Source organism: Phacochoerus africanus, chromosome 4 (assembly GCF_016906955.1).
Source record: "Phacochoerus africanus isolate WHEZ1 chromosome 4, ROS_Pafr_v1, whole genome shotgun sequence".
NCBI classification, from domain to species: domain Eukaryota; kingdom Metazoa; phylum Chordata; class Mammalia; order Artiodactyla; family Suidae; genus Phacochoerus; species Phacochoerus africanus.
Genome location: NC_062547.1, coordinates 43247216 through 43308163, shown reverse-complemented (window position 1 = coordinate 43308163; position 60948 = coordinate 43247216). Strand labels below are relative to the sequence as shown.

At 39.3% G+C, this 60948-nt stretch overlaps 1 protein-coding gene across 2 annotated transcripts; it reads left to right on the top strand.

The window, feature by feature from the left end:
• The first annotated feature begins 858 nt into the window (after window positions 1–858).
• Window positions 859–48900, top strand: NUCB2 (nucleobindin 2). 2 transcript variants are annotated; one of them, XM_047776192.1, is made up of 14 exons: window positions 859–1002; window positions 6841–6996; window positions 23177–23320; window positions 23853–23960; window positions 28228–28354; window positions 36700–36803; window positions 38339–38524; window positions 38730–38820; window positions 39421–39479; window positions 39929–40021; window positions 41043–41132; window positions 47531–47701; window positions 48280–48358; window positions 48789–48900. In XM_047776192.1, exons 3-14 carry the CDS (start codon window positions 23177–23179, stop codon window positions 48794–48796), a joined length of 1260 nt encoding a protein of 419 aa, XP_047632148.1. In that variant the 5' UTR covers window positions 859–1002; window positions 6841–6996; the 3' UTR covers window positions 48797–48900. The 2 variants fall into 2 exon arrangements, with proteins under 2 accessions (XP_047632148.1, XP_047632149.1); XM_047776193.1 differs by lacking the exon at window positions 859–1002 and adding an exon at window positions 1032–1090.
• The last annotated feature ends 12048 nt before the right edge of the window (window positions 48901–60948 follow it).

Sequence of the window (60948 nt, the reverse complement as noted above, 5' to 3'; positions counted from 1 at the left end):
CCAAGTTGGTGACTTAGCTACTACCCTCTATTCCTCATAAAAAGCAGCTACCATTACTAACATATATGCAGCAGGTTCTGTACTGGTTTTCTGGAATCTTATCTAATCTTCACTGACAACTCTGAGGTAGTTAGCATTTTCACAAGCGAGAAAACTAAGGCTCAGGGTGAGATGCCAGTGTTTGGCAAACTCAAGCTTAGAAACCAATCTCGAGGCTCCAAGCTAATCCTCGAGCCACGTTTATCTTTGAGGCTCAGTTTCCCCACCTTTAAAGAGGGCTGTAGAGTAGACGTCTCAGTTCTATGAGAAGAGTGTGGAGAAAAGAGAGATACTCTCAGATGACTATAAGAGAAGGTGGAATTAAAAGCAATTAAGCCATTGGTGGCCCAGGGCCCAGGATAACGAGGGTAGATGAGGTTACAAATATGAGTAAGATTCCCGCCATGGAGGAGGCCCGGGGTGTTAGATCCAAACGAGACCTGTGGGCGAAAATGAGACTGACAGCCAGTCTCTTTCGGGTCTGGACTCTGCCCGCGCGGGCCAGCGGCTGAGGGGGAGGCGATACCTGGCGTTCTGTCCTGGTCCCGGGTAAGTACCTCACCCACCCAAATCCTGCTCCACAGGATTCTCCATGAAAGCCAAAGAAGGAAGGGGCGCGGCTTCCCCGCCCGCGTCGCAGAGCGCCACGTCCCTCTTGGCTCACCCTCCCCGGGGCTCCTACGCGTTACGGCTCCACACCGCCCTCCTCCGAGCCCTCCGGCGCGGCCTCGTCTCCGCCTTCGCCAATCGGCGCTTTCCACTGTCCCGATAGGACCAATCAGCGACTGCCGGGCACTTGGGGCTGTTGCCATGGCAGCCAGGAGGCGGGAGCGCGCGGTGGGTAGAAGTGCAGAGCAAAGCCGCCGGCTGGGGGCTGGAGAGGCAGGTCTGTGCGCTGCAAACATTCAGCAGGCGGAGCCTCGCGCGTGGTTCTCCAGGCTTCGCAAGGCCGGTGGCCTCGAGGTGAGTGCAGATCAGCACCGCGGGAGGCTCGGGCGGGTCCCGAGATAAGGCTCAGGTCTTCGCCTACCCTGCGCCGGCAGTGAGGATGGTGAGAGCCCCACTGTGGGCGGGCATGGTGGAGAGTAGGTTCCAACTCGAGATTGATATGCGGGGTCTCTTTCTCCGCTCCACTCGCAGCAGGGCACCCATGCTTTCTTTGGGGTCATGAAGGTAGTAGGTTCTTGGCAGGGAGCAGGCAGGGCCAGGTGAATGGCCGAGACCCCAGTGGGGCTCCAGCCTGGCCTTGGCAGGTCGATGGGCCACGGAGATGCCCACCGGTGAGGAGAGTATACACACCAATTCTAGACTGATGCTTACCACCCGGGACGACACCGGGCAAAGCTAGGCCGGTGAATCCTGCTCTTCCACGGGTTCTGTTAAGCCGGCAACCGCTGACACTTAGGAGAGGAGAAAGTTCGTGCCAGTGGTGGTATCGTTTTGCCTATGAATCATTAAGTGTGAGATAATGGTACAGGGTATGAGAAAGACGGTGCTTCCTTGTTTTGCACCTGCCAAATAGTAACTGAGAGTGAGAGAGAAAATATGAACCTGAACCATCGAACTACTATTCTCATTTCTGAGAGAAGGAACCTCTGAAAGTCTCAAAGTGTCCACTAAACTTTTAAAATGGATAATGACCATTTACACAATTAAATAGTTAAGTGCTGCCATCTAAGCCTTTTATTAAGATTATTAAATCCATGGGTGAATATGAACATCAAATCATATATTACCGCGGTTTAAAAAAAGGAAGAGGGGAGAAGGGAGGTTAAATGCAAATATATCTGATAGTCAATTTCATTTGAAGGGGATTGTGGACGTACCCTGTAAGAATTGAAAGAATTGATGAGATAGTTTAAGAAATTCATTGAAGTAGTATGAATGGTAGCATAACAGATTTCGATCAGGTGACCTTTAGCTGCTTCTTCTTTGTCTTTTTAGGGCCACACCAGCGGCATGTGGAAGTTCCCAGGCTAGGGGTCAAATCGGAGCTATAGTAGCTGGGCCACAGCCACAGCAAAGGCTTGCGTCTGAGACCCACTGACGGCAATGCCAGATTCCTTAGCCCACTGAGTGAGGCCAGGGATCAAACCTGCATCCTCATGGCTACTAGTGGGATTCTTTACCACTGAGTCACAGTGGGAACTCTGCCCTTAGCTTCTATTATAGCTTACTTATATACCTGTTCTTTAAGTCCTTCCCAGGTGAATCCTGTTGAATAACGTCAGGCCATATCCACATTCTTGCATCTTGTTCCTCATAGATGATTGCCTCAGGATTCATTCTGACTTAAGCCAAGTGTTAGTGTTTGTTTTATGAAACTTGAAAACCAAATTCAACAACTGTTGGAGTTCCTGTCGTGGCGCAGTGGTTAACAAATCCGACTAGGAACCATGAGGTTGCGGGTTCGGTCCCTGCCCTTGCTCAGTGGGTTAACGATCCGGCGTTGCCGTGACCTGTGGTGTAGGTTGCAGACGTGGCTCGGATCCCGCGTTGCTGTGGCTCTGGCGTAGGCCGGTGGCTACAGCTCCGATTAGACCCCTAGCCTGGGAACCTCCATATGCCGCGGGAGCAGCCCAAAGAAATAGCAAAAAAAAAAAAAAACAAAAACAACAAACAAACAAACAAAAACAACTGTTGAACAAACTAATGTTTCAGCAATTATTCTTCAGTTAATAGAGTCAAATATTTAAGAAAAAATATGGAAATTTAGAATTAGAAATGAAATCTCAAATAATATCGCTCTTGTTATTAGGGTGAACATGGGAACTTCTGAACTTTCCAAGATGAATGAAAAATTCATTTGTTTCCTTGTAGTTAACTATATTGTTCTCCAAATACCCTAGTTTTACCCATTTTGCAAGGGTTGAGTCCATGTTATGTTTACCTTTCTCTGATCTCCCAGGGTACTTATTGTTCATACCATACACTTTGTGTATAACCTTTCAATATGCTTTTTGCCAAGTTGCTCTGTAAATACCAATTAATTAAGGCAATAAGGGTACCTTTCAAAACACTAGTAATTGATTATGGGCACTAATATAGGGTATCAGTAGCATGATCAATATCAGTGTCCTTTTTGGAGTTCTCTTGTGGTGCAGATTAATGATTTGGCATTGTCACTGCTACGGCTTGTGTCGCTCCTGTGGCATGGGTTTCATCCCTGGCCTGGGAACTTTCACATGCTGCAGGTTCGACCAAAAAAACAAAACAAAACAAAACAAGAAAAAAACCAGTGTCTTTTTATTTGGGGATACATTGTGTATTTCTATAGTCATACCAAACTAATTTTGCGTTATTTAGAATAATATTTAAATTGCTTTCCAAAGGAAAAAAAAAGGGGGGGAGTTCCTATTGTGGCGCAGTGGAAAGGAAATCTAGGCATAATGAGGTTGCTGGTTTGATCCCTGGCCTCACTCAGTGGGTTAAGGATCTGGCGTTGCCATGAGCTGTAGTGTAGGTCACAGACATGGCTCGGATCTGATGTTGCTGTGCCTGTGGCTGTGGCCAGCAGCTGTAGCTCCAACTGGACCCCTAGCCTAGGAACCTCCGTATGCTGCAGGTGTGACACTAAAAAGCAAAAAAAAAAAAAAAAAAATTGCTTTCCACTCTCTAAGGACCCTTTGGGTGACTGAAGTGTGCAAAATACCCTTTTAGGTATTGGGTAGCTGGAAAAATCAAAAATTTCAAAAGGTATTAAAAATTACCCTTGAAGTACATAATCTTTCAAGTATTGTGAGTAACTGAGTTGACTCAGTTAATTTTCTCTCATATTAGGCATGAGAGAAAATTAACTTTTTCTAAAGAATCGAAGGTCTAGAAAAGGGAAATTTATTTTTATGTTTATTGTGTGCATTTAGTTTATAGATTTTAAAGAACAGTCTCCTAACAATTTCAAATAACTTATTCAAGGAAAAACCTTGATTACTTTAATGATTTTCAATCTAAATTTTTTAAAAAACCACCATGATATGGTAAAAAGGATATTTAATTAGAATTAAGTGGCTAGATTCCAATCCAGGCTCTGCCAAGTGATCTTGGCCAGGTCAGTTAATTTCCCTGTGCCTTATAACCTTTTATAAAAGGTGAACGGAACCACCTCTAAAATCATTTCTGGTCCCAGAATTCTCTGATTTTAAAAGTTTAAAGCAATGTAATTGAAAATGAGATAGCAGTTGCATGCTTTTATTTTTGGCAGAGCTTTTGACGTATTGTATTTTAGTTATCTGAAGTACAGAATGTGTAAATAATGAAGATGTAACTTTAATAAGCTTTTGAATTTTACTGTTGCTCATATGTTTATTGAGTATGCATAAGAGCAACAGTATTTTCAGATGCTTATTATCAAGAAATCTGTAGCGGAAGGGGAGAGATAAATTAGGAGTTTGAAATTAACATATACATACTACTATATATAAATAGATAACCAACAAGCACCTACTATATAGCACAAGGAACAATATTAAATGTTTTATAATAACCTATAATGGAAAATAATCTGAAAAAGAGTAGCTGAATCACCTTTTTGTACATCTAAAAGTAACAACACTGTAGGAGTTCCCATCGTGGCTCAGTGGTTAACGAATACGACTAGGAACCATGAGGTTGCGGGTTTGATCCCTGGCCTTGCTCGGTGGGTTAAGGATCTGGTGTTGTCGTGAGCTGTAGTGTGGGGTCGCAGACACAGCTCGGATCTCACGTTGCGTGGTTCTGGCGTAGGCTGGCAGCTACAACTCCGATTGGACCCCTAGCCTGGGATCTCCATGTGTGTGCCACAGGTGTGGCCATAGAAAAGACAAAAAAAAAAAAGTAACAACATCGTATATTAAAAAAAAAATGGAATACTGTAACCATCTGTTAATATTAGGAAAAAGGCAATATATATTGATTTCCTTGATTGGTGTCCCTTTCTACAGATATGAGCAATCAGAGATAGTAAGACCTATACTATCACAGAGAAGGGTTGGAGTCTAGCTCACCTGGTCATATATTTGATATTTTATTTTGAACCTCACTTTCCTTGACTCTCACTTTCAAACGGAAAAATGGAGTTGAGCACTAGGTTACCTGTTGCCCTTTTCACTGCTACCATGGAGAGATCAGGAGCCATCTGTTTTACTCCACCCATTTCTTTTCACCATTATAATTCTGATATTGACAGTAGGAAGAGGCAACTCAGGTTTCCTGGCTCAGGCTGTGCCTTGGGAAAGATACCTGTGTCTCTTGCAGAAGTTCTGTTTTAATGCCAGGGAGGAAAGGAAGAGATTGTGGTTTTTTGTTGGATGTATTCTTTTCATTGACCTATAGCTGCATCAGGACTTTGGCTGTGGCAATGCTCAGAGGAGAGCTCTAAGGTGACCTTTCAAAAAAATGACATTTCAGGTTGTCTGTCAAACTGGTTTATTGCTTTTTAAGTTCAATGACCTTGGGTGTTTATAGTACAGATTTTAATTTTTTAAATACATAGATATTACATTTTCAAGAAAGGGTGTTGCTGTTCTTGGAACATTTACTATTGCCATGTGCTGCGCTAGTTACATTGTATTAATTCTTATTTTCATGCAGTCATAAACTTATGAAGAAGTATTAGTTCAATTTTATTTATTTATTATTTATTTATTTTTTGTCTTTTTAGGGCTGCACCCGAGGCATATAGAGGTTCCCAGGCTAGGCATCGAATCAGAGCTGTAGCCACCAGCCTACGGCACAGCCACAGCCGTAGCAATGCTGGATCCGTGCTGCATATGTGACTTACACACCACAGCTCACAGCAGCACAAGATCCTTAACCCACTGAGCGAGGCCTGGGATAGAACCTACATCCTCATGGATACTAGTCACATTCGTTTCTGCTGAGCCACGGTGGGAACTCCCCCTTGTTTATTTTTGACCATGCTGTGTTAATAAAAGTCATGTGCCTTTCCAACACATAACACACATATGATCACTCTCCTGCTTAGATAACTTTATGTTAAATATAGTACCATGAAAAGAAATATTTGTATTCTTAAAATTTGAAGACTTTTTTATTTTTTTCACATACTAGTTAGAAATAATTGATTATGTACACCAGTAATGAGCTCCCTGCCTTGTATTTTATAGTGAGGTAGTGGATTTCAAAAAATAATTTAAGATGTTTTGCTTTATTACTGATCAATGTGTCAGAGGCTGGGACCAAGGTTAATTTTTAAAAGTAGTGGTAAGGATAAAAAAGGATTCCAGACAAAAATTTTAAGAAAAATTCCAGGAGTTCCCGTCATGGTGCAGCAGAAATGAATCCGACTGGGAACCAGGAGGTTGTGAGTTCGATCCCTAGCCTCGCTCAGTGGGTTAAGGATCCTGCGATGCCATGAGCTGTGGTGTAGGTTGCTAACATGGCTTGGATCTGGTGTTGCTATGGCTCTGGCGTAGGCCAGTGACTTATAGCTCTGATTAGACCCCTAGCCTAGGAATATCCATATGCCTCGGGTTCCGCCCTAAAAGGACAATACCCTATATATTGAAGTCCTACTGCAGAGGAAAATAAGTTTTTAGTCTGAATTCTTATTTATTGAAAACGAGGGCAATATAGCAAAAACCTGGGCACAGTAAATCAATATCTTTATTTATTCTGGTCTTTGATCCTGTTTATTTAATATATTTCTCTCCCTTCCCTGCTGGAATATACATTGTCACCTTCCACATTATAAAAATTTTGATACTTTTTCTTTTTGCAGGATGCAACAAAAGTGAATATTATTATATGCCATGGCTAAATTTATGCTTATGATTGTTTTATTTTATTTTTTTTAATGTTTAGAACTTGTTAAGAGTCAGTTCTTAGTGAAAAAGCACTGAGCAAGGAGCCAAGACCCACCTCTTCACTGATTTGACATCGTGCAAGTCATCTTACCTCTGTGGATCTCAGTTGCCTCATCTGTAAAAAAGGAGATAAAAATTATTTACCTGCTAGAAGGTAAGTGATCAGTTAAAAAAATAAAATTGAAAACAGGAGTTCCCGTTGTGGCATGGCGGAAATGAATCTGACTAGGAACCAGGAGGTTTCGGGTTCGACCTCTGACCTCGCTCAGTAGGTTAAGGATCCTGCATTGCTGTGAGCTGTGTAGTGTAGGTCACATACGCAGCTTGAATCTGGCATTGCTGTGGCTCTGGTGTAGGCAGCAGCAACAGCTCCAATTCTACCCCTAGCCTGGGTACTTCCATATGCCAGGATTGCAGCCTTAAAAAGAAAAGAAAACAAAACAAAACAAAAAAAGACAAAAAAACCTCCAAAAAACAGACTTCTCGATGGCTTAAATTACACAATATTTATTTTCTTATGTAAAATAATTCTTGAAGTATACAGTTGAGGATAGGTATAATAGCTTAACAAAGTCACAGGGGACCTAAACTTTTTCCATTTCCATGATTTGCTACCCCTAAGCGGTGACTAGTCCTCATAATTCATAATAGCTGCCAGAGCCCTAACCATCACAGCCAAGTTCCAGGCAGCAAGGCAAGATAAAGAAGGATGCATCCTCTCCCTTTAAGGAGATTTCCTTAAAGGAAATCTTAGGTTGCCAAGGAAGCAGGGGAGTGAAGCTGGATGCATGGCTGCCCTGAATAAAACTGGGGTTTTGTTATTGAAGAGAAAGGGACGATTTGGGTATTAGTAGGCAAATAGAAGTCTTTGCCACAGTATGGGTCTTTTTCTCTTTCATTTCTAAGATCTGTGAGCTGTGATAACCACTCATAGAAGCTTCAGTAATTTGCCATGGCAGAGCTTTTAAGTCTGACTATTGTCTCCAGAAAGTAATAATTTTCATCTAGTAAATTATATTTCTTTTTTTCTTTCTTTCTTTTTTTCTTTTTTTCTTTTTTTAGGACTGCACCCACAGCATGTGGATATTCCCAGGCTAGGGGCTGAATTGGAGATGTAGTCACTGGCCTATACCACAGCCACAGCAACATGGGATCCAAGCCTCATCTGAGACCTACACCACAGCTCATGGCAACACCTGATCTTTAACCCACTGAGCAAGGCCAGGGATGGAACCTGCATCCTCATGGATGATAGTTGGATTTGTTTCTCCTGTGCCACTACGGGAAACTCCTATTTCTTTTTTTATATTTATTTCAGGATTTATTATAAAAAGCCTCTGTCTTGATTGGGTATTTGTTCTGGTTTTTTTAAAAAGTTACCTGTAAATGTTCAATACTAGATGTTTGTTGTGTAGCTAACATTTATTGAGCCACTTGCTTTACTCAAAGTACTGAAAAGACAGGTAAGTTATCTTAAAAGAGTATCACATAATAAAGCATCAGGAATTAATTTTATGTTGAAAAGTATAATCCATCTCAAAACCCAGTGTTGTCACACAAGGAACCTTTTTGGCTTGTTTAAAAGTTGTTGCAGTTTTTTTTTAACCACCTTAACTGTTAACTGTCTTGAAATTTCCTCTTACTTAACTATTAGCCCTTGCTTAACTTACTTAGGTATACCAGTATTTTATTTCCTTACAGACTTTTTTGGGTAAATATTATGTAAATATACTCTAAACTTGTCCTGTGAAATGGTTCAATTGCCATTATATCTGTCTTCTTTGCTGAAATAATATTTTGAGAAAAGGAACCTGAAATTTAGGGAATGGAAATTGGATGGGGGAAGAATCTAAAAATTCAGTAAATCTTTTAGGGGTATTAGAAGAAAGACAAGGAGCAAATTAAAGTACATTTTTATTTTATTTTCTACAAAGTATATTTGTGTCTTTGCAAAGTTTTCTATTTTTCCTTGTATCACTTAGGTACCAAGTATTCTTTTGCTACCAGTGCTCTGATTTCCTTTTTTTCCAATCTAGCACCATTGACCCCAAATAAGCAGAATAATCAGGGGCCTTATCAGTATTAAAAACAAGCTACTTTTGTTAAAGAGACCTTTACCATTGTAAGTTACCTGCCTGAAAATGACTTCTTTGCTGAATACTATCTTTTTTTTTGTCTTTTTAGGGCTACACCTTAGCATATGGAAGTTCCCAGGCTAGGGGTCGAATTGGCACTGTAGCTCCCATAGCCACTATACCTCCGCTATAGCTACACCACAGCCACAGCAATTCAGGATCCGAGTCACATGTCTGATCTACACCACAGCTCACAGCAACGCTGGATCCTTAACACACTGAGCAAGGCCAGGGATTAAACCCTTGTCCTTATGGATACTAGTTGGCTTCTTTACCGCTGAACCACAACGGGAACTCTGCTGTATACTATCTTACTGCCTTAATTTTTTTTTTTCAATTAACAGAAAGATCATACTATGTGTTGTTTTGTAAGCAGGTTTTTTTTCAGATTTCAATGTTTATTTAATAGGCCGCCTTCCACACTAGATTGAAAACCCTATGAGGGTAGGGACTATGTCTATCTCATCTTCGTATCCAGTATAATATCTGGAACATAGTGGGTACTTAGTAAATATCTGTTAAATTAATAAATATCCTACAACAGATTAAATAAGATATACTTTAATTCACTATTGAATTGAAAAGGCCGAAGAGTATAGGAAGAGAGTTGAGGGAGGGAGACAAAGATGAGGGAGGATTGAAGACTGTTAAGAAGAAAGGGAGACAAACTAGCTTCAGTTTTCTGTAGTCTTCACTCTCCCCACCCATGACCATTCTTTTTAACCACTTCCAGGATATTTCTCCCTACCGGCAAAACAGGAAACTATCTACACAACCCCCCCCACACACACACACCCATACACACACCCACACAAACTTAACATGGATAATTACTGGTACTAATCAGTGGTTAAGAAATGTGCCTCTGTGTCTGAATGGAAATTCATGGGAATTTCAATTTGGTGGAGTCAGGGAAAGAGGGATGAGCTTCCTTTTAGGACCTGGAAATTTAGGGAAATTATTTTGTATCTACTCAATGCTAGGAAGAGTCTGAAGAACTCTGCTTATTTTGTAATTTTGCTTGAGGCTCTAATGCCTTTGGATCAGTGCTTTCTATGCTGTCTTGAGATCATGGCCTGATTTAAAATTTCACATCATCCTACTTTTTGAGCATAAATATTCAGACTGTCTAGTCTGGATCAATCTACTGTGTCAGCCTAGTTTGGCCCAGTATTTTCCTCTTTAGATCTCTTTTCTTATGGAGGAAGAGGGTAATAAAAGAAAGGAGAAGCCATTCTTACTGATAATGGGAGAAAAGTAGATTAGTTTCCTCTTCTTCCCACTGTTTCTCCTTATCCCTCATCTCGCCTTCTTTTGTATGGACAGCTCTATATTATTGGATTCATGAAAATCTGTAAACTTGTCTCCATCCAACACATTTGACATTATCTTGGTATTTAAAGAGATTTTTGTATCATTACTCCCTAATGAGCTAGAAAAATGTTCAGTTCTTTTGTTATGATAGTGGTTAGCATCTATTGAGGCGTTATTAAGGAGTAAATTTTTTTTTTGTCTTTTTTTTTTGCTATTTCTTTGGGCCGCTCCTGCAGCATATGGAGGTTCCCAGGCTAGGGGTCTAATTGGAGCTGTAGCCACCGGCCTATGCCAGAGCCACACCAACGTGGGATCCGAGCCGAGTCTGTAACCTACACTACAGCTCACAGCAACGCCGGATCATTAACCCACTGAGCAAGGGCAGGGACCGAACCCGCAACCTCATGGTTCCTAGTCGGATTTGTTAACCACTGTGCCACGACGGGAACTCCTTAAGGAGTAAATTTTTATTTACTTATTTGTTTATTTATTTATTTATTTTAGGGCTGTACCCACAGCATATGCATGTTCCCAGGCTAGGGGTTCAATCGGAGCTGCAGCTGCTGGCCTACACCACAGCCACAGCCACACCAGATCCGAGCCACATCTGTGACCCATGCCGCAGCTTGCTGCAACTCTGGATCCTTAACCTACTGATCCACAATAGGAACTCTAAGGAGTAAATGTTTTAATTAGCTTTAGGCTTAAGTTAATTGTCATAATTATATTTAGAACAAACACTAAAAGATTAGAAATTAATAGAAGGGAAAAGTATATTTAAAAATTCTTGGAGTTCCCGTCATGGCACAGTGGTTAACGAATCTAACTAGGAACCATGAGGTTGCAGGTTCAATCCCTGGCCTTGCTCAGTGGGTTAAGGATCCAGCGTTGCTGTGAGCTGTGGTGTAGGTTGCAGTCGAGGCTCGGATCCCGAGTTGCTGTGGCTGTGGCGTAGGCCGGCAGCTGCAGCTCCAATTAGCCCCCTAGCCTGGGAACCTCCATATGCTTCGGGCACGGCCCTAGAAACAGCAAAAAGACACACACACAAAAACAAAACTTCATCAATCAAAAAAAATTTTTTTAAAAAGGCAAGGAAGGAGAGGAAGTAAATATTAAAAGAGACAAGATAAACAGAAAGCCCGAAAGAAGATGATGTTTCATTGACTCTAAGAATCCAGTGATTTTTTTGTTTGTTTGTTTGGTTTGGGTTTTTTTTTGCTTTTTAGGGCCTCACATGTGGCATATGGAAATTCCCAGGCTAGGAGTTGAATCAGAGGTACAGCTGCCAGCCTACACCACAGCCACAACAACGCAGGATCCAAGCTGACTCTGCATGTGACCTATACCACAGCTCACAGCAATGCCAGATCCTTAACCCACTGAGCAAGGCCAGGGATGGAACCTCATGGTTACTAGTCGGAATCATTTCCGCTGTGCCACAATGGGAACTCCTCCAGTGATTTTTAAAACACACTGTTTTATACTACATAGAACACATACTGCCAATTAAACTGTGCTTTATCACTTACAATTTCATTTTGTGTTTTTTAAGTGTTTTTTAAGATTCATTTAAACATATAGATTTTTCTTATATAACTTTTACAGATACATGAAGAAATTACAAGTTAAATAAATTGGTTAAGGTAGTCTTAAGATTTTTTCACATTCATCAACTGACTCTTTTGAAAAGATTACCACAGAATTCCTTGAAAGGCTTTCTTAATTCAGAATCATAAATGTTTGTGTTTTCCTACAAAACATTGTTCTCTCTACTGTGGAGAGTGAGGGTGATTTTATTCTAGGATTTATTTATTTATTAAAAATTTTTTTTTTTGCCATATGTGCAGCATGTGGAAGTTCCTGGGCCAGGGGTTGATCTGTAGTTGCAGCCTGTGCCTCTGTGGCAACACTAGGGAACTTCCTATTCTGGGAACTGCTTTACAACTACTTGCCTGGAATTTTCTCCTAAGCCGCTAACATTCATTTTGCAAGTTCTGATGCCAGTGCTTTACTAAAAATGATAATCATTTTGCAAGCTTTGGTGCTAGTCCTTTTCAAAAGATGACAACAGAAAATTTCCAGATCCATCTTCTTCCCTCAACCTCTCCTTCAATGGTTTGATGCTGAGGGGTTAACGGTTTGTCTAGATGTGGCATCAGGAATAAATCAAGTTGTGTTACTTTTCAGGCAACCGATTCTCTAAGTATTCAAATACACAGCGTCAGAGTGCATCAAGAACTAAATTCATATACTTGGCAAGCTGTAAAAGGCACTTGGACATGAAAACCCGATTTAGCAAGCCTTCCTTTAACTATCCATAATTCACTCTTCCTCTCCTCACTCTTTTATGTATACAATAACATTTTCAGGAAATTCTTTTAAAATTTAATATGACAGCAACTTTTGGCCATAGGTGTTTATGCTAGTGTTGCAGTAACATGTTATTTTCCGTGTAACCCATTCTCAGGATATCAATTTCTTGATCCTTTAGTATTAGTGCCTGTTAAAGAACATTAAGATTTTATCAGCATTTCCTATTCAGTAAACTCAGCTTTTTTTTTTTTCTCTCAAATTACATGGAAGTTGTCCAGCTTCTGTTCAGTGTTGGTAAGAAGTATCTGACAAATTGACATTTGCCTTAACAACTCATGAATCCATCAAATCAGCCTCATATTTTATATAAATTTTTTTCTTTTATGCCCACACCTATGGCATATGGAAATTCTTGCGCCAGGGGTCGCATCAGAGCTGCAGCTGAGACCTTTGCCACAGCCACAGCAACACTGGGTCAGAGCTGCATTTATGACCTACACTGCAGTTTGTAGCAACACCTGATATTTAACCCACTGAGCGAGGGCAAGGAGGATACAGGGAATTTGTATCCTCACGGAAACAAGGTTGGGTCCTTAACCCACTGAACCAAAACAGGAATGCCTAATTTTTTTTTTCTGTTTGTCTTTTTAGGGCTGCACCTATGGCATATAGAAGTTCCCAGGCTAGCAGTTGAATCAGAGGTACAGCTGCCAGCCTATGCCACGGCCACAGCAATGCAGAATCTGAGCCACGTCTGCGACTTACACCACTCCTCATGGCAACGCTGGATCCTCAACCTACTGAGTGAGGCCAGGGATCAAACCCACATCCCCATGGGTACTAGTCAGATTTGTTTCCACTGCAGCCACAACAGGAACTCCTTTTATTATTATTAATTAATTAATTAATTTATTTATTTTTAATTAGAGGCATTGTCAGTCTCTACTGCTTCCGTTTTGTTGTTTGGCTGATCATAGATATTCTTGTTACACGTCAATAACAAAGTGTAGCACAGCTCTGTCTACTTGTGGGTAGCTTCCTGTCTAAAGTCGGGTAAAGCCCTTAGATGTTCCTTTACAAGAAAATGTAAAGTTGCTGTTATTCCTTTGACATCAAATATTTGCCTCCCTAATATTAGTGGCTTCATTTCTATGGCTTTTCATTTCAAGGCCAAGTCATAATTTAATCCTTTCGAAGACATTTAAAAATGGCAATTAGCTTCCGTTTGTGAAGTACCAAAAGTGGAAAAACTCAATCTGAAGTCATGACAGTAGGAATAGCTATGATAAAGGTTATGCATGTGCAGGCAGTAAAGATTATGTTACTATTGCCAGTTAGTTAACCACAATTTTAATATTCCATTAATTGAAAAACACTCTCTGATTTTTGAGATGTTAAACTGAGGAAGCAAGTACATTGGTAGTAATTGGATTAAATACCAACCGAAAATAATCTAGTTAGAACACAAAGCTTGTTAGACTTGAATAAAAAAAGAAATGTGTGAAAATGTATGTTTGCGTGTGTATGTATTTACACACTGATCAAAAGAAAACCGGCATAGTTATATTATCATACAAATAGGCCTTAAGGCAAATTGGGGTATAAAGGTCACTTAAACATAAAGATGATTCAATCCACCAGAAACCTAGAAAAATCTTAAATTTGTGTGCATTTAATACATAGCTTCAGAATATTTAAATAAAACTTGACGGAATTAGGAATTCCTATGTAACTCGAATTAGGAGTTCCTGTGTAACTCGGTGGATTAAGGATCTGGCATTGTCACTGCAAAGGCTCAGGTCACTGATATGGCGTGGGTTTCATCCCTGACCCAGGAACTTCCACATGTAGCGAGCACAGTCTCCCCTCCTGCCCCCGCAAATCAACAGAATTATAAGGAAAATCTAGATAAATCCAAAATTGAAGTGTAAGATTATCACTTACTTTTCCAGTAATAATAGGACAAGCAGACCTACATCATTAAGAATGTATAAATTGGGGTATTCCTGTTGTGGTGCAGCAGAAACAATCCTACTAGGGGCCATGAGGTTGCGAGTTCAATCCCTGGCCTTGCTCAGTGGGTTAAGGATCCAGCGTTGCCATGAGCTGTGGTGTAGGTCAAAGATGCAGCTCGGATCCCATGTTGCTTTACTGTGGCTGTGGTATAGGCCAGCAGCTGTAGCTCTGATTTGACCCCTAGCCTGGGAACCTCCATATGCCACTGGTACAGCTCTAAAACAAAAACAAAAACAAAAAAAGGGGAAAACTGGACAATCGTGAAAAGTTATAGAGCATGGCTAATTCTAAACTTCTGTAGGTAAATGATGTTCATAAATTGTATTTGTTATTTTTTTTTTCTTTTTCTTTTTTTGGTCTTTTTAGAGCTGTGCTTGTGGCATATAGGAAGTTACCGCGCTAGGGATCAAATTGGAGCCATAGCCACTGGCCTACACCACAGCCACAGCAATACCAGATCTGATCCTCATCTTCAACCTACACCACAGCTCACCACAGCTCACGGCGACACCAGATCCTTAACACGCTGAGCTAGGCCAGGGATTGAACCTTCATCCTCATGGATATTAGTTGAATTCGTTTCCCCTGAGCCACAACAAGAACTCCCATATTTGTTCATTTTTTAATGTTCACATTTTATTTTATAAGCTCAGATCTTTTGCTCTTTTTCATAACTTTAAAACAATTGAAATATGATTTAAATATATTCACTCTTTTTAAAAGTATACAATGTCTTATATTCTGTGTACAAAATGTGAAACATTTTGGCTTTACTTCATTTTTATTGTATCTAGATAGGAACTTTCTCTAGTAGTTAATTTTTATATTCTTTGTATGCCAGCACCCAGATCTTCTATTTGATCTGCCAGGGTAATTTTCAGCTGGCTGAATAAGCAGCGTTTAGTTTAATGACATTTATAGACATTCCCATCATGATTCAGCAGTAACGAACCCCACTAGTATCCATGAGGATGTGGGTTTGATCCCTGGCCTTGCTCAGTGGGTTAAGGATCCAGCGTTGCTGTGAGCTTTGGTGTAGATCGCAGACGCAGCTCGAATCCTGTATTGCTGTGGCTGTGGTATAGGCTGGCAGCTGCAGCTCTGATTTGACCCCCTAGCCTGGAAACTTCATATGCCATGGAGGAAGCCCTAAAAAGACAAAAGACAAAAAAAAAAGGACATTTATAAATCATATAACTTAATCATTATACAGTTGGCATGAGTACAAATTTATTGGTATTTCTGATCATGTAACTGAAAAGATCTATACTTTATTCAAAAAAATAAACATAATAGAATTTAAGAGCTTAAAGAATACTGAGGTCTAGTTAAATTCCCCTTTAAAAAAAATTTCATTATTTAAAAAAAATGAAACAAGTGGAGAAAATTAATTTACTGACCTATGATCACATAGCAAAGGGGTGGTGCAGAATTAGAATGAGACCTAAATGTAATTTTGTCTTACACTTCTTAGATATAATATCCATTTTTCTTTTCCTTGATGATCCAAATTTGCATTTCAGGTAAGCATTCTCTTTATTTCTCATTGTAGGAGAGGTTCATGAATAACAGAGCAAAGGGAAGCAGTATGTTTTCAAATGTTAGCATGTATCGAATCACCTATAGGACTTGTTAAGAAAGATTGTGCCCCTCCCTTCTCTCCCTTGCCCCCCTCAAAGATTCTTTGGCTGGCATTCCTGTCGTGGCTCAGTGGTTAACAAATCTGACTAGTATCGCGGGTTCGATCCCTGGCCTCTCTCAGTGGCTTAAGGATCTGGCGCTGCTGTGAGTTGTGGTGTAGGTGGCAGACATGGCTTGGATCTCATGTTACTGTGGCTGCGGCATAGGCCGGCAGCTACAGCTCTGATTTGACCCTTAGCCTGGGAACCTCCATATGCCATGGGTGCTGCCCTAAAAAAGCAAAAAAAAAAAAAAAAGATTCTTTGACTTAGAAGATCTGGAGTAAGCCATGAGAATTTACATTTTTTAACAAATTCCCAGGTCTTGCTGATACTGCTGCCTCAGGGACCACACTTTGAGAACCACTATTTAAAAGCAGCCGTAGGCTTTGGAGTTAGTCACTCCCAGGTCCAAACTCTATCTATGATTTATTGCTGTATGATCCAAATCAGATTTTTTAACTGATATGTCTCAGTTTCCTGTACTTTTTTTTTTTTTTTTGGTCTTTTTAGGGCCGTACCCATGGCATATGGAGGTTCCTAGGCTAGGGGTCTAATCAGAGCTATGGCTGCCAACCTACACCACAGCCACAGCAACTTGGGATCCGAGTTGCATCTTCATCCTACACCACAGCTCTGGGCAACACCTGATCTTTAACCCAATGAGCAAGGCCAGGGATCGAACCCGAGTCCTCATGGATACAGTCGGGTTTGTTAACCATGGAGCCACGACACAAATTCCAGTTTCTTGTACTTTCAAATGGGGATAGGAACATTTATTTCACAGGGTCATTGTAAGAATTAAGTTAATTAATATAATAAAAAAGTTTAGCGTACTGCTTGGTACATAATAATCACTTAGTAGATGTTTCTATTGTTATTTATAATAAGCCTGGAACCCAGTTAATTGTTTATATCATTTATGAACCATAAATTCAGTCAGTGTTTTAGAGTAGATGACCAGAAACTTTTTGCCACTTTGAAATGCTGTCAGGAAACACACAGGCTATGTTTATATAGACAAATTCCTCTATACAAACATATTCCTCCTTGACTCTGTTTGTATTTATGGTAGACCTGAAAGAACAGTGAGAGCTCAAGTGACAACTTAGTCAAGGAATTCCACTTCCAAGATTGGATTTAAGTATAGTTTTATTTTTATTACTCTCAGGCTTCTATGGTGTATTGAAGTAAAGGTGGACACTATTAAAAAAAGAGCATATTTCAAAGTAGATGACATAGCTGCCAATCACTAAGAACTGCTTATTAATGTGTATATATATTGTCTGGTGGGAAAAGAAGAGCCTAAGGAACGCTGGAGGTGAACGCAGAATGAAGGCGAGGAGTCCGTGTGAAAGATTCTTTTAAACTCTGGTTTGACCATAGCAAAGGATAGTCACAGTTCCTGATGAAGTTTGCAAAAATGAAGTTACAGAGGTGTATCACTGAGCTGACTTCATGTGTGCACATCACAGAGAGACCATTCAAATCATTTTAGCAATTATTCATTTTCTAACTATATACATACCATGTTAGGAGTCCTGGAGACTCAAGCTCCAGAAGTGTGTAGAAGACATCAAAATTGACTTGAGCAGTTAAATTATGACTGGAGCTTTTCAGCCATGACTACATTGTTTTTTTTTTTTTTTCCCACTGCACAGCAAGGGGATCAAGTTATCCTTACATGTATACATTACATTTTTTCCCCCCACCCTTTGTTCTGTTGCAACATGAGTATCTAGACATAGTTCTCAGTGCTACTCAGCAGGATCTCCTTGTAAATCTATTCTAATCTATTGTGCTGATAAGCCCAAGCTCCTGATCCCTCCCACTCCCTCCCTCTTCCATCAGGCAGCCACAAGTCTGTTTTACAGGTCCATGATTTTCTTTTCTGTGGAGATGTTCATTTGTGCTGGATATTTGATTCCAGTTATAAGTGATATCATATGGTATTTGTCTTTGTCTTTCTGGCTCATTTCACTCAGTATGAGATTCTCTAGTTCCATCCATGTTGCTGCAAATGGCATGATGTCATTCTTTTTTATGGCTGAGTAGTATTCCATTGTGCACATATACCACATCTTCCTAATCCAATCATCTGTCGATGGACATTTGGGTTGTTTCCATCTCCTGGCTATTGTGAATAGTGGTGCAATGAACATGCGGGTGCATGTGTGTCTCTCTTTTTTTTTTTTTTGTCTTTTTGCCATTTCTAGGGCCGCTCCCATGGCATATGGAGGTTCCCAGGCTAGGGGTCGAATTGGAGCTGTAGCCTCCGGCCTATGCCAGAGCCACAGCAACTCAAGATCCGAGCCGTGTCTGCAACCTACACCACAGCTCATGGCAACGCTGGATCGTTAACCCACTGAGCAAGGGCAGGGACCGAACCCACAACCTCATGTTTCCTAGTCGGATTCGTTAACCACTGCGCCACGACGGGAACTCCATGTGTCTCTTTTAAGTAGAGTTTTGTCCAGATATATGCCCAAGAGTGGGATTGCTGGGTCATATGGAAGTTCTATGTATAGATTTCTAAGGTATCTCCAAACTGTTCTCCATAGTGGCTGTACCAGTTTACATTCCCACCAATAGTGCAGGAGGGTTCCCTTTTCTCCACAGCCCCTCTAGCACTTGTTATTTGTGGACTTATTAATGATGGCCATTCTGACTGGTGTGAGGTGATATCTCATGGTAGTTTTGATTTGCATTTCTCTTATGATCAGCAATGTTGAGCATTTTCTCATGTGTTTGCTGGCCATCTGTATATCTTCCTTGGAGAACATTCTATTCAGGTCTTTTGCTCATTTTTCCATTGATTGATTGGCTTTTTTGCTGTTGGGTTGTATAAGTTGCTTATATATTCTAGAGATTAAGCCCTTGTCTGTTGCATCATTTGAAACTATTTTCTCCCATTCTGAAAGTTGTCTTTTTGTTTTCTTTTTGGTTTCCTTTGCTGTGCAAAAGCTTTTCAGTTTGATTAGGTCCCATGGGTTTATTTTTGCTCTAATTTCGATTGCTTTGGGAGACTGACCTGAGAAAATATTCATGATGTTGATGTCAGAGAGTGTTTTGCCTATGTTTTCTTCCAGGAGTTTGATGGTGTCCTGCGTGACTATATTTTAAAAGCAGTAACCCAAGCCACATTGGTGATAATGCTGAGTCTCTAACTGCTAGGCCAGCAGGGAACTCCAAAACTCTTAATCTTTTTTTTTTTTTTTTGTCTTTTGTCTTTTTAGGGCCCCACCAATGGCATATGGAGATTCCCAGGCTAGGGGTCCAATCAGAGCTATAGTTGCTGGCCTACACCACAGCCACAGCAACACGGGATCCAAGCCGAGTCTGCGACCTACACCACAGCTTTTGGAAACGTTGGATCCTTAACCCACTGAGCAAGCCCAGGGATCAAACCCACATTCTCATGATACTAGTCAGGTTCGTTAACCACTGAGCCACAACGGGAACTCCCCCTTATCCTTTTTAATTGTCATTTGGTCAGCTGTTTACAGTGTGGCATATGGGGTTTGCAAAGGCAAACAGAAGTTTCAATTCAGTTTGTTTTTTTAAACAACTAATTCAGTAATACTTTAAAATAATTTTTTAGGGTAAAAGGTATAGCTAATAAATACTTTAAAGGATGTACATCATTCACCAGTGAGATACAAGTCAAAATCATAGTAAGATACTGCTTCACACCCAGTAGATTGGCTATAATAGAAAAACATGGACAAAAAGACTTGTCGGTGAGGATAGGGAAAAATTGGAACCACCACATATTGCTGGTGGTAATGGATAATGGTGCAGCTGCTATGGAAAGCATTTCGACAGTTCCTCCAAAAAATTAAACATTTAGTTACCAAATTGACCCTGCAATTCTACGCCTAGGTATACAACCAACACAATTCAAAACATGCTAACACAATAACCTGAACACAAATGTTCACAGTAGCTTTATTCATACTAGCCAAAAAAAAAAGTAAAAATAATCCAAATGTCCCTCAACTGATGAACTGATAAACAAAATATGGAATATACATACAATGGAATACCTATTCAGCTATAAAACTGAACGAAGTGCTGATTCATGGTACAACATGGTTGTACCTCGAAAACATAACGCTAGATGAAAAAAAGCCAGATACAAAAGGCCACATATTGTCTGATTCCATATATATGAAAGTCCAGCGTAGGCAAACCTATATGGATGGAAAGTAGATTAATGTTGACAGAGACGAGAAAATAGGGAAACGAGGAGTGACAGCTAATGGGTATGGGGTTTCATTTGGGAGTGATGGAAATGTTCTAAAATTGGAAAATGGTAATAATTGCACAGCTTTGTGAATATACCAATTGAATTGTACAATTTAAAGGTTAAGTATTATAGCATGTAAATTATATCTCAGAAAAGCAAAAATAAAACATATACCTGCAGTGGGCATGAAACATGAATGAGAAATAAACCTTTGTTTTCATAAAAAATAATTGTGGGAAGAGGTGATTCATGATTGGGAAGATTCTGTGCAGAAACAAACCATCCTTTTATTGGGGGTTCATAATGCATAGTAGCCTATCACAAATTTCACTAGTCTTACAAAGATGGAAGCCTCTTTAGCTTCATTGAGTCAACAACTCCCAAACGTTTCATTATTAAAAAAACATTTACCATAATTGTGTTGGAGAACTAGTTGTGTTAGAGAATGGCAAATCTTGGGCTTGAGCACGTGGCTATAGGAATCACCCCTGAAATGTTTGTTAAGACAGATTCTGGGGTCCCACCTCCAAGATTCTAATTGCTAGGGTCTTGGCAGCCTGAAAATTTGCATTTCGAACAAGTCCCAGGTGATTTTATTTTGCAGGTTTGGGAACTAAACTTTGAGTAGCATCTTTATAGAATAGTCACATCCTGTACCTTAAATGGGTAAATTTTATGGCCTGTGAATTATATCTTAGTAAAGATGCTAAAAATTTGATGTACTAGAAATAGCACTGAAACAGTAATTTTGTTCATACAAGAGAATGCTCTACAAGTGAATTGTTTCACTTAAAGATTTCTTCATTTATAAAATGAGTCACTGCTTTATGTACAACCTAGGGTTGTGGTGAAAATGAGGCAGTGTACTCTTCCAAATTGTATTCTGTGGATAAAAACATGTTACTTAAAAAGAAAAGCCCATAGCCAGCTAAGTTTGGGAGTCTCTGAATTAAATAATGTGTATTCCAGATTGATGGTCTCACCTATTTTTTTTTTTTTTTTTTGCTTTTGTCTTTTTAGCGCCACACCTGTGACACATGGAGGTTCCTAGGCTAGAGGTTGAATCAGAGCTGTGGCTCCCGGCCTATACCACAGCCACAGCAATGCAGGATCCGAGCCACGTCTGCAACCTCCACCACAGCTCACGGCAACGCTGTATCCCCAACCCAGCAAGCAAGGCCAGGGATCAAACCCTCGTCCTCTTGGATACTAGTTGAGTTCGTTAACCACGGGAACTCCCTGACCGTTATTTTTGATTTGGTTGCTAACATCAGTCTATATGTATAAGAGCAATTTAGTATGAGTTTTTATTCATTCTTATTCTTGTAGTAGATCCTCCAGAGTCATAAAGATCCTTCTGAAGTAGAAACTGAGGAAGGAGATTTGGATAATGCTGTGGGACCAACAATAGTTTCTCCACTTTTGCTTCAATCCTGTTATATCCTGCTTGATATTTTATTGACCTGTTTATTTGAAAAATTATTGACCAATAAAAATTTTAGCGAATGACTATTGGAGATGATAAAATAATGTTTAATAAGGTTAAGAGAATATTTGTAGCTAGTTATTTGTCTCTTTTAATCAACTTATGTTCACAGAGCAATTTATTTTCAAAATTAGATTGAAGCTAATTTAAATATTATATCCAGAAATAATTTTGACTCTTTAATATTTTTTTTGTGTGTGGCTTTTTAGGGCTGCATCCGCAGCATATGGAAGTTCCCAGGCTAAGGGTCATGTCAGAGCTGTAGCCAGTGGTATACTGCAGCTGGAGCAAGGCTGGAGCAAGGCCAGACCTGAGCCACATCTGCGACCTACACCAGAGCCCATGGCAATGCTGGATCCTTAACGCACTGAGTGAGGCCAGTGATTGAACCTGTGTCCTCATGGATGCTAGTCAGATTCATTTTCTCTGAGCCATGACAGGAACTCTGGCTCTTTAATATTTTAACTGAGAAAAAAATATATAGTTTTCTCTTAGTTTTTCTTTTCTTAAACTTGGGCTGTTTATTTTTTAAAAATTTTGAGTCTCTCATTACAATCTTTATTTGAAATGTTTGTAATGAACAAAATGTTTTCTCATATTGTATAAGCAGTTTAAACTAAAATTTTGTTTACTTGTCTTTTAAATTTTAGCTGAAAAGCATTTCTCCTCTACTTTCATTTCCTTTTCTTTCTTTTTCTTTTTTCTTTTTAGGGCTGTAATGATGGTATATGGAAGTTCCCGGGCTAGGGGTTGAATTGGAGCTGCAGCTGCTGGCCTATACCACAGCCACAGCAATGCCAGATTCAAGCTTAATCTGTGACCTATGCTGCAGCTTTCAGCAATGCCAGATCCTTAACCCACTGAGCAGGCCAAGGATTGAACCCATATCCTCATGGATATTATGTTGGGTTCTTAACCCACTGAGCCACAAGGGGGAGTTCGTTCCCTGCTTTTGTTTAATGAACTATTTTAAGCATGATTTTTGATAAGTTATAGTCTATTTTAATCCCTTTCCTAGAATTCTTTTATTGAATTACACTTCCTAAAGTTGAATATATTATTAATGTAGCATTGGGAATGCATGTACATATTTTTTGAAAACACCTTCTCAGGACCTTAATATAATTATACCTTTATTTCAGATGAAGTGGAGGACCATCCTTCTACAATATTGGTTTTTCTTGGTTACATATGTATTTACTGCTCTTGAAGCTGTGCCTATAGACATAGACAAAACAAAAGTAAAAAATACTCAGCCTGTGGACAGTGCGAAGATAGAACCACCAGTAAGTGAAATGATAAAGATAACCTTGTGGGAAGAATTTTAGCTAAAATATTGCTAAATTTATTACTTATAAAATTGGACATTAGCTGCTGTTTCTGAAATAGCAGTGAAGAATATTGGATAAGCATATGTTGTTTAATATTCGGCAATGTTTATTTAATGTAGTTAGGATATTAGGTAGTACATAGACTTGATCGTAATACCTTTCCAGTGTTGAGATAACCGGCCAAGAAAACATTGCATTATCTTCAAAGGAAAGACAGATAGTAAAGAGGATGGTGACAATGGGGTAAAACCTATCAGTGTTATTGGTTAAGTCTACCTTTATGGACGAGGAAAACATGGTATTGGTTCTGATCCAATTCTCTTCATTTGCGAAATAAAGCTTTTTAGCTTTGACTGTCCAAACTGTCAAACCACGTATGAATCAATGCCAAATTGCTAGACCTTTTTTTTTTTTTTAGGGTTGATATCTTTAGATACAGGGAAGGCAAAACTTTCAGAAGCGTTATGGTTTGTTTCTTAATTTGAAGGATACTGGACTTTATTATGATGAATACCTCAAGCAAGTGATTGATGTGCTGGAAACAGATAATCATTTCAGAGAAAAACTACAGAAAGCAGACATAGAGGAAATAAAGGTAAATGTAATTAAATAATTATTTAACAGTCATTTGAGCATGCCAGACACTGAGTTCAAGTAGTGAGGTTATGGAGATGAGACTCTTTCTCTGTCCTTAAGGAGTCCTCGGGGGAGACTAATATCCAGAAAAAGATTATTAAGAGGAATATATGGTGAGTATGTAATATATTTTGGACATACAGAGGATGGACACCAAACTCAGTACAAAGCAGTGGGGAAGGTGGGAAGTCTTTCTTTCTGGTAGAGATTATGCCTGTGCTTAAAGATGTGGCTGAGAAAAGGAGAAGCCTGGGAAGCATCCTTGGTCAAAGTGCAAGGATACAGAGACAGGAGATATATTGGAACCTGGAGGGAGTAACTGTTGCTGGAGCCTAGTCTGCAAAGTGGAGGCCATGCCTGGAAGATGAGGTTAGAAAGAGTCGTGGGCTGGATGACAGAGGCCTTGTAAATCGTGTAAGGGGCTTGAATCATGATGTGAGGATGACAGGGAGCTATTCAGATGTTCAGGATAGGTTTAGTTCTGCTGTTTTAATCAGATCTAGATTAATAACAGAGGAAATGGGCCATATCTTATCTCAATAGGGGAGATTTAATTATTTGCCTCTGTTTTAAGAACCCTATTTAATAGAACCGGATCCTAGCTGTAGACATCTCCTTAGTGCTTGTAATAAAAAAAGGAGGTTGTAAAAAACAAGAGCTGACATGAGAGATTCTTTTAAAGCCCATCCTTGAAGGGCAATGCCTCCATTTAATTGGGTTTATTGTGTTTTATTTTATTTTTAAAAGTTTATTTATTTAAGGAATCAATTGTGTTTTGTTTGTTCATTTATTTATTTATTGACTGCATCTGTAGTATGCATAAGTACTGGGGACCAGGGATCAAATCTGTACCACAGCAGTGACAATGCTGGATCTTTAACCTGCTGAGCCATTAGGGAATTCCTAGTTGAGTTTATTTTATTTTTTTTTGTGTGTGATTTTTTAAAAAAATTTTACTATTTTTTAAAAATTATAGTTGATTTATAATGTTATACCAATTTCTACTGTACAGTAAAGTGACTCAGTGATATATATATCATATATTTGTCCTATGATATATATATCACATATCCTATGATATAATATATAGTCATATTTATATCCTATGATATATATATTGTGTGTATATATATATCATTTATATATCATATATGTGCATCTTTAACATGCTGAGCCACTGGGGAACTCTCTTGTTTATCTTTTTTAAACTTTCCTAAAAAATTATCTCACCTGTTTCTAGAATCAGAATGAGAGAACTCTGTTTGAAGGAAACTTTCTGGTCAAACATCCTTCTTATTTAATCTCTGTCCCAGATGTGGGCCCCTTTGAAAGTCTGACCCACATCAGTCTGTGGCAACTAACAGAGCCTGTGTGTGGCTTTTAGTTCACAGTTCTCCTCTTAGATGCTGTGAACTATTCTATGAGAAAGGTAATAGCATTATGCCAATAATTCCCATGAATTATCTTTTTTAAATTGAAGTCTCTTTGACATACAATATTGTATTAGTTTCATGTATACAACACAGTGGTTTGACATTTGTATGCATTGTGAAATGATTATACCACAGTTAAGTCTGGTAAGCATCTGTCACCATACAAAGTTAATACAATATTATTGACTGCATTCCTCGTGCTGTGCATTACTTCCCCATGACTTATTTGATATCTGAAAGTTTATACCCTTGATCTCCTTCAGCCATTTCACTCTTCCGCATCCTCCCTCCACCCTGGCAAACACCAATCTGTTCTCTGCATCTCTGAGTCTGGTTTTGTTTGTTTGGTTAGTTTGTTTTGCTTTTTTATTTCTTTTTTCTTTTTCTTTCTTTCTTTCTTTCTTTTTTTTTTTTTTTTATCTTTTTGCCTTTTCTAGGGCTGCTTCCTGTGGCATGTGGAGGATCTCAGACTAGGGGTCTAATCTGAGCTGTAGCTGCGCTCATGCCACAGTCACAGCAACGCAGGATCGGAGCTGTCTGCGACCTACATCACAGCTCATGGCAACACCGGATCCTTAACCCACTGAGCGAGGTCAGGGATTGAACTCGAAACCTCATGGTTCCTAGTCAGATTTGTTAACCACTGTGCCATGATGGGAACTCCCCTCAATGATTTTCTTCCTTCCTTTCTTCCTTTCATCTTTTTAGGGCCCCACCTGCAACATAGGGAGGTTCTCAGGCTAGGGGTTGAATCAGAGCCACAGCCGCTGGCCTATACCACAGCCACAGCAAGGCCAGGGATTGAAAACACATCCTCATGGATACTAGTCAGATTTGTTTCCACTGAGCCACAAGGGGAATTCTCTCAATGACTTCTTAATTGCCAAATCTAGTGACCACTTTTTATTCCTCTTCTTATTGGACTCCTTTATTTATCTCAGGGGTTCTCAGAATTGTTAAAACAGATTCTGGACCCCGCTTTAGAGCCTGTATCTCTAAAGGTCCTGGGTAATGCTGATGCTTCCATTTGGGGACCACACTCGAGAACCACTGTTTCCTCTAGTAATAATAATGATCCTTCTCTCCTTGAAATGTGCTGCTCTTTTTGCTTCTGTTACAGCATTTTTCTCCTAGCTCTCCCTCTGAACATTCTTTCTTGGTCTCCCTTGTGAGGTTTCTTTTCCTTCCCATCCTCAGCAGTCCCCCTCGACTCAGTCCTGAAGGATTTGTGTGCCTGATTGTCAGTTAGACTTGCAGTTTGTGATTGCAAATGCATTTATAAACAAGAGAACATAAACTGGGTGCTATGTTGCTTCTTAAATTTTGGAACATATATCTAATTACGCATATGTGAAACAAGCAATCAAAGGAGACAACCTAAAAAAAGATGAATTTTGAAAAGTTATGTATATATGGGATGACTAAAGCTTAAGAAGGCCAAGTTACTTAAGAAAACTTTATTGAAATATAATTCACATACCATAAAATTTGCCCCTTGAAAGCATATGATTCATTGGTTTTAGTTTATCTAGAGTCATGTAACTATCACCACTATGTAATTTTACAACAGTTTTATTTTCTCCCAAAGAAAGCCTATAACCCATCCAACAATCACTCTCCTTTTCCTCTCTCTCTCAGCTCCGGGCAACCATTAATCTACTTTCTGTTCCTATGGATTTGCTTCTTCTGGGCATTTCACATAAAGGGAATCATACAAAATATGGCCTTTTGTGCCTGACTTCTTTGACGTAGCATAAGGTTTTTAATGTTCATCATGTTGTAGCATGGATCAATATATTCATTTCTTTTAATGGCTGATAATATTCCAATGTATGGATATTCCATATTTTAATCAGTTCATCAGTTGGTGGACATTTGGATATTTCCACTTTTGGGCTAGTATGAATAATGCTGCTATGAAATTCATATGTAAGATTTTATATGAACATATGTTTCATTTCTTTAGGTATATAGAACTGGAGTTACAGGGTTGTATGGTAATTCCATGTTTAACTTTTTGAGGAATTGCCAAATTATTTTCCAAAGTGGCTGCACCGGGAGTTCCCGTCGTGGCACAGTGGTTAATGAGTCCGACTAGGAACCATGAGGTTGCAGGTTCGGTCCTTGGCCTTGCTCAGTGGGTTAAGGATCCGGGGTTGCCATAAGCTGTGGTGTAGGTTGCAGACATGGCTCGGATCCCGTGTTGCTGTGGCTCTGGCGTAGGCGGGTGGCTACAGCTCCAATTCAACCCCTAGCCTGGGAACCTCCATATGCCTCGGAATCGGCCCTAGAAAAGGCAAAAAGACCAAAAAAAAAAAAAAAAGTGGCTGCACCATTTTACAAATTAAGTTACTTTTTCAGTTTCTTCTTTGTTCTTTAATTATGCTTTTCTAAATTACATGGCTTGTAGACATCTTGATTTTAAAGTTACAAACTGGTAGTTCCTACTGTGGGTTAATGATCTGGCTTGTCTTTGGAAGTGCTGGTATGATCCCCAGCCTAGTGCAGAGGGTTGAGGACCTGGTATTGCTGCAGCTGTGGTGCAGGTTGCAGCTGTGGCTCAGATTCAGTGTCTGGCCTGGGAACTTCCATATACTGTGGGTATGGCCAAAAAATAAAAATAAAGTTATTAACTGAATGTCTTCTGAATGAAATGCTGTCTGTAATATCAAATTTATCTAAATTTGTCAAAAGTATTTCTTGCTACTTTATTATAACCCTATTTTAAATATATTGTATCTTGTTTAAAAATGCAGTGGAATAGATAAATTAATTTGTTACCTTTGTTAACAGAGTGGGAGATTAAGCAGAGAGCTTGATTTAGTAAGTCACCATGTGAGGACAAAACTTGATGAACTGAAAAGGCAAGAAGTGGCAAGGTTACGAATGCTAATTAAAGCTAAATTGGATTCCCTTCAAGGTAAGTGCTAAAGAAAAGGTAGGAAAATTTCAATATTTGGTTGTTGAAGTCAGTTTACATTACTGCATACAAGTTCCTTTAGTCAAAATTTAATGTTAGTATTAATTTGGCTTCTATTAATATATATATATATATATATTTTGTCTTTTTCTAGGGCTGCACCTGTAGCATATGTAGGTTCCCAGACTAGGGGTCTAATTGGAGCTGTCCGGCCTACGTCAGAGCCACAGCAGCACGGGATCCGAGCCGTGTCTGCAACCTACACCACAGCTCACGGCAACCCTGGATCCTCAACCCACTGAGCAAGGCCAGGGATCAAACCCTCAACCTCGTGGCTTCCTAGTCGGATTTGTTAACCACTGGGCCACGATGGGATCTCCATTCTTTTTTTTTTTGCTATTAATTTTTAAAATTTAATTTTCTTGAATAGGTAATACATCCTATCATTCAAAACCAAAATGATTATCCTTAAAATAATTATATCAGTAAAAAGGAAGAATGAAAGTAATGAATTAAGCCACTGATTTAAAGAGGAAAAACAGCATCAAAGCAAACCAAAAGAAAACAGAAAGAAAATCTAATTAGAACCGTCTCCATAGATGAAATAGAAAAATTGTCGGAGCTATCTTCACAGAAACACCAGGCTTAGACAGTGACAAAGGGAATTTCGTTAAACTATTAAAGAGCAGATTATCACTGCTGTTAAAGTATCCCTGGTAGCCTAGAGATTAAGGATCTGGTGTTGTCACTGCTGTGGCTCAGGTTTAATTCCACATCCTGCAGGTATGTCCAAAAGCAAACAAACAAGCAAAGAAACACGTATTCCAGAGCATAGATGAAGAAGGAAACTTCCACACTCTTATTATGCATTGAGACCAGAATACTCTATCATAGCAAGTGGATTTATTTCAAGAATACAAGATCGACTTAATTTTAGGAACTCTGATATATAAATTATCATATGAATAGATATAAGAAGAAAAATTTTTGATGTGAACAGAAGGAATCTTAAATTTGAAGGACAAATAATAAATTGGACTAAATCTTTGAAATTTGAACTTTAAAAAATTAAGATAGATTTTTTTTTTGTCTTTTTGCCATTTTCTTGGGCCGCTCTCACGGCATATGGAGGTTCCCAGGCTAGGGGTCAAATTGGAGCTGTAGCCACAGGCTTATTATGCCAGAGCCACAGCAAAGCCAGATACGAGCCGCATCTGTAACCTGTACCACAGCTCATGGCAATGCCAGATCCTTAACCCACTGAGCAAGGCCAGGGATCGAACCCACAGCCTCATAGTTCCTAGTCGGATTCATTAACCACTTCACCACGACAGGAACTCCAAGATAGTTTTTTTTGAAAGAATGATATAAGGTTCATAACAAGACTGAGGGGAAAATAGAGAGATTTCATATACACCCTTTCTTTTTAAACATTCATGGCCTCCCCCAATACCAGTGTCTCCCACCAGAATGGCCCTTTGGTTGTAACTGATGAACCTACACTGATACACCCTAAATCTATACTTCATATTATTATTATTATTATTTTGTCTTTTTAGGGCTGCACCTGCAGCATATGGACGTTCCCAGGCTAGGGATCTAATTGGAATTGTAGCTGCTGGCCTATGCCACAGCCACAGCCAATGTTGGATCTGAGCTGCATCTGTGACCTATACCACAGCTCATGGCAACACCAGATCCTCAACTCCCTGATCGAGGCGGGGGATCAAACCTGCATCCTTATGGATGCTAGTCAGATTTGTTTCCACTGAGCCACGATGGGAACTCCTATAATTTTTATTAGAGTTCACTCTTGGTGGTGTACATTCTGTGAGTTTAGACAAGTTTATAATTACATGTGTCTACCATTGTAGTATCACGCAGAGTAGTTTCACTGCCCTAAATATTCTCTGTGCTCTGCCTATTCTTTCCCTCCTCCATATTCTTTTAATTTAATTTGTTTTTGTTTTTGCTTTTTAGGGCTGCACTGGTGGCATATGGATGTTTCCCAGGCTGAGGGTCAAATCAGAGCTACAGCTGCCAGCCTACACCACAGCCACAGCAACGCCAGATCTGAGCCACATCTGCGACCTACACCACAGCTCATGGCAATGCCAGATCCTTAACCCACTGAGCAAGGCCTGGGATGGAACTTGCAACCTCATGGTTCCTAGTCTGATTCGATTCTGCTGCACCATGACAGGAATTCCCATATTCTTTTAATTTTAGACCATGAGAAGATTAAATAGCTATGAAGCAGAGCTTTTGAAATGAGAGGATATCTTAAAGAAAGCAATCTCATAGTTCATATGAAAGACCCCCCCGGAAAAATTATAAACAAGTCAATTCTTTCTGGGTTAATTTATAAATTTAACATGATCCAAATAAAAAGATGTACTTTTTCCCTTGATTCAAGCCAAGTTAATTTTAAAGTTTCTATGAAAATGGAAACAAGCAAGAAAAGCAATATGCCTCTGAGAAAGAACAATGAAAGACTAGATATATTAGGTATTAACAGATCTCATCAAGCTTCAGTCATTAGAGATCTGTGCTTTTGGCACATAAGTAGAAAGAACAGTGGAACAAGATAGAAGTTCCAGAAATGAAATTAAATAAATTTGGGATTTAGTTTGAATTAAAGGTGGTATCTCATTATTAGTAAGATAAAGCTTTTGAAAAAAAATAAGTAGTCTTCACACAGTTGGATAGCTATTTGGAAAAAAGTACAGTTAAATATCTTATATACATCAGATAAGTACTTATGTAAATCAAAGATTTAAGTGTAGAAAGTAAAACCATAAAGGCAACAGTTGTCAACATAAGTGAATTCCTTTACTATCTAGGAATGGCCTTTTTATTTTTTATTTTTTGTCTTTTTTGCCATTTCTTGGGCCGCTCCCTCGGCATATGGAGGTTCCCAGGCTAGGGGTCTAATCAGAGCTGTAGCTGCCTACACCACAGCCACAGCAACACGGGATCCAAGCCACATCTTTGACCTGCACCACAGCTCACGGCAACGCCAGATCCTTAACCCACTGAGCAAGGGCAGGGACCAAACCCGCAACCTCATGGTTCCTAGTCGGATTCGTTAACCACTGCGCCACGATGGGAACTCCCCGACACGGTCTTTTTAATTATGAATCAGAATCAAGGGGCCAGATTCAGCAAGTGCAAGACCCTTCCACCTGACTCCTTTGTCTTTGTGGTTGGTTTATCTGGGTGGTTCATTGTTTTCAGTAAATATCTGAATACTTTCTTAGGGTAGAATAGCAGTTCCTTAAACTTCAGATTGGGAGTTCCCATCGTGGCTCAGTGGTTAATGAGCCCGACTAGTATCCATGAGGATGGGAGTTTGATCCCTGGCCTTGCTCAGCAGGTTAAGGATCCGGCATTGCCGTGAGCTGTGGTGCAGGTCAAGGATGTGGCTTGGATCCCATGTTGCTGTGGCTGTGGTGTAGGCCGGCAGCTACAGCTCTGATTTGACCCCTAGTCTGTGAATATCCATATGCCAAGGGTGTGGCCCTAAAAAATGGACAAAACAAAAAGAAAACCCCCCAAAACTTCAGATTGCAAAAGAATCACCTGGGGAGATAGTTAAAAATATGGATTACTGATTTGTATTATCTCTCCAGGTGTTCTGATTCTGGGGATGAGGAATCTCCATTTTAAACATGTACCTCTAGTCAATGGATCGTATTGGAGAAACAGTACGTTTACTGTGTAGAGCAGTAAACTTCTGCTGGTGAATAGACTTCAGAAACAAGTACCAAGTACTCATTATCCTGAAACTAAGAATATTTAGTGAGCAGTAAACTAATACCATTTTACATCAGGTAGTCAGACTGAACTTACGTAAAATAATTCTATGCTTACATAAAGTAATTCTATCCAGGCCAAAGGTTGTTTGAGATTTCTTTTCTTTTCTTTTTTTGGCTTTTTAGGGTCACACCCGTGGCTTATGAAGGTTCCCAGGCTAGGGGTTGAATCAGAGCTGCAGCTGCCTGATCAGAGCTGCATCTTCGACCTACACCATAGCTCACAGCAATGCCAGATCCTTAATCCACTGAGCAAGGCCAGAGATTGAACCCGCAACCTCATGGTTCCAAGTCGGGTTCGTTTCCACTGCACCACAGCAGGAATTCCGAGATTTCTTTTCTTTTAGACAACTTCCACCCTCTTAATCTTGGCAATGTTTTCTTTAATCCAAGACAGGGACTGAATTTCATTATCTGAAGAAAACTAACTTATACGCTCAGAAAACTTAGGAATATTTTCTTATTTGATTCAAAATTTATGAATTAAAATTTCTGAGAATTTGAAGGGCTTAAAGGATCTTAATTTTCAGGAGGCTGTGTAATTTTTTTTTTTTTTTTTTGCTGCACCTGAGGCATAAGGAATTTCCTGAGTCAAGGGTCAAACCCACACCACAGAAGTGACCAGAGCCACTGCAATGATAATGCTGGATCCTTAACTGCTAGGCCACCTGGGAACTCCATTTTTAAAAGCAGGTAATACATATACATGGTTTAAAACAAGAAGGTATATAGCTAAAAGTTCCCTGATACATTTTTTGGTCTCACCCTTGGTATGTGGAAGTTCTCATGCCAGGGGTTGAAATGGAGCTGCAGCTGCCAGCCTATGCCACAGCCACAGCAACACCAGATGTGAGCTGCATCTGTAGCCTATGCCACAGCTTGTGGCAATGCCAGATCTTTAACCCACTGATTGAGGCCAGGGATCGAGCCTGCATCCTCATGGATAGTATGTCAGGTTCTTAACCCACCGAGCCACAGTGGTAACTCCTAAAAGTTCCCTGATATTTTTATACCTTATCAATTCCACTGCCTGAGTTTTAACACCATCCCTCCTGAGATTTTTTTTTTAAGATTTTATTTTATTAATTAATTTATTTATTTGTCTTTTTATCTTTTCCAGAGACCCACCTGCGGCATAGGGAAGTTCCCAGGCTAGGGGTCTAATCAGAGCTGTAGCCGCCAGCCTATGCCACAGTCACAGCAACCCAGGATCTGAGCCATGTCTGCAACCTATACCACAGCTCACGGCGATGCTGGATCCTTAACTCACTAAGTGAGGCCAGGGATCGAACCTGCAACCTCATGGTTCCTAGTGGTATTGGTTAACCACTGAGCCATGACGGGAACTCCCCTCCTGAGTTTTTTTATTCATGTATAAGTAAATACAAGTAAAAGTTCTTATTTTTCCTTTTGTTTTGTACAAAAGATATGTGCAATACACATTTTGTGCCTTTTATTTTTCCTTTAATAATATATTTTGGAAATCCTTCTGTATTAGCACATAGAGACCATCTTTTTTTCTTAGACAGATACATAGATTTCCATTATATAGATATATTGTAATTTACTTAACCAGGCCCCTGTTGATGGATATTTAGGTTATTTCTCGTCAACACTCTTGTACACATACCACTATGTATCCATACAAGATTATCTGTAGGAATAAGTTCCCCACAATGAAATTGTTAAACCAAAAAATATATGTATTTGTAATTTTGATAGATATTGTTACCTCCACAGAGGGTGATCAATACACAGTCCTACCAGCAATAATTTCTCATAGTCTTGCTAATTATAAGTATCATCAAACTTTAGGAGTTTTGCCGTTTGTGTTACATGGTATAATTGTGCAATTTTTTTTTTTTTTAAATGAGAGTTGCAACGTTTATTTCAGGTTCTCTCTTGGGTTTTTTTTTGTATTTTTTTTTTTTTCTTTTTTGCCACACAGGCAGTATGTGGGAATTCCTGGGCCAGGGATTGAACCTACGCCGCACAGCAGCAACCAGAGCCACAGCGGTGAGAACGTAAGAGCCTCAACCCGCTAGGCCATCAGAGAACTCCCTAATTGTGCAATTTTAATATGTATTTCTCTTACTTTGAGTGAGGCTAAGTATCTTGTCATACATGTTACTGACTGATAATATCCTTTACGGCTAGGTTTTATAACACATTTTCATAAGTAAAACTCCTAATATAGGACCACACTAAGAATTCACTGAAAGCTTAGTTGAACTAAATTTAGCTCTTTCTTACTTTCTGGCATAACAACATGTTCCAGACTCATCTTGTACCTTGTACCCTGCCCAACCCTGGAATTGGCCATTTTCTTGGTTATTAATTTTAGTGGGAAATGATATTACAGACCAGGGGCTGGCACTAGGTGTGCTCAATGTTCCTGGAATATATCTTCTTCGTGACACTTTCATAGGACAGAGGTAGGAAATATATGCATGTCAATACACATATACATAGGCATGCACACATGTATAAATATAGATACCTACACCTGTGAAACATACATGCATGTAAGTGCATATACAGGTATATTTTAGAAGTTAACACTACTAATTTATTAGTGTGAGTAAACAGTAATTTCCATCCATTTCCCTAAGTTTCTTTCTTGCCTTCCATCATTTCCATGTTTATATGTTCCATTTTCTTTTTTTTTAAGAAATAGCTTTATTTTATTTTATTTCATTTTAGTCTTTTGTCTTTTTGAGAGCCACAGCTGAGGCATGTGGAGGTTCCCAGGCTAGGGGTCTAATCTGAGCTGTAGCCGCCGGCCTACACCAGAGGCACAGCAACTCAGGATCCAAGCCACGTCTGCAACCTACACCACAGCTCACAACGCCAGAGCTTTAACTCACTGAGCGAGGCCAGGGATGGAACCCACAACCTCGTGGTTCCTCTGGTGGGTGGGGCTTAGTCTCTGGATGGGATTAGAGGCAGCTGTGAGCCTGAAGGGTCTTTAGGCAGCATGTTTACTGAGGGGTGGGGTTGTGATCCCACCTGGGTTGTTGTTTGCCCTGGGGCTTCTCAGCAGCTGACTGCCAGGTGGGCCAGATTTTCCCAAAATGGTCACCTCCAGAGAAAGCAGCTGCTGAATATTCCCGAGAGCTTTGCCTTCAATGTCCTTCCCTCACAACAAGCCACATTCACCCCTATTTTCCCAGGATGTCCTCCAAGAACTGCGGTCAGGTTTGACCCAGATTCCTACAGAGACTTTGCTCTGCCCTGGGACCCAGTGCACGTGAAAGTTTGTGTGCGCCTTTTAAGAGTGGGGTCTCCGTTTCCCCCAGTCCCGTGGAGCCCCACTGGCTTTCAATGCCAGATGCTCCAGGGGCTCTTTGTCCCAGTGCCAGATCCCCACACATGAGAGTTTGATGTGGGGCTCAGAACTCTCACTCCTGTAGGTGAGTCTCTGTGAACCAGTTAGTTTCCAGTCTGTGGAGCTTCCCACCTGTGAGGTATGGGGTTGTTTATATCGAGAAATCGCCCCTCCTACCTCTTGATGTGCCCTCCTCTTTTTCTTCTGGAGTAGGGTATCTTTTTTAAGGTTTCCAGTCCATTTGGGTGAAGAGTGCTCAGTCTTTAGTTGTGAATTTTGTTGTTTTTAGGAGAGAAGTTGAGCTCTAGTCCTTCTATTCCGCCATCTTCCCTCATGTTTCCTAGTCGGATTTGTTTCCGCTCCGCCACGATGGGAACTCCAATATGTTCCATTTTCTTTTTTTTTTTTTTTTGGTCTTTTTGCCTTTGCTTGGGCCACTCCCGTGGCATGTGGAGGTTCCCAGGCTAGGGGTCAAATCGGAGCTGTAGTCACCGGCCTACACCAGAGCCACAGCAATGGGGGATCCGAGCCATGCCTTCGACCTACACCACAGCTCACGGCAACACCAGATCCTTAACCCACTGAGCAAGGCCAGGGACCGAACCCACAATCCCATGGTTCCTAGTCGGATTTGTTAACCACTGCGCCACGACGGGAACTCCCAATATGTCCCATTTTCTTAAATGGGAACCCTGACTTCTAACAAATCAACCCTTGTACATATTTTAAATATTCTCTCCTTTCATGTTCCTTCATCATTTCATATTTTTAAAATTCTTCATGTCAAGCCTTGTCATAGTGTTCCAGTTCACTTGTAACCTATAATACAATATTTAAATTCCATCCCTAACCTCGATCAGTGGGTTAAGGATCCAGCGTTGCCATAAGCTTCGGTGTAGGGTTGCAGATGCAGCTCGGATCTAGCATTGCTATGGCTGTGGCACAGGGCTTTGGGTACAGCTCCAATTTGACCCCTAGCCCAGGAACTTCCTTATGCCATAGGTGTGGCCATAAAAAGGCTGTTCTAGATTCAAGGGCATTACCTCTGCCTAGAAAAACAATATGTACAATGTTCTAAAACTTTGAATTTTATTATAAAATCCTATAGGAATGAATTCAAATGCTTATTCTTATGTATCATCTATATTAATGTGTCTAGCTTCTAGTAATTTATTGTTTACAGTTTTCTTATTTTCTTTCAGATACAGGCATAGACCACCATGCTCTTCTAAAACAATTCGATCACCTAAACCACCTGAATCCTGACAAGTTTGAATCTACGGATTTAGATATGCTAATCAAAGCGGTGAGAATAATGCCAAAATCTATTGTCTTTGTTGTGCCTTTGGGATTTGGTAATTTGACACGTAAATTCCATGAAGTGGTAGTATAACATTTATATACTCTCTAGACTGTCTTTAAAGGGAGATAGCTTTACCTTTATTAGTCCAGATAATACTGTGGATATATAGGTCTGTAATCCCTTACCAAAAACTCCAAAATCCAAAACACTGTAAAGACGGAAACCTGGATTGAATTATAGTCAGGCTATTTATGCTTACTTAATGTGAGTATTCATAGCTTGTAGTAAGGAAGTACTAATCTGTTTGATTACAGACTCTTCAGGGGTGTTACATAATAACACATATATGCCATATATCCTTTCTAAAATCTAGACAATCCTTTTTTTTTTTTTTGGCTTTTTAGGGCTGCACCCACGGCATATGGAAGTTCCCAGCTGCCGGCCTGCACCACAAGCCACAGCAATGCCAGATCCGAGCCATGTCTGGAACCTACACCACAGCTCATGGCAACACCAGATCCTTAACCCACCGAGCAGGGCCAGGGATTGAACCCACATCCTCATGGATACTGGTCAGATTTGTTACCACTGAGCCTCGACGGGAACTCCTAGACAATTCTGAGACAGCCAGCTTCTGGGATTTTAGGTAACAATCTCATGTTATACTGTATGGAGTTAGCAAACTAGATGGTCTAGCTTGGGTATTAGATTTAGTTAAATGGTTAGAAACTGTTCTAGTTCTCTATACTATACAGATTTTATATAGTCCCTTTCTTTTTCTTCTTTTAAAAATAAATTTATATATTACTTGCTTATATATTACTTACTAAAGTTGGAGTTCCCGTCGTGGCGCAGTGGTTAACGAATCCGACTAGGAACCATGAGGTTGCGGGTTCGGTCCCTGCCCTTGCTCAGTGGGTTAACGATCCGGCGTTGCCGTGAGCTGTGGTGTAGGTTGCAGATGCGGCTCGGATCCTGCGTTGCTATGGCTCTGGCGTAGGCCGGTGGCTACAGCTCTGATTGGACCCCTAGCCTGGGAACCTCCATATGCCGCGGGAGCGGCCCAAGAAATAGCAACGACAACAACAACAACAACAAAAAGACAAAAAAGACAAAAAAAAAAAAATAGAAGTATAGAATTTACAACAGGAGTCCAGTATTTTTTGGCCCTCCTATATGACCTTCTGTTAGAGAGCAGGCTATGTGCAATAAAGCCTTTATTAATAGTTCTCAAACACATCTTCTTCTTTTTTTTTTTTTTTCTTTTTGCCATTTCTTGTGCCGCATCTACAGCACATGGAGGTTCCCAGGCTAGGGGTCGAATCAGAGCTGTAGCCACCGGCCTACGCCAGAGCCACAGCAACGCAGGATCCAAGCCGCGTCTGCAACCTACACCACAGCTCACGGCAACGCCGGATCCTTAACCCACTGAGCAAGGGCAGGGATTGAACCCACAACCTCATGGTTCCTAGTCGGATTCGTTAACCATGATGGGAACTCCCCACATCTTCTTATTTAATTTAAACGTTGTATTATAGGCTACAAGTGATCTGGAACACTATGACAAGGCTCGACATGAAGAGTTTAAAAAATATGAAATGATGAAGGAACATGAAAGGAGAGAATACTTAAAAACACTGACTGAAGAAAAGAGAAAAGAAGAAGAATCAAAATTTGAAGAAATGAAGAAAAAGCATGGAAATCATCCCAAAGTTAATCACCCAGTAAGGATTATGACTTTATAAAACCATAATTAGATGAAGATATTACTTTGTGCCAGAAAGTATAATTTATTATTTAGTTATTACTAAGTTAGTAATTAAAAATCTTGATTCTTAATTCTGCAAAGTTTCTCAATTTTCTATTTTATTTTTAGTATATATAAATAGATTAGAGTTTGAGTATTTTTTTTTTTTAATTAATTCACAGGGAAGCAAAGATCAACTAAAAGAGGTGTGGGAAGAGACTGATGGATTGGATCCTAATGACTTTGACCCCAAGACATTTTTCAAATTACATGGTAACAGATTTAATATAAATATTAGTATTTATATCTTCTGTTTGAAAAATTAGAGATGCTTTACTCTTAATTGATTTCTTCCAAGGTCTGCTATTGAGTCCTATTAAATGTTGAGTGTTTTCCTATAGGGTAGCCTAGAAGTTGTTATTGCTCGTCCTCAGTATAAAATATTTTAGGTCAATAACTCTGTCTTTATGCTTGCTTTTATTTTTGAGTCATATGACTTATGACTTACAAGTTTCTCTGTAAAATCTTATAAGTATTTCTGTGACTAGCTGGGTCATATCTAACAGACTTTATGCTGTAATATTAAAATTGACTTTTCATCTTATAGCATATTGTTTTACTTTACATTTTTAGAAAAAATTGGTTAACACATATATTTTTCTTAAAAACTATGATGAATTGTGAATGAGTAGTGAATTGGATCAGTTGAACTGATCTGAGGGTTCATAAAAATGAAAGAAACCTATTTCTGTAGCACATTGATGCTTCATGTAAGTAATACTTTTGCAAGCCATTTGTAATTCGTTGTATTTTAATTATCTATTTTCTAAGGCATTAAAATCAAACTTTGCCTTTGTAACTTTTAAACTTTAGATGTCAATGGTGATGGCTTCCTAGATGAACAAGAATTAGAAGCCCTATTTACTAAAGAGGTAAATGAGTTCATTAAGTATTCAGTGATTTTGTTCTCATTTTTCCTTTTCTTTTTTTTTTTTTTTTTTGTCTTTTGTTGTTGTTGTTGTTGCTATTTCTTGGGCCGCTCCTGCGGCATATGGAGGTTCCCAGGCTAGGGGTTGAATCGGAGCTGTAGCCACCGGCCTACGCCAGAGCCACAGCAACACAGGATCCGAGCCGCGTCTGCAACCTACACCACAGCTCACGGCAACGCCGGATCGTTAACCCACTGAGCAAGGGCAGGGACCGAACCCGCAACCTCATGGTTCCTAGTCGGATTCGTTAACCACTGCGCCACGACGGGAACTCCTTTTTCCTTTTCTTTTTTTTTGTCTTTTTTTGTTGTTGTTGTTGCTATTTCTTGTGTTCTCATTTTTCCTTCTATTATCTTCCTTTCTTTTACTTGGCTTTAAAATTTTCTTTTTAGTTGGAGAAAGTATATGACCCCAAAAATGAAGAGGATGATATGGTAGAAATGGAGGAAGAGAGGCTTAGAATGAGGGAACATGTCATGAATGAGGTATGTTTTAAAAGTTTAAGACATTTAAGTTCTTGACATAAATCTTACCATAAAATGGAAAATAAATACACAGAATAGATATGTAATTGGATTTTGCATTTTTGATCCAGAGTAGTCAGTAGATTCCCTTAGTGTAAATACAATTATTTTGTAAATATTTACAAATATTTCAAAAGATTAAGATGCATATAAATGAATGCTGTAAAACGTTCTTTTAGAAGTAAAATAAAATGTAGTCCATTATTTGATATTTTAAATGCTGTATTAGTTTTTGCTAAGAAATTAGAAAACTCAATGTCTTAATGATTTATAACAACTCATATTTATTTCTTGTTCACATTATTAAGCTGAAAACACTAAAATAGATATCGTAGGCAGGGTAACTTAAGTCCACTGTTTGGCTCCAGTGATTTTTCACCTGATATTTGAGCTATTAATGATGAATTGGGATTTCTTTGACTGCTGTCATCCCAAGTAATAAATGAAATTCTCTGGCCATTATAGAGTTCACTTTTGTAACTGAAATCTGCCATAGTCTTTAAGAGCCATTGATTAGGAATTGGAAATGTTGTCAACTTTAGATTTGATTTTAGTTACTTGTTTGTGTTTAAGAAAAAATATTGAGAGTATTTTAAGTTAAACTCCTTTACTCTTGGCTAAAGCAGTCCTCTTTCTGGAAAGGTTATTTTTCTTGTCCAAGCACTTGGCTTCAAAAGGGATTATACATGGTATGGTAAGGAAGGAAAACAATACTAGTCTAACTGGTCGATCAACAGACTCAAACTTGGTGATGTTTGGAAGTATCTGGTATTTTCAAATTTGAATTATATAGAAGAGAAAGTAATCTGTTTTCTGATTCTACTATAATGTTGAGTGTTCTGTTTTATTTTTTCCCCCTGTTTCTATGAATGTTAGGCTAGACTTAATTGCTGTATGTTTATGTAGTAGCATCTATTAGAAGAATTTCTAGTGTCTAAATAATGAGTTGTTTTATTTTACATATACATTTTCCTTTAATCAGGTTGATAGTAACAAAGACCGATTAGTGACTCTAGAAGAGTTTTTGAAAGCTACAGAAAAAAAGGAATTCTTGGAGCCGGATAGCTGGGAGGTAATAGAACCGACTTGAAATGGATGTTTGGTTCGAGAAATTCTACATCAATATATTCTTCTTTTTTTTTTTTCCAGTATTTTTAGAGTTCGTTCTCCATTATCAGTTATTACAAGGCCACAGCTAAGATCCCAGGTCCTGTACAATATACCCATGTTGATTATTTATTCCATACATAGCAGTTTGCATCTTTTATTTAATTTTGCTTTATTTATTTATTTTTTTTATTAAAGTGTAGTTGATTTACAAAGTTGTGCCAGTCTATTCTACCTTTTTTTTGTTTTTTTTTTAAGGGCTGCACCCATGGCATATGGGGGTTCCTAGGCTAAGGATAAAATTGGAGCTGTAGCCGCTAGCCTATACGACAGCCACAGCAACACCAAATCTGAGCCACATTTGTGACCTACACCACAGCTCATGGCCACACCGGATCCTTAACCCACTGAGCAAGGCCAGGGCTTGACCCTGCATCCTCATGGATGCTAGTCAGATTCATTTCCTCTGAGCCATGACGGGAACTCCTCAGTCTATTCTACTTTTAACTTTTATTCTTCATTATGTTTGCATGTGTAGTCTTTCCATCTTGGCTTGGCTTTTCGTATAAAATGTCTCTATGAAATAAGGACCTGGAGATTATCATACTAAGTGAAGTTAGAAGTCAAAGGCAAATGTCATATGATATCACTTATGTGTGGAATCCAAAAAAGCATACAAATGAAATTATTTGCAGGACAGAAACAGACTCACAGACTTTGAAAACACATTTATGGTTACCAAAGGGGACATGTTGGGGGTGGGTGGGAGGGATGGACTGGGGGTTGGGGTTTGGCATATGCATTGAGGTATATGGAAAGATTGGCTAACAGGGACCTACTGTATAGCACAGAAAACTCTACCTAATGTTCTCTGAAAATCTTTGTGGGAAAAGAATCTGAAAGAGAATAGATGTGTGTACATATATAACTGAATCACTTTGTTATACAGCAGAAATTGTCACAGTATTATACACCAGCTGTACTTTAGTAAAACTTTAAAGAAATGAGAAAAGTAGATAAGCAACAAGGATATATTATATAGCACTGTGGATTATGGCCATTATTTTGTAATAACTTTCAATGGAATGTAATCTATAAAAATATTGAATCATTAATGCTGTACACCTGAAACTAATATAATATTATAAATCAACATTCCAGTAAAAAATTTTTAAATGAAAAATAAAAGCAAAAAAACCCAGTGAACTCAGTTTCTTGGAAAGCTATAGCAGTTGATCTCTATTGATAATCACATTACATATAATTAGAAGTCTTTTAAAAATTGTACTTTTCTAAGTATAAAATTATGTACATTCTTGAAAATTAGAAATATGGATACTGGGTGTTCCCTTCATGCCTCAGTAGTTAACGAACCTGACTAGGATCCATGAGAATGTGGTTTCCATCCCTAGCCTCGCTCAGTGGGTCAAGGATCTGGTGTTGCTGTGAGCTGTGGTATAGGTCACAGACTTGGCTTGGATCCTGAATTGCTGTGGCTGTGGTGTAGGCCAGCAGCTATAGCTCCGATTGGACCCCTAGCTGCAAACGTCCACATGCTGCAGCTGTGCCCCTAAAAAAGCAAAAAAAATAAAATAAAAAATAAAATAAAATAAAAAATGGATACATTTAAAGAATGAATTAGAAGTTACCTGTAATTCTACCATCCAGATGTAGACACTTAAATTATGCATTGTGTTATGCCAGTTTGGAAGTTGTTTGTGTATTTAGGATATGCACGTATAGCATACAGTGTATAGTGTACTGTTCCATTTTAAATCTACATATACGTGTAAACTCGTATCTCTCTATATATTTTAAATGGGTTTGTACTATACAAACGACTTTGAATGTTTGTGAAATTCTGGCTTTTTTTAAATTTAACAATGTTTCATGAACATTTTCCTAGTGCCATTTCTCAAAATCACAATTTAAAAAACGGCAGCATGCATTTCTGTGGTTGTAGCATAATTTATATAGCCTTTCTTCCGCATTTATACATTATGGGTCAATTCCAATTTTTTTAAACTGTTAAATAACATTATGATAACTCTTCATTTGTTCATGCATTTTGGGGCATCTGTGATGATTTCCCTGGAACTAATTCCTAGAAATAGAATTATTCTTAAGGTTTATGAATATTTTTTGTTTGTATTATTTTTTGGTCTTTTTTTGGTCTTTTCTTAAGGGCCACACCCAAGGCATATGAAGGTTCCCAAGCTAGGGGTCCAATTGGAGCTGTAGCCTAAGCCAGAGCCACAGCAACACGGGATCTGAGCCAGTTTGTGGCAGCACTGAATCCTTAACCCACTGAGTGAGGCCAGAGATCGAACCACATCCTCATGGATGCTAGTCTGGTTGGTTAACCCCTGAGCTACGACAGGAATGCCCATGAACATTTTTTGGTTTATAAATACATCTGTCAAATTGCTGCAGGAAGGTATTTGAATTTATACCATAGTTTATTGTGTATAAATGATCTTGAAAAGAATGATTGAGAGGTACCAACCAAAACAGATTGAAGAAGAACATTGTCTTTTCCTATATAAAACAAAAAGATTACCATTTTAATTAGATTTTTAATTAGTTTAAGATAGGGTGGTCAAATGCCCTAGTTAACCTGGGACTGAGGAGTTTCCCAAAACATAGAACTTTTCAGTGCTTAAACTGAACAAATTGGGGCCATTGATCATCTTTGAGGTTAAAGAAATCAGTTTTTTTTTCTTTGTATGCTTTTTATCTAACATTTGAAATATTTCCAAACATTGGTAAAAAAGAATGCTAAGGTTATTTGAACATGAACTCCCTTTAGTGCTTCTGGTGAACTGAATCAATATTTATTTATTTATTTATTTTTGTCTTTTTAGGGCTGCACCCACGGCATATGGAGGTTCCCAGGCTAGGGGTCGAATTAGAGCTGTAGCTGCTGGCCTACACCACAGTCACAGACACAGCAATGCCACAGCTCATGGCAACACCAGATCCTTAACCCACTGAGTGAGGCCAGGGATCGAACCTGCAATCTCATGGGTCCTAGTGGGATTCGTTTCCACTGCACCATGAGAGGAACTCCAATAGATATTTATATACTCTTTTCACTTTGATATAATTTCAGATTTACAAAAAAGTTGCAAAAATAAAGGAATTCCTGAAAACCTTTCACCCAGATTTCCCATTTTACTGCATTTGCTCTCTCCCGCTCCTTTTCTCTCTTTCTCTACTTTTAATCCCTCCATGTGTATTTATAAATATAACTATTTTTGAGAATAAATTGCACATGATACTTCTTTAGTGTGTATTTTTTTGCAAATAAAACTGATCTTATATAATCGCAGTAAAATTATCACACAATACTATTCTTTAGTCTCTAGACTTTAATGAGATTTTTGGTCAGTTTTCCCTATATTGTCCTTTATAGCAAGAGAAAATCCAAGATCTGCATTGGATATAGTTGTTAATTCTTTCTAGTCTCCTTTAATCTGAAATAATTCCTCAGTCTTTGTATATCATAGCATTGATATTTCTAAAAACTATTAGACCAGTTATTTTGTAGAATGTCCCTCAATTTGAGTTGGAGTGCTGTTTCCTTATTTCTGTTTTCAGTAGGAATATTACTGAAGTGATGCTAAGTACATCATATCAAGAAGCATATGCTGCTGATTATTCCCGTCAACTGGCAATGTTCTTTGGTCTATCAGCTTTTCCCACAGTAAAATTACTATTTTACCTTTTTATAATTTAAAAAATGTCTTGTCTAACTCACCATACTGTCAGAATTAGAAGTCACCTTAAAAAAAAAGCACTCAACATCATATCAAAAGTATTTCCAGGAAGTTCCCATGGTGGCGCAGCAGAAACAAATCTGAGTAGGATCCATGAGGGTTCGGGTTTGATCCCTGGCCTTGCTCAGTGGGTTAAGGATCCAGCATTGCTGTGAGCTGTGGTGTAGGTCGCAGGCGCAGCTTGGATCCTGAGTTGCTGTGGCTCTGGTGTAGGCTGGCAGCTGTAGCTCTGACTCAACCCTTAGCCTGGGAACCTCCATATGCCTCAGAAGTGGCCCTAAAAAGCAAAATAAATAAGTAAATAATAAAATAAAAAATACACTGTTGGAGTTCCTATTGTGGCTCAGTGTGTTAAAGACCTGACATAGTCTTCATGAGGATGCGGGTTTGATCCCTGGTCTCACTCAGTGGGTTAAAAATTCAGCCTTGCTGCAAGCTGTGGCATGGGCTGCAGATATGACTTAGATCTGGTGTTGCCGTGGCTGTGACATAGGCCAAGGCTGCAGCTCCGATTCAGCCCCTAGCCCAGGAACTTCCTTATGCCGCAGTTGTGCCCCCCACCAAAAAAAGGTGCTGCTCTAAACACATTTTTATACAAAGCTTTTAAAGTGTTTAGGGTTATTTTATAGGATAGATTCTCAATGTAGCATTTATCAGGCCCAAGGGAATATTTTTTTAAAAGGCTGTTGACATTGTAAAAGTGCTTTTCAAAAGAATTGTACCAATTGACATTTCCACCAATAAAAAATGAGAATGCTCTGTTTTTAAAAAAGCTGTCCGTGGGGATATACTTTGCCACTCATTATCTACTAGTTTTAGCATCCGTTGATGATTCTGGCCAGAATCAATTGTTACTATGACTGTTGACAGATAGTGATTTTCTAATCATCCTTCCTTCTACATTAATGAGTGTACTTTCCACTATAGGGAAAAGCTTTTCCTTCTTCTTTCTCTATTTATATCAATGTAGACTGATGGCTTGATATTTTACTCAATAAACTTGAATCCTTCCTATCATTTGTTTCAATGCTCAACTTGTCCAGCTTTGGCTAGTGGTAGTTTCCTTAGACTTAGCTTTTGTGTCTTTTAGGCATTTCCCTATCATTCTTTGAGGATTTCCTTACCTTTTAGCTTAATAAGGTGTCTAAGACTTATCTTGTTCTTTCTTGGCTCTTCCTCCGGAATTAAGCATTTTTCTGAGAAACACTATAGTTCCTTTTAGCGGAGATCAGTGTTATAGACAAGGATCTGGGCTCTGGATGTACTTCTTGCTACTGGAGTGCTGTTGTTTCTAGGCCCTGTCTGGTAGCAGAGCTGAGGAATTAAAAAAAAAAGGCATACGTATATATATCTATGTATATGTATTTATAATATGTGTTTATATATACATATAAAGACTCATCTAGGCACATTTATATTCATTTTTATACATTTAGTTAGCAATATATATTAAAACTCATGAGTTCACACTGCTATCTCCTTAAATTTCAACCTAATCCTTCCAATTCTCATACAATATTTTTTCTTTCTTTCGTTCCTTTTTTTTTTTTTTTTTTTCTTTTTAGGGCCACACTTGTAGCATATGGAAGTTCCCAGGCTAGGGGTCAAATCAGAGCTACAGCTACCAGCCTACCTACACCACAGCCACAGCAAGGCAGGAACTGAGCTGCATCTGCAACCTGCACCATAGCTCACAGCAACGCTAGATCCTTAACCCACCGAGCAAGGTCAGGGATTGAACCCACGTCCTTATGGATACTAGTCAGGTTGTTACTGCTGAGCCACAACAAGAACTCCATTTTTCTTTCCATATTTCATTCAAAATCTGTCTCCCATTTTCAAAAATAATATTCTACTTATTTATTCAATTTCAGAATTGCTAATCCATGCAAAACAAGACTTTAATATTTGTTTAGATATTTTCTTTCCCTTTCTTTCTTTCTCTCTTTCTTTACTTTCTTTCCTTTCTTTTCTGTATCCCTTTGCCCTTTTAAAAAAATTTTTTGTATTATTATTGTTATTTTTAGATTTTTAGCCATTGTTTTAGCCTAAGGGCAGAGAGTCCAAATACTGTGATCACAAGTTCCTTGGGTTCTTTTTTCCTGCTCCCCCTTCTGTGGATTATTTTATTCACTTAAAAGTATTATTTATTTGCTTCTAATTGTATTCAGTTTGGAGAGTTTTTCTGTCCTTGTGGATTTTACTTGTTTTCTTTGAGTATGTGAAACACTGACATGTTTCCAACAATCAAATCTGTGCAAAAAAAAAAAAAAAAGCATATTCAGAGGAATGTGATTTTCTTTCCCACATTCTCTTTGTCTTCCCCATGGAGTTCTCTCCTTATTCTGTAGGTAACCAATCTGATTTGTTTCTGGGTTTTCCTTCCTGTTTTATCTTTTGCTCAACTAGGTACATAAGTATAATCTTATTATTTCCACTTCTTTCTTACCCAAAAGATATAATGCTATAGATACTCTTTTGTACTTTGCTAATCATATAGTTTTAAAGTCGAATCAGACCTTCTCATTTTATTTCTAAGGTTATTCTTTTTTCTCTCTCTCTCTTTTTTTTTTCTGTCTTTTAGACATTGGATCAGCAACAGTTCTTCACAGAAGAAGAACTGAAAGAATATGAAAATCTTATCTCTGTACAAGAAACTGAACTTAAGAAAAAGGCAGATGAGCTTCAGAAACAAAAAGAAGAGCTACAACGTCAGCATGACCAACTTGAGGCTCAGAAGCTGGAATATCATCAGGTGGTATTTTGTAAAAGGCTCATGGCATTAAAAAAAAGATTTTTAGGAGCTCCTGTCATGGCTCAGTAGTTAATGAACCTGACTAGTATCCATGAGGATGAAAGTTCGATCCCTGGCCTTGCTCAGTGGATTAAGGAGCCTGCATTGCCGTGAGCTGTGGTGTATGTAGGTTGCAGATGTGGCTCAGATCTGGTGTTGCTGTGGCTGTGGCTGTGGCTGTGATGCAGGCCAGTAGCTGTAGCTCTGATTTGACCCCTAGCTTGGAAACCTTCGTATGCCAAAGATGCGGCCCTAAAAAAGACAAAAAACAAAAGACAAAAAAAAAAAAAGAAAAGATTTTTAGGTGCTTTGCTAAAAGCCTGTGTTTTTGTAATATAATATTTCAATTAGCTGTAGCGTTTTAAATTTTAGTATTTTTTAAAAACTGCATTGTTGAATATCAATCTAAATTTTAGAATTTGAATATCTCATTTTGAAAAACAATGTTCAGTTAGTTTGTTGTGCTTTGTCAGAAGTCATACATATCAGAGAAAATCAATTACTACTTATTTTTAAGAAATTCTTTTTCCACTCACTAGGTTGTGCAGCAGATGGAACAAAAAAAATTACAAGCAATTTCCCCATCAGCCCCTGGTGGAGAATCAAAGATCCAGCCACGTATGTAATTTTATTTATTTGTTTGTTTGTTTAAGGAAATAAAAAACTGAACAAATAGAAATCACATTTATTATAATTTCAAAGTATTAGTATCTATCTTATTTTCTATATATTTGTGGAAATAGAGCACCTTGTATTACAGAAAAATGAAAAGTCTTCTAAAATTTTTATGTATTAGCACATTTCAAAACCTATGTAATTCGATAGCCATATCTATAGTGAAATTATTTTAATATTATTCATAATTCTTCCTAATCAGTTATTGATATTGTCAGAAAATGTTTTTAGTTGTAATCTATGATTAACTAAGTATATTTCAAGAACAAATTTTACATATATATGTGTATACACACACACACACACACACAAGAATATTCAGAATAAAGGAAGGTACCTTTAAAATGAGCGCAATTTTTTTTTTTTTGAACAGACATTTGAAGCTTGAAGTCCACCAGAACTTGAAGAAAATTGTTAAATCCTCATCTGTGTCATCTTTTTACCTCCCTTCCTTTTTCTCTGCTCAATAAATATTTTAAAGCATATATGGAATAAAGGAAGATACTTTTTAAATGAGAACGTGTTTTTTGGGGGACATGGACCTTTAAGGATTTAAGTCTACCAGAACCCTTTATGGTAGACCTGCTCTCATTTTCATACTTCCCTTCTTGTTTCATTGCTCTCTTTTAGTGATTTAATTAAATGGCCTTATGCCATAATTTAAGGAAGCTATTAGTAACTATTTAAATGAGAACGCTCCATCCATTGGTTTTGAAATAAATTGCTTTCACTTATTCCTAAAGATAGATCCTCTTTTATAAGTGCTTATCATCCCCTCTCTCATAAAAGTTTCTGTAATGTTAATAATTCTTCTCCTAAGGAGACCACAACATCCGCCAGTGTTTCTTGGTAACTTTTTCCTACTTTCAGCAACCTTAACTATTAGAAGTTCTTCTACCAAGCAGCTTTTGCTACCACTTAAGGTCATTTTTCATCTGCATTTTTGCTTTATACTCTATCATTCAAGATTAGGTTTTGCTATATGTAACAGAAAAAACAAAGCTGATGGTGGTTTAAATTAAATAAGAGTTTTTGCCTTTTACATAAAAGAAATCTGGGAGTAGGTGGTGTCCAGCTTCCTGTCTTTCTGCTCTGCTCTCCTCAGTGCGTGGTTTTTATCCTCAGATGTTACTTCATTCTCACTGTCCAAGATGGCTTTTGGAGGCAATGGGGAAGGGCAGCAAAAGGAACTTTTCCTCAGTTGAATCAGCTTCCTTGATGTGATTTTCCCAGAGAAACACCAGCATTGGAATTTCCACCCTCATTGGCCAGTACTGTGTCACATGGCCATCTGGCTGCTAGGGAAGCTGAGAAGTCCATGTGGCAATGGCATCAGCTAAAAGTTAGGTTTTTTGGTTTTTTTTGTTTGGTCTTTTTAGGGTCGCACCCGAGGTGGCATGTGGAAGTCCCCAGGCTAGGGGTCCAATTGGAGCTGTAGCCTCCCGCCTGTGCCAGAGCCACAGCAATGTGGGATCCAAGCCATGTCTGTGACCTACACCACAACTCACAGCAATGCCGGATCCTTAACCCGCTGAGCAAGGTCAGGGATCGAACCTGCGTCCTCATGGATTCTAGTCAGGTTGGTTAACCGCTGAGCCACGACGGGAACTCCGACCTCTAGGAAGTTTTTCTTGCCCTTTAATCTTCAAGGACACAAGTGGGCCTTGGAAAGTGTCCCCTTCTTGATGGCTGAACAGCCTTCGCATTTCCCATCATTGTGGGTTTGGGGGTTTGGGAATTGTTTTAGATAGTTACAGGTTGTTTCAGGCCAGGTTTAGGGGTTTTATTTGTTTTTGTTTTGTTTGGCTTTTTGGCAAGATAGTTGCCTAAAATTTAGTAAGTTTCAGATCTATTTTCTTCAATTATTAGCAGGAGAAACTACAAAGATCTTGTCAAGACATACTTTTTAACAAAGAACCTCATCTTTCACTTTCTGGCTTCTGTGTTCTTATTCTGCTACTGAGTCTTTTAAATAAATCATAGCTCCTTGGGACTGTTTTAAACTCTAGGCTTGGATGGGATGACAGCAGTCTTAACTTGATCTTTTTTACTCCTTAAGATGGCAGAAGATTCTTAAGGGAAGGTTCTTGGAAAAGCTGTGAAAGTCTTAGCAGCTTCCTCAGACCCTTTACTTATAACTGTTTCAGTTTGGAATACAGTAGTGCAGTAGTTGACTTTTTTTAATTCTTCGGGGCTCCAGATTTGAGACTTTGTCAATTGTTTGGCATGTAGAGCAGTGCCCTCAGCAAAGCTCTGTTCCCTTCCATCTTTGCAGACTTGTTCCCCTTAGCTTGAGTCACAACTCTTTTTTGACTTTACTGAAAGAAGCAAGATGCAGCCCACACATGCTAGCATTCTGAAGCTCTACTGCCACTTTCTCTGATACCTTAACCTCAGTTGGCATGAGGTATCACCGCCTAAAACCCTACCTCCTCAACTAAGCCAATTCCATTTTTAAGATCCTTTTACTTGCTGCACCTTACTTCTAGCTACCAATTTCTGTAAAGGTTAAGATTCTTCATTGTGGGTAATGGAACCTTCTTTAGCTATTAAACAGAATGGGATTGATTAGGGGGGTTATGGATAGCGCAGAGAATCTCCGGGAGGGCTGAAAGAATCTTTGGGAGGCTGAGGGTCTAGGAACTGTATCACAAGAGTGGGCTGCCAAAGAAGCTGCTGCTTCTGGAACAGTCGAGAAGCTGCCTGCCAGATCAGGAAGCCACCTGCTGGATTAGGAAGCTGTGAATAGCTGCCAGCTGCAGCACCACACCACCGCTGCTGCGTCAGCCAAAAAGGAGACTTCATGTCTGCTTCTCTCCCCACGTAATTCGGTTCTAAGTAAAAGTTTCAAGTGAGTGTCTCTGATTGTTTGGGCCAATTACATTTGGAACCCTAGCTGCAAGGGAGGTTGGGAAATAAAATCTTTAACTTTCTTATCCCTAATGTATAGGAGTGCATGCTTAAAGGTGTTGAAGTGAGCCAATCCACCATAGTACCTCAATATTTTACATTGTTTTCTCTTAACATTAGTAATTTTTAAAACTCTTTGTTATCATTTTATGAATTTTAATCATTGCATACTCCTCCAAACACTTTGAATTTTTTTTTCCCCTGAAATCATGGATCCCAAGATTAAATTTAGCAATCTAGAAAAGTTATGCTGACGGACACTTTAAAAAAAATCACTCAGCAGAGTAATGCTATGTTTCTGTAGAGGTGGAGAATTCCTATCTCTCTCTCTTTTTTAGATTATAGGAAATATTTTTAAATGGTCTGGGTTATCCTTTTGTTGATGACTATCTCTAACTAGTATTGTGATAAGATGTGGATTCACCTAGGATAAATTTTTTATATTTTATTTTATTTTAGTCTTTTTGCCTTTTCTACGGCTGCTCCTGCGGCACATGGGGGTTCCCAGGCTAGGGGTCGAATCAGAGCTGCAGCCACCAGCCTCTGTCACAGCAGCAGCAATGCAAGATCTGAGTCACATCTTTGATTTACACCACAGCTCACGGCAACACCAGATCCTTAACCCACTGAACAAGGCCGGGGATGGAACCCATGTCCTTATGGATACTAGTCAGATTCGTTAACCACTGAGCCATGACAGGAACTCCTCAAAGTAACACTTTTGTACCTTAAACTTACACAGTGTTTTATGTCCAATATATTCAATTTTTAAAAAGTAATTGGAGGAGAACTTAGAGAAAAATTTTTAAAGTGCTTTTTTGGCATGAGTAAATAAATGGGTGAATATTGATGTAGACATACCTCACACTTTGCAGCAAATTATTATAATTTTATATTGTTTTAAAAAGAATTGTTAGCCTAAGATTATTACAGACATAAGGAATGCTAGTTCTTATGAGTACTGGGCATTTATGAGTGAACATTGTTTCTTTTTAAAAATTATTTATTTATTTTTGAACTTTTTTTTTTTTGCCTTTTCTAGAGCCACTCCTGTGGCATATGGAGGTTCCCAGGCTAGGGGTCTAATCGGAGCCATAGCCTGGGAACACAGCCACAGCCACAGCAACACGGGATCCGAGCCATGTCTGTAACCTACACCACAGCTCACAGCAAATGCCGGATCCTTAACCCACTGAGCAAGGCTACAACCTCATGGTTTTAGTCGGATTCGTTAACCACTGCGCCACAACAGGAACTCCTGAACATTGTTTCTTAAAGCCTTACTAATAGTGTTCTTTTCGGCTCTAGAAAGTATTGGCCCTGTGTTTGATTTATTCCATTCTTCCTTGTATTCTTTAGATATTAGGAAGTCTTTGGAAGTAGTGGCAAAAAATTCTTTGAGAGATGGCTCTACTTTTTTTTTTTTAACCACGATTTGTCTACAGCAGCATTTTAAAAATGCTAATTGAACAGATTTGTATTACCATAAACCTAAATACAAACCTGTTTTCACATAAAGAAAAATGTTAATGTTTGTCATAATGTGACTTTTAAGATAGTCTAGCTAATAAAAGAGGGGGTGAAAAATAGATTTTCTTTAGGGAGAAATATTGACAAATATTGATGAGTGCCTAAAATTTCATTTTTGTTTTGTAGCTGTGCAGTAAATCAAGAAGAAATCGCAGAAGAGGCAGTTAGGTGATGAGCGTCATCATTTTCATACAATATTTTTGTCTCCTGAAGAGGCTGCTAGAGAAGATCAGCTTTACTGTCAACCACAGGTGCCTCAACTTGATACTCTCATTCATTTGTTTTTGTTGGAACTGGGAGACTAAAGGTGTACTAAGTAAAATGCAAAGTTCCGATGGGTAATACAATGGAAGGCTATAATGATAACTTGTTTTCAAGGTGTGAGATTTAAAGGAAATCTGATCTTTTCCTTGCTTTATTTTAAAATACAATATCATTACCAGGATATCTTTGCCTACCCACTTTTTAATTTATTTTTCCTTTTTCTTTTCTTCTTCTTCTTTTTTTTTTTTTTTTTTGCATTTTAGGGCCACACCCGTGGCATGTGCAGGTTCCCATGCTAGGAGATGGAATCTAAAATGTGGCACAAATGAACCTACCTATAGAACAGAAACAGACTCACAGATGTGGAGAACAGAGTTGTGGTTGCCGAGTGGGAGGGAGTGGGATGGACTGGGAGTTTGGGGTTAGTAGATGGAAACCATTACATTTGGAATGGATAAGCAAAGAGGTCCTCCTGTATAGCCCAGGGAACTATATCCATTCTCTTGTGATATAACATGATAGAGTGTGGTCTAGACCTTGAAATTTTTATTTTTATGGCCACGCCCAAGGCCCATGGGATGTCTTGGGCCACAGATCGAATCTGAGCCGCAGCTGTGATAATGTATGCCACAGCTGCAGCAATGCTGGATCCTTAACCCACAGTGCCACAGTAGGAACTCCTGGGCTTTGAAATTTTTAGATCTTCAGGTGGTTTTAAGGCACAGACCCAGTAGGGAACTGCCGATAAATCATGTGGAAAACCTCATCAACCTTTTTCAGCGTTAAAGAGGCTACACTGGGGAGGAAATCTGACTGCTATTAGGAAGTTTCTATAAGCATGTAGATGTCACTTCAGAGGTTTTATGGCTACATGCACATAAACACCAGTGTTCCTATAATACGTAGGAAACAGTTCCACTTAAATTCGAGAACTACTCAATAGGAAGATGTCACAGTGACAAAGAATCCATGATTCTGGTGCAGTGGAAAGTACCAGGGATTGGGTGTTAGGACCCTGGCTCTGTCGTCTCTATGTGATTTTTTTTTTTCTTTCTAGAGTCTGGAACAAAAAGTCTGTAAGCTCTAGACTGTGAGGGCTTACATTTTTTATCCTAACTTTTCAATTTGAAATCATTTCATATTTGCAAAAGACTTGCAAAAATAGTACCAAGAATTCCTATATGCCTTTCACCTAGTTTCCCCAAATGTTAACATCTTACAATGCTATTAAAATAAAGAAATCAACATTGGAGTTCCCATTGTGGCACAGTAGGTAACGAATCCGACTAGGAACCATGAGGTTGCGGGTTCGAGCCCTGGCCTTGCTCAGTGGGTTAAGGATCCGGTGTTGCCGTAAGCGGTGGTATAGGTCACAGACTCAGCTCGGTTCCTGCGTTGCTGTGGCTGTGGTGTAGGCCAGCGGCTGCAGCTCCGATTCGACCTCTAGCCTGGGAACCTCCATATGCTGCGGGAAGCAGCCCTAGAAAAGGCAAAAAGACAAAAAAAAGAGAGAGAGAGAGAAATCAACATTAATACAATTTTATTAACTAATCTGCAAATTTTGCCGATTATCCCACTAATATATGTTTTCTAGGCTAAGAGCTAATCCAGGATCACACATTGCATTTAATTGTATGTATATGTCTGTGGGGTTTTTTTTTTTTTTTTCTTTACCATGCCTGCGACATGTTGAATGAAGTTCCTCGGACAGGGATTAAAACTGTGCTGCAGTTGCAGCCTGTGCCATGCCAGATCTTTAATCCACTGCCACCCAAGGGAACTTCCTGTCTGTATTCAGTTGTTTTTTTTTTTTTTGTCTTTTGTCTTTTTAGGGCCGGGCCCCACCTGTGGCACATGGAGGTTCCCAGGCTCAGGGTCTAATCAGAGCTACAGCTGCCGGCCTACACCACAGCCACAGCAATGCAGGATCTGAGCCCCGTCTGTGACCCCCACACCACAGCTCATGGCAATGCCGGATCCTTAACCCACTGAGAGAGGACAGGGATCCAACCTGCAACCTCGTGGTTCCCAGTAGGTTTCGTTTCCACTGTACCATGATGGGAACTCCAAATGCAGGTAATATGCTTTGAATAGAGCTTGCCCATTGTAACTCTGTCAAGATAGCCATAGTAATTATGTAATTCCCCTGGGGTGTGGACAGTCAGTGTTCACTGAAGAGGTGCCTCTGAAAGGTAGCTGGGAAAGGAAATTGCAGTCTGGTTCCATGTTTCTGAATCCTATTCTGTCTAACTTGGCTTTTAAACTGGGTAATTGGGTCAGCCATTTAACATCTTTGCACATGAATTTTGCCACGTGCAAAATGAGGTGATAAGTCACACCTGCCTCTTAGTATTCTGAGAATTGCATAAGATCAGGTATGAAAATGCTCAGCTGGTGCTATTGTGATGTAAGTGCTGAGTCAAGGCTTTTTTTGGGGGGTGGAGGGGCACACCTGTAGCATAGGAGTTTCCCAGGCTAGGGGTCGAATTGGAGCCACAGCTGCCTGCCACATCCACAGCCACAGCAATGTGGGATCCAAGCTGCATCTGCGACCTACACCACAGCTCACCGCAATGCCGGATCCTTAACCCACTGAGTGAGGCCGGGGAATGAACCTGCGTCCTCATGGATGCTGGTCAGATTTATTTCCACAGAGCCATGACTGGGAACTCCTGACTAGGTAGCTTAAATGACAGAAATTTATTTTCTCACAATTCTGGGGTCTAGAAGTCTGAGATCAGGGTGACAACAGAGTTGGTTTCTTCCAAGGACCCTCTCCGTGGCTTGTAGGTGGCTGTCTTCTCCTTGTATCTTCACCTGGTTTCTCTCTAATCTCATCCTACAAAGGCATCAGTCATGTTAGTTTGGGGCTCAACTCAATGACGTCATGTAACTTAGCCTCAATAAAGACCCTATCTCCAAATACAGTCAGTCTGAGGGACTCCAGTCAAGACTTCAACATTTAAATTCAGAGGGCGTACAATTCAGCCTATAACAAGAAGGCAGTGTCTATGAGCCTTCCAAAATTGTACTTAAGACTTTGAATGTTTGCACATGCAAATTTTGGTAATGGGGATGTATATTAGTTAGAATTCATTTCCTTTGCAACTGACAGGAAACCTAAAATAAAAGGTTTTGCTTCTTAAATGAATAGACTTTATTTTTTGGAAGAGATTTAGATTGACAGGGAAATTGCAAAGATAATACACAGATCCCTACTCTTGCCTCTGCACCCCACCTTCCCTATTAGTAACAGCTTGCATTTGTGGTATGTTTGTTATAACTAAACAGGATTGATACATTGTTATTAAAGTCCATAGTTTATTCAGATTTCCTTAGTTTCTCCTCCACCCTGATATTCTTCCTTGTTTTGAAGGTTCCTTGAAATTCATATATCTCCTCAAGTTCTCTTTGAATTAGTATTAGCATGGGCTATCTTTCCCAACCCTTTTACTTTTAACTTCTCTGGGTCTTCAAATCTAAAGTGGGTTTCTTGGAGTTCCCTGGTCACTCAGTGGTTTAAGGATCCAACATTGTCACCGCTGTTGCTTAGGTCATTGCTGTGGTGCGGGTTCAATCCCTGGCCCTGGAACTTCCACATGCCACGAGTATGGCCAAAATAAATAAAGTTTCTTGTAGAAAAGACGTTTGAGTCTTTTAAAAAAAAAATCCACTCTGTCTATTTATTTTTATTTTTATTTTGGTTTTTAGGGCCACAACCATGGCATATGGAAGTTCCCAGGCTAGGGGTCAAATTGGAGCTGCAGCTGCTAGCCTACGCCACAGCCACAGCAATGCAGGAGCTGAGCCGCATCTGTGACCTACACCACAGCTCAAGGGAGCATCGGATCCTTGACCCACTGAGGATCGAACCTGCATCCTCATGGATACTAGTCGGGTTCATTTCCACTGAGCCACGATGGGAACTCCATGACAGTCTGTCTTTTAGTTGATGTATTTAGACGGTTTGTGTAAAGTGATTGCATACATAGTTGAACTAACATGTATCATGTTTGCTCTCTGTTTTCCATTTGGTGCACTTGGTTTTTAAATTTTTTTTTAATTTAATTTTCCCCTCTTTGTATGCCTTCTCTGGTTTTAATTGAATATTTTGTGATACCATTTTCTCTTCTCTCTTTGTATAACAATTATACTTTAAAATTAATTTTAATGGTTGTCCTAGAGTTTGCAGTGTACATTTATAAATAATCTGAGTCTGCTTTCAAATAACACTGTATTGCTCCCTGGGTAGTGCAGATACTTAATAGTAGCATTTCCAGTTCTTTTCTCCCATCTCTGTAACATTACTGTCATTCGTTTAACTTACTCATATACCATCACCACCTGGCACATTGTTGCTATTCTTTTTTTTTTTTCTTTTTTTTAGGGCCATACCCACGGCATATGGAGGATCTCAGGCTAGGGGTCTAATTGGAGCTACAGCTGCCGGCCTATGCCACAGCCACAGCCACATCAGATCCCAGTTGCATCTGTGACCTACACCACAGCTCACAGCAACGCCAGATCCTTAACCCACTGAGCAAGGCCAGGGATCGAACCCACCTCATGGTTCCTGGTCAGATTCATTTCCACTGTGCCATGAAGGGAACTCCCATTGTTGCTATTCTTATTTCGAATGAGCATTGATCTACCGGATCAGTTAAGCATAAGAAAAATAAATTTTTTTTTGATGCGTAAGAAATCGATTTATTTAGATAGGATGCTTGTGAGACGCAAGCAGGCAGGCAAGGAAACTCTCCCCCCCAGAAAAATAAATATTTTGTTTTGCCTTCATTTATTCCTTCTGTGACACTCTTCCTTTCTTTTCGTAAATTCTCGTTTCTGACCTATATCCTTTTCCTTCTCTCTGAAGAACTTCATTTAACATCTAGTAAAGCAGGTCTGCTGGTGACAGATTTCCTCAGTTTTTGTCTAAGAAAGCATTTATACTTCATTTTTGAAGGGTAAATTTTTTGGATATAAGAGTCTAGGTTGGTGAGTGTTTGTTTGTTTGTTTGTTTTTCTTCAAACACAGTAAATGTTCACTCCACTCTTCTTGTTTGCATTTATGAAGTCCAGTGTCATCCTTATCCTTGTTCTTTAATAGGTAAGTTACTTTTTTCCCTTTGGCTTCTTTCCAGATTTTCCTCTTTGTCTTTGTTTTTTCTGCATCTTGAATATGATATTCAAAGAGTTTTTCTGCTTGGTATTATCTGAGCTTCGTGGATCTGTGCTTTGGTGTCTGTCATTAATTTTGGAAAATTCTCAGCCATTACTTTTCAAAATGTTTCTTCTGCTCCTCTCTCTTTTCTTCTTCTGGTATTTCTATTAATATATGTTACCTTTTGCAATTGTCCAACAGTTATTGGCTATTCTGTCCCCTTCTGTTTTTTCCTCATTCTTTTTTCTCCTTGCATTTCAGTTTGGGAAGTTTTTATTGACATTTTTAAGCTAGCTGATTTTTACCTTGGCTCTGTGAAGTCTACTGATGAGCCCATCAAAGTATTCTTCATTTCTTTTATAGTGCTTCTGACGTCTAGCATTTCCTTTTGATTCTTTCTTAGAGTTTCCATCTCTCTACTTACAGTATCCATCTGTTCTTGTGTGTTGTCTGCTTTTTCCATTAGTGTTCTTAACATTTTAATCATTATTGTAAAATCTCTTAATTATCTCTTTCTGATCATTTCAAAATCTGTGTCATTTCTGAGTCTGGATCTGATGATTGCTTTGTCCTTTCATACTTTTCGGCATGCCTTGTAATTTTTTGTTGAAAATCAGATATTATATATCAGGTAGTGGAAACTGAGGTAAATAGCTGTTTGGTATGAGAGTCTGTGTTACTTTGGCCAGGAGTTGGGCCGTGTTTCATGTTAATACTGTACCAGTAGATGCCAGAGACTTCAGCTTATTCTGGCATCTTTTAAACCTGTTTCCTTGCTTTCTTTGAGTTTCCCTATGAACTCCTTCTCAAATAGAACCTGTGTCTTACAGCTCTCTCACTTGTAACCTAATATTATCATTTGGGAACTCTGTTGCAGTGGTAAGGTGTTGTGGAAGGGAAGCAGTCTCGAATCTTAGGATTAAAGCTCATTCTTTGAATCATCAGAGTCCCCAGGCTGTGACCTTCAGGTGGGACAGGAAGGCTCAAGGAAGCTGGAGTGGGCTAATCATCACCATCCCAGGTCAGATAAGACTCTGGCAAAGTCTTCTCCCTTGACATCATCCTTTGTTATGGAGAATGCAGTGGGTGTATTTTTAAATAGTTACTTTTCCTCTCTCCCCTGCTCAGAACAGGAGGAGATTTTTCTTGGATCTTCATAGTGAGAGTGTGGTGGGATTCTGGGAGGTAAAGCTCATGAAAGAGTTGTGCCCCCCAACCCCCCACCCCAAGACCGGGCCTACAGGAGATTTTTACTCTCAAACTATCCATTATTGCCATAGCTGCAGCACAGGTCACAACTGTGGCTCCGATTCAATCCTTGGCCTGGGTGCAACCATAAAAATAAAAAAATAAAAAAGAAGGTTGTTCATTTTCCTTTCACAAACATGTAGCCAATGCGGGGCAGGCATGGCAGTTCTGTGATCATCTGGTACCCAGGATCCTTTTGTGTCATCTCTTTTCTATCTTCAACCTGCAGTTGCACCCTATGGTTGGAAATGGCTTCTCCATCTCCGCCCATGATGTGGTATTCCAGCCATTCTGCAGGAAGATAGAAGCAGAGGAGGGGAGAACGACACTGTTTTCTTTAAGATATGCTTGTTATTTCAGGATACTTCTTAGAAGTTGCTCTCACTCCTTCTGATTACATTCAAACTTCAGACCCTGAGTTTACCTGGCTACACCTAACTGCCATGGAGGGTGGGAGAAATAGCTCTAACTTGGAGGTGTCATTAAAGAATGGAGATAGACAGCCATTAGCAGTCTCTACCACAACAGTGTTGCAAGGCTTTCTGCAGATTATCAGAGGAGTCTGTCGCAGAATGGCTTAAGAAACTCTGCTTTACAGGGATGGACCGGGAATCTGAGGTTAATGGATGCAAACTATTGCCATTGGAATGGAAAAGCAATGAGACCCTGCTGTATAGCACTGGGAACTACATCTAGTCACTTATGATGGAGCATTTTGGAGGATAATGTGAGAAAAAGAATGTATGTATGTATGTGTGACTGGGTCACTTTGCTGTACAGTAGAAAATTGACAAACACTATAAACCAATTATAATGGAATAAATAAAAATCACTTAAAAAAAAAAAAAGAAGAAGAGTTCCCATCATGGCACAGCAGAAACGAACCCAACTAGGAACCGAGAAGTTGTGGGTTCAATCCCTGGCCTCGCTCAGTGGGTTAAGGATCTGGTGCTGCCATGAGCTGTGGTGTAGGTCACAGACGCAGCTTGGATCTGGTGTAGGCCGGCAGCTGTAGCTCCCATTTGACCCCTAGCCTGGGAACTTCCCATATGCCATGGGTGTGGCCCTAAAAGACCAAAAAAAAAAAAAAAGAAAGAAAGAAAAGAAAGAAACTCTGCCTTACAAAATTGCTGTGAGATTTGGGGTCATGGTACATCAGGACCTGCCTGGAACTGGGACCAACATACCCAGAACATTTTGCCTGAACAGAATCCCATTCAGTTTAGTTGCCTTTCTTGAAGGCTTGTCATAGGCCTGATATTAGGCTGATCATAAGCAAGTCCTGATGGTACCTCAACAGTGATTTCTCTCCCTTGACATCTCACCCAGTCAGCAGCTTGTTTCAGGAGCAAGACCCAGTGAAAGGTAATGAAGACAGACGTATTTTGTGTAAGTCAAGCAGGTTCTACCCAGAGGATAT

Coding starts and splice junctions, on each gene's coding strand:
- NUCB2 (XM_047776192.1), top strand. CDS start 23,177: ATGAAGTGGAGGACCATCCTTCTACAATATTGGTTTTTCTTGGTTACA. Junction 36,804..38,338: donor TAGATATGCTAATCAAAGCG/GTGAGAATAATG, acceptor GTTGTATTATAG/GCTACAAGTGATCTGGAACA. Junction 40,022..41,042: donor GGGAACATGTCATGAATGAG/GTATGTTTTAAA, acceptor TCCTTTAATCAG/GTTGATAGTAACAAAGACCG.